Here is a 72,089-nt window from a genome sequence, read left to right as displayed (position 1 = left end):
GCTTTTCCTTGTGAATTGAAGACATATAAGCGAAACTGCCACCGTTCTGGCCAATCTGCTAATAATCTTGTATTCGTCATTACCGTGCTATTTGATAAATATGACGTAACAGTCATGACCGTGTACAGTAATTTACAGTAAAACCTGCTTCTGCATAAAAGTGTGTATAATCATTTCCATTTTTCTTAAATTTCACGATGCCTAAACATTCCTTTCCCACCATAAGCCCTTTATGTCAGAGTGTAAGAAGTAGTGCATGCACATACAAGCACTAGACGGTCTCAATGTCGTGTCATGTACGGGTTCCCATGGCATTCCGAGTAAAGGACCCGGGACAAGCGCCATTACTGCCAAAGAACAAAAACTGCAGAGTGGTTATTTTATTTCTGTATATAATTTAAAAGTCGGAGAAAAAATAATCTGAACTTGATGTGAAATTTTTCTTTATCTATCTGTCGCAAAAGTTGTCACAAATGGGAAACTTATTATTTGAGAGTAATTATTATAGTTATCTATCTCTAGATATTCTACCTACTAAAATTCTACTTTCAGTTCTTGAAATTTGACACTTTTTCCTTAGCAATTGGTTTGTGGTCAAAATCTGCCATTCATTAGACTAAACATTATTTTCCCATCGATAGCCTGTTACGTCAGTGTGTAAGAAGTCGAGCATGTACATACAAGCACTAGACGGTATATAATATCGTATCATAAACGTACGGATTCCCATGGCATTCCGTGTAAAGGACCTGGGACAAGCGCCATTATTGTCAGAGAGTAACGACTGCAGACTGATAATTCTGGTAGCTTAAAACTATAAAAATGTAAGTATTTACATACTTCGAGCATCACCGGAAAAGGAGTCAGCATTCGCATTACTTCCCCTCTGCCAAAGCCCGAAGCACATGCCCAACTAGCCATAGCACGGTGCGTGTTAATAGTGACTCGTCCGTACACAAAAAGAGATCGAGGTGTGCAAGATTTGTTTTTGACGTGTGTCATTTTTTAGGTATTTGTGTCGTCTTTACAGATAGGATTTTGTATACAGTGAGTGAGAAGTGCGGCTGTTTCACCCCGCAATAAATGGCAGAATGATTTGTATGGTAAGATATCCGGAAGCAGGTGTCACTCGAAGCCTACATACAATTACATAAACTGAAAAACTATTTTCTGATAGCTAAAAAAAATAACTATGCATTAGTGTAAATATTTTAAACCGGCGATTTTTTTACTTTTTCACTATTTAATTATTTATCATGAAAGCCAAGCTTATTATTTCACTTCAAATTGCGAAATTATTGTGCCTGGTTATATAGAACATAATCATAAACATGCTTAAGTACATACATTTCCATTATATACTCCTTGTAAGTCACGCGACTGTCATAAAGGCGAAGAGAAACTAAAGTAAAATTGAAAAGTGTTTTTCATCGCAAAACAATTTCATCTTTAAGCACATTTACATACTTATTGAAATACCAACACAACACGATAATGCTACCAATGTGTCCGTTTTCAAATTTTACTTTTTTTCATAGCTTTGCATCAAAGAGTTCCCTACATTTTCTACCTATTCACCCCTCTGTCACTACCATCTCCCCGATGCGCGGCGCACGTAAATACACACAAAGAGAGCAATCGCGAAAGACAAAAGAAAGAAAGGCAAGATAAGAGGTAGCTGTCAGGGCAGTCACGAGCGGTGCACTATGAAGCCACGGTAGGTACTTATGCCGCGGTAATTATGGACGTGGGAATGACGGTATGATGGTAATGATGTTTTTCGGAATTTCACGCGTGTGATTTTTTTCTGTTCCTCAAATCCATTGCGTATATGGATCGAGCAATCAAATGATATGTTTAATTTCAATAAGTTTCAGGTTTCAGTTAGCCGTGGAAGATTACTGATTATATGTCACGGTAAATATGAAATGATGTTTTTTTTTTATACTACGTCGGTGGCAAACAAGCATACGGCCCGCCTGATGGTAAGCAGTCTCCGTAGCCTATGTACGCCTGCAACTCCATAGGAGTTACATGCGCGTTGACGACCCTAAACCCGTCCCCCCTCGTTGAGCTCTGGCAACCTTACTCACCGGCAGGTACACAACACTATGAGTAGGTACTTCTCCAGTTGGGCTCTGCTCTAGATCTGGAATGACATCCACTGGCTGTGCCCTACCACACAAAGCGAGATGACATTCACAATGCCCATACCTCTCTTATTGGTATAATGGTAATTAAGTAATGATGTTTTCTCAAACTTGCTATGAAATGATGACATGACTTACGTCAAATTAGGTCCGGAAATACTACATATCAGGTGCGATGAGTGAAGATGATATGTAAAGGAATTTCATACTGCCTGACACACCTAGGACTGTAAAGCAACCGTCTTTTGTCTTTTAACGTCAAAATGTCACACGTCTTGGCATTCAACCATCAACAAATATTGGGACCAGGGGTCGGACAAAAAGTGCGGATGACGTAAAAATGACGTAATCTTGCACACAGGATGATGTTTGAGTTTGTATTTAAACTTCCGTGTGACATGTAGTAACAAAGTAGTATTAATGAAGTAACAAAATAATCGTAAATAAATCCATGGAATTAATAATATAGGTGGTAGGCTGATGTAGTGAATAAAATAAATTTCACGAAACTTGTTACCATAAGGTATAATTATTTGAAATTAGTTAGAACAAGTCTGTGGGATCCTCAGATAAATAGTTTTAATAGTCAAAAGTGGGAACAGTAGGTAATATTAGTAAAAATAAAAAAAAGATAATTTGAAGTTATTATACTTATTATTTAATGAAATTATGCATAGATGACTATTTTTCTAACAGGTCTATTATTGTTGTCACAGACTTAAAATATGCTACAATGCTACAATAACGAAGTCAATTTATTGTTCATCTGATTGACAATGTGTCAGTCAAAAACGTACTTACTCATTTCAAGTGGCGATATCGTTTAATAAAGAGGTTGATAAATGACAAGTGATAATTGTTTATGAAAATCAAAAATACTGTTTGAAATCATCCTATAAGTGGTTTGACGTCATCCGCACTTTTTGTACGACCCCTGATTGGGACCGTGCGAAGTGCATGGTGGGGGTAAGCAAAGCGATCCCAGCGCATAAGGTGGTAAAAATTTGAACTAACTGCGGATAGCGTCTTTAACATTTCGTACAATTATATGGCTCGAAATGAAACTTTGATTTACGATTACTCCTGAAATATTCATTTAAATTGAATGGTGTAAGGGACCATTGTAATCTGTATGAAATGCTTAATATAACTAACTTATTTATTTTGATAATTGTTAATAATGTATCCATGTAAATAGCTTTGCAAATGCCACATATTACGTGATCTTTTTCTAGAAGTTAAGAATGGATATAGTAAGTTATCCTTAAAAGATAGACATTTAACATCGCGGACTTTTTTGTAGACCTATGAATGAGAAACAACCCCACCATACATTGTGTTGTTATAGCTCAAACGGATTAGGCAGCGTTTTCGATTAAAGCTCCTAGCCAGCGTGATTTTTTCCGACAACATCGTTATATTTCAAACAATTTACACAAAACCTTAACAAGTTATATACTTAAGCCTTCCTCAAGAATCACTCTATTGATAGATGAAAGTCGTATGAAAATCCGTTCAGTAGTTTTTAGTTTTGGAATAGTTTTATAAGATGTAGTGAATTGACGTTTTCCCCTAGACTTGCGGACACTAGGTTGCGTGACAGTCGTGCACGCTCCCAATATGTACGCTACAAACAAATCACCGTTGTTGTACATATTCGTTGCAAACTGCAAAGCAACGGCGGTGGCGCATCGCGCAGGCGCGCGGACTTAAGCGCGCAGTGCACCGCTGGTAGAGTGGCAAGCCGAGTAGGTCGCCACAAAACAAATTGACTAAATTTTTTGTCTATATCTACTTGGCCTGCAACCCTACGTTTCCCGGCCTCTATAGTAATGTACTATTCTTTAGAAATTAAATTATATAAATATTAAATCTCTTGCATTCGTGATTATTTACATTACAGATTGGCTAATCTTATGATTACATGTAGGTATATTGAACTAGTATTTTCATGTTTCATGTCACTATGAAACACAGCAAAGGAGAATAAATTCATATAGCCACGTAAGGTACAGTCAAGTGCAAAAATATGTATCGAAAGAATTATCTCATAAATATGGTACTACGCTCTTATTTATTACACTGGAATAAGATGCTATGGGACATATTTTCGAGTAAGATGCGTACACCCATATTTTTACACTTGACTGTACACGTAAGCTACAACGCTGTTAATAATTACTTTCATGGAGGTAATTAAAATATCATAGGTGCTTTTAACCTTTTGACCGCCAAAGACGTCATATGACGCGCGCGGCTACAGCCCAATATCAACCTTCATGCGTACCGACAAGGTTCACGATTACGCGCCGCGTACGATACGCGTGGCGTTCAAAGGGTTAAATTTCTAGTTTAATTTCATCTCATTTGACATACGCAGTTACCATTTATTTTTATAATAACCTTCCTTGCACAAAATTCCTATGTGCATCCATGTAGAATAAACTATAGCCATACAATACACTTACATGTGTATAACCGACGAAACGACAAAAAATCACATCCTCCGCGGTGTCCTTTGCTTTACATAGGTACCTAAAAGGGACAAAGGGACAAAGGGTACATAATCACATGTATAACAAACATGGTAGCTCTGTAGAAACATAATCCACATCCTAACTTTGACAAAGAACATGAAATTGGATTACAGAGCACTTAATATCTTCTTTCTAACGCATTCACAAATAATAATGACGTATATTACAAGTCATTTCAATTTGAAAATGAACCTAAAATTGAATGGATATGGTTAAATTTGGATTGTTTTTGTCTTAGAGGTCGAGGGAAATGGAGCGAGTGAGGCCGTTTAGTACAGACGGGCGACAAAAAAATATCACCGCTCCAAAAGATGTCATATTAACAAACGTGTCAATCATAATTTTATGAAGTATTGAATAGGCCCGTTGTTCATTTTGCGTATTATTTTTTGCTCCGTTTAACTTTTTTGAGGGTTGTTTGGAAATTGGGGGTTTTCGAGTACTTTCCATTATTCTTTTACAATATAGATACTTGAGTGTTTGCGCAAAATTTGAGTGTTCTCTTCCTGTTACCAAATTGGGGTTGGTAATGTAAGGATTTCAATTTGAGTTATTAGTTAGGTTTAGTACTCTTTGATCGTAATAATATTTTTAATCGATTTGAGTCAAATTGACCGCAATTTTCTTTGTAATATCAAGTGCCAATTTCCCCAATGCTACGAGTATATATACACATTTAGTTTGTGATAAAGAAAAGACTTGTAAGAACGGAAATCGATTTCATACCAGCAAATTGCAATTTAAATGAACAACGTATACGAGTAGAGACGATCGTAATAAAAGGGAAAATATGCATTAGCGAATGCTATATGAATATTCACAAGTATTCTCTTGGTCATTAAAATACCTATATACTATTATATTACTCACGTCTTAGATAGCGCAATATCCTCTTCCGTAGGAAATGACTTGCTTGGCTCCTGACGCGGCTCTCTACTGATTAACCTTGACAAATTAGAGTAATTTACGTAAAATATCAAATTTTATCATGAATCACTTTCACTTAACGCAAATTCTAAAACACCTTTGGATCACTGCAATTGAGTTCTGTAAAAAACCACCTAACAATAGCCACGTAAGGCCCATGGTTCTACCTATGGTATTATTAAGATCGATGAAATTTAAATCATTTTCAATCGGCATTTGCTTTGTTTCATTCAATTTTCATTCAAACCAAGATTATAGGTTCAAATTGCACTGCCAAATTTTCAATCTGTTTCTTGTGTGGCTGGGCCTTAGGTGGATAGTTCAAAAGCTTCCAACTTTAAGTAGTTCAAAACAAAACTAACTAGAATATCATTGTTCAGGCGTGACTATTATTTGATTGTCGCATTTTGCATCTTAATATTAAGTTTGTATATATTTAATTGTTTCTCATATTTTTCTTTGTACATGACGATCCTAATTGGGAGACATAATTCATTTTATTAATTTTAATTTATAATGTAATGTTTAACTTAACGATCATGATGAGAAGATAAATATACTTTTGACGAATGTAGCAATTTTATAACGTAATTTTCATCGTAAAATAAAGAAATTTAATCTAATGTAATCTTGAAGGAAAGATTTTTTCACAAATAGAAATGAATCAGACAACAGCAAAAAAAAAAGATTGTTATTGATACTTAAGTACGTAATATCTGAACCAGTGGAAACTTTTTAAGTGTTTCTACTAAGTTGCCTTCATTATTAGTCTTAATTGTTTTTAGGAACCTGTTTATCCGAAAGGTCATATCGAAAAATTTTGGTAGCATCACCATAAATCGGCTTAGCGCCTACAAACCAAGACAGGAGAAAAATAAACCCCCTCACCCCTCGGATCATTACAATTCGAGTTTCATTTAACTAAGTTGCTTTCATTATCTTCATTGCTCTTAAGAACCTTTTCACACTCAGCCACAAACTGTGGTTCTTTATGTCTGAGCAACACGCGTGACCTCATTGTCCAACCCTTAACACAGCAGCGTCAAAAACCAACACCATGCCATTGTCTTGCAATTACCAAGGGTTTCACAAAATTTTGACAGCTTACTTACCCAACGTATCAACTAATCTAGCATTCTCTTGGAAAATAAACTTTACTTCATTAGCATTAAGGTCTTCTTTCTGGTATATCAAGTCGTCAAGATCAGAGCTTGAGGAAGTAACCCGTCGATTTGGCGTTAAGAATGCTCGAATTATAAAAGACCTTTCAAAGCTTTAATATTGGTTTAGAGGAGAGGTCTTCTTAAACTGGATATATCGGGGAACAATTAGCAACTTATTGAAATTGCATTGCCAAGTGCCGCTAATATCACTGTCCAACGCTAACACAAAGTATCGTTCTCTTTTTTTTCAACATTTCCCAATTAGGAACTTGGACTATGAACCTCTGTTCTGCCAATGTTTCAGGTTTGGATTCTAATATCATTGGATTTCGATAATTAACATTTAACACTCATCGGCCAAATTAACAGATATGTCAAGAATAATAATATCCTTCTTCAGTATCGTAAGATCTTTTTCATTTCATTCTCATCTAACATATCCCGATTGGCTCTTCCAAAGCTGCTGCTTTAGAGCAAGAGGCGTATTCTGACTGCAAAACAGGTGACAAATTTGATCTGGATTTGTTATGGACATAATCTCCGTAACAAATCCAGTCAGTGTCAAAAGTGACATTATACGCCTCCAGGTTTTTTTTTCGAGTATGTTGCCAATGAAAATTACAAAGATGTTTTGGTCATTATTAAAAAAGTTGCATAATAGAGTCGGACCGGCGGGCCAAGCCAAGTGACAATCGTTGACAGAAAATCCTTTTTTTTTTTATACTACGTCGGTGGCAAACAAGCATACGGCCTGCCTGATGGTAAGCAGTCTCCGTAGCCTATGTACACCTGCAACTCCAGAGGAGTTACATGCGCGTTGCCGACCCTAACCCCTCCCCCCTCGTTGAGCTCTGGCAACCTTACTCACCGGCAGGAACACAACAATCCTCAATCCTCAATGTATACCATGGAAATGATCACGTGACTTTTTGGTTGCATCTATCCTTCCCCATACATTTTGGATAAAAGGAAAATTTTATCTTCTTTCTAAAATTAATTTTAATGCAAAAGCATTCACTCTATATGGTTTATTCTTATATAATGATCTCAATATATGTGTAAACATTCTACTTTTTATTCTACGTCTTTAACGTCATTATTGTCATTAATGTGAATCATATAAGTAGTTCCTCTCTATCTGGAATATTCATCTGGAATATGTTTGCATAAAAGTAACAAAATATTTTGTTACTGCTTAAACAAAAATGGAGACTTGTGAACTACATATGTGATACACCGATCAACAGGTCGGGCTGTAATGTAACAACGAAATCGGTTTCAGTATGTTCATTAATATTAATATCTTTATACCTACCTTAAGTTTAATATTTTTTTAAATTAGGTAGGTACTCAATGAGTTCGGCTAATTATTTTATCCATGAAGTTTGCAGTTATATCGTTTATGGTGTAAGTCCACATGCAATCAGATAGGTCGGAAGTGCACTGGAACAGTGGAAGGACAGTGCGGGACAGCGGCACGTGAAAGTGATTAGTGCACAACGCGCCCTTGTGCTACTCGTGGGGACGTTGGGGGAAAACGGGACATTTAACGGAATAATTAATAAATATAACATTTAATACTTTTGCAATTAGAATACATTCAAGTCTAAAATTATAATTTAATAAGTAAAAAAAATGGTCACGAATTTGCTATCTAATCTAAATATATACCTATAAAAGGTTCTTTTATTTACCGAGCACAACAGGTAAGCGTCTCCGTATCAGATTAAGCATGTCTCTTGTCTAACTAGCAGTCCGGCTGTTTTACTACCTTTTACTCTACAGGTCGCATTTCTTAACCGACTGTCTTGAAAATTTTTGAGCCGATTTGATAATCCGTTTTGGATATATTTCAAAATGATGGAGCCATGGGAGTTCGCCCGTGTCTTGAGACAATCTTATCCAAAAGTGTGCACTTAACGACTTAACATCAGGCCCTTCTAATCTTTCACCCGAAAGGACTAAATCTAAGTATCCAGGTTAATAAGCATTTCTAATTTATGCTTCAGCTATCTGGTGAAGAACATAGATGCATAAAACAAGAAAAAAGGTAGTAAGCAATATATTATACACGATATATAAAATATGTAACAAAAAATATTATACATTCTTTAACTAAATATTCAATACTTGAATATCTATTGAAAATATAATAAAAATACGAGTTACATTAATTGTATATTATTATTTATTATTATTTATTATTTATTGTTCGGAGAACCAACAGCTATAGATTGTACAATAGTTATATATATAGATAACAAAGAGCCAATTATAGGTTCCCACCGGTAGCAACAGGTTAACAGATAATTGGTGGTTAGCACTAGATTTTTTTTTTTTTTTACAACGTGTTACCACTAATATTTTTAAATATTAATACTTATTATATTATATACTGAACAAAGAAACCAAAACTTATTAGTAATCTTAATACGTTAATCGATACAATAATATGCCAACACATACGACTCGCTCACTCAAGTAATTTGTCTGTTAGAATCCGTCTTATAGTTGTGATGTTGCTATTAAAAACGTCTATATCCCGCTCCTTCGTTAGTTCATTTAGACTTTTACCAGCTCGTAGTAGAAAGCTATTCTTTCTGTAATTACGTGATGAAAAAGGAATTGAGAGGGGAGGGAAGTATCTTTTAGACCTAGATGGAGTATTGAAGGAGAGCTTAGCGAGCAATTCAGGACAATCAATGTTACCATTTAAAATATTAAGTATATAAGTAATATCTGCAATCTGTCGACGTTTATGTAGTGGGATAAGGTGATGTTTTTTACAAATATTCTCATAATTGGATGAATTATAAGGAGTTTTCATTTTAAAGCAGAGGTATTTTACAAACTTTTTCTGTATACGTTCTATTCTGTTAATATAAATATTATAACTGGGGTTCCAAATTTGAGACGCATATTCAAGTTTACTTCTGACATATGTACAATAAAGAACTTTTATAGTTTTAATTTGGGTAAAATGTAAAGAACTACGCATTATGAATCCCAAAGTCTTGGTAGCACCAGTTACTATATTATCTATATGAGTATCAAATAAAAGCTTTGAATCATGGGTGACTCCCAGGTCCTTCATACATGACACAGATTTAAGCACATGATCATTTAGCTTGTACGAAGTTGGAATTGAACTTTGTTGTCTAGTGAAGGTTAAAGTAAAGCATTTAGATACATTTAGATCTAATTTATTGGTCTGGCAATATGCAACAAGACGTGTAAGGTCATCTTGTAAAAGAGCAGAGTCATCCAATGAATTAATTTTGGTAAAAAATTTCATGTCGTCAGCGAAACATAACAATTTGGAAGTGTGGAAACAATCACTGATGTCATTGACAAATATATTGAAAAGCAAAGGCCCCAGCAACGATCCTTGAGGAACGCCACTGGGAACAGTTACCCAGCCAGACACATAGTTGTTAATGACAACAGCTTGCGACCTATTGTCAATATAAGACGTGAACCAGCGCAACAGATCACCGTGAATACCCATATTACTTAACTTGAGGATTAGCAATTTATGGTCAATTTTATCGAACACTTTACTATAGTCTGTGTAAACTACATCTACTTGACTACCTTCAGACATGACTTTAGTTACATAATCATTAAGGAGTATCAAATTTGAAACGGTAGACTTACATCGCAGGAAACCATGTTGGAAAGGACTAAAATAATTCTTAATTGCCGCATATACTTGAGTATAAACTAGTTTTTCAAGTACTTTAGCAAGTATACAGAGTTTTGAGATTGGCCTATAATTAGTTACTTCCGTTTTTGGGCCTTTCTTATGAACGGGTGTAATGTAGGCTGATTTCCATATGGAACAAAATATAACTACTTATAAATAAAACGACTTAAAGTAATGAGGTTTTATATCCATGAGAAATATTAAATGATGACTATTATACCCTATTCCACTCTCGGCGGCGATGTCGCGTGCTATCGGGTTTCCCGCGCCACCGCCACACTGGCTGCTTGTACTGCGGAGTCTGCAGCGCCCGAACGTACCCACAGCTAACACTGAAAATAAAAAAACTATTAAAGCGGCTGCTCAATCTCAAAGCTCAGTTAATAAAGTGAAAAAGACACATAATTTGAGACGATATACGGCCCGATTCGAAGAATGAGATACGATAACGATAAGTTCTGGTTTAGATACGTTTTCATTTAGATATCGTTTGAATGTCGTATAATTGATAGAAGCAGCTCGATTCGGGCAACCAATGTCACTGTGGAGTTAGAAATATCGTAGATAGTGGATAGCTTTTTGGGATCACAGCGGAATCGAAATACGTCAATTTTGACATGTCGTTTAGTTATCGATCTTTTAAAGCTCTTTCCAAGATCTTAAACGTGTCTTACTCATTCTTCGAATCGGGCCGATAGGTACCTAACATTATCTTGATTTGATAAATTTCTATTAAAATATTTCAGTACCCTTTAAACAGCTTTTTAACGATCCGGAAGATCAGTCTTATTTTCTTGTTATACTTAGGTACGCGTCATAACGTACAACAACATTAACAAATGAGACATACGAAACTGTTTACATTGTTTATCGTATATTCGCCAAACAAATTTCAAGTCCAAACAGAACAGTTGTATGCATGGTGAAACAGCACAGGGTCTCATATTGAAAAATATAATGGGCGATTCGGTAATAAAATAAAAAGCTAGGAAAAATAGGTAATGGTTGCGGTTATTGACATGAGTTACCAAAAAGTGGCATCTTAGACTAAACAGAAAAACTAATTTTACACTACTCGATATCACTTCACGTTATTATGGGTTGTTTCCATCTACAAATAAATAAATGTAGGGCAGAATTGTATCCCAATAAATTCTTTTGGATTATAAGAACTCGTTAAACTACTTTTAGGGGACCTGTAATGACCATATTTTTGTAAATATTGAATTTAAAATATCTTTTGGCACACGTCACGTGACCAAACTCGAAACGTCTTTGAAGATTCTGATGACGTCACAACTCTCGGATTAACACTGTTGACAGTTAGGTGATAAACAACAAATGACAAATGTCAGTTGACAGTTCGTATCTTCTACGTGTGTATGAAGTTATGTGTCAAACCGTAAACTGTGACGTCACACAATTTTCAAAGAGCGTTTTGGGCGCGAAAGTATCTGTCAAAATATATTTTGTTAAATTTAACATATTTAAAGCCGTTTTTAGTATAAAAGTTGAATTTTAGGGCAACTTTTAGTTAATATAGAACGTAACACAAGCGTTTCAAAAAATTGGAAACAACCCTATTGCTTCTATCGCACCCAAGTGTCACTGTCAAGTTGTGTTAATCTTTACCGCGTCGCTTTATTGCATATTCACTTAGGACAATGGATTAGAATTTAGAATACGCCTAAGCCTTAGTAGGCAAGAAAGCACAACGCCTAACAAAGGATTTCAGAGCCCAACTACAAAGCTCATTGTTATTGGTCCGAAATGAAATAAGTCATAATAGCAGCGCCCGCGTCGATCGGGCCTTATTTATGTTCTGTTGAGCTGCCACATTTCGCCGCCAGGGGCGCTAGCGCCGCCTACCGCGATTTATGTTAATGCAAACAAGACTCACTACATTAAAATAAACTCGAAATGGTGTGATTGTGGAGTCCGGGAGATATGACCAGGTGGGAGAGTTGAACCACGACAAATATTTCAATTCAAATTTCGCGCCACCGACGCTGTTGACAGCTCATGTCGTACTTTAACAGAAGGCGCAACTTTTGGCGACGCCATATTGGCCGCTATTAGTCTGGTTTGGAAATGACTGGAGTAAACGTGGTTTCGCTGTCGCGAAGTGAAAAAAATTACAATTTTATATTTTTACACTATTTTGAAAATTAAACAGGTGAGTAGTATTATTTTATCTTATTGTACTTGTTGGTTAATGTAGTTTTACTAACAGTCATCATTTGGAATATTTATTGTAAGAGTATAAAGAAAACATAATCTATATAAAGTAAAGGGGGGTGCGGGAGAGTTGAGCCGCATGGTGGTAGGGAGACATGATCAGTGGTTCAATTCTCCCACACTGTGCTTAAATAAGGGTTTACTTTATTTGTATGCAGGCCAAACGTCAAAGGAGGTAAGAGGAAGGTGTTGCAAGATAGCGACAAGAGAAAAAAATCCAAAATAAAATAAAAAACAAGTGTTGTGTTCCTACCGGTGAGTAAGGTTGCCAGAGCTCAACGAGGGTACGGAGTGCGGAGTGTTAGGGTCGGCAACGCGCATAAAACACCTCTAGAGTTGCAGGCGTCCATAGGCTACGGTCACTGCTTACTATCAGACGGGCCGTATGCTTGTTTGCCACCGACGTAAGTTGCATAAAAAATGTCCGACTGTGTGGTTCCTGCAAAGGATAGGTATATTCACGAAGTTTGCAATGGGTTAACTGACAAAGATGTGGACAACTTTATTTGACATGAAGAATTATGTTATGTAAAATTAAAAGGACCTTGCATGTGCCTTTGATAATTTGTTGACTGAATTGATCTCATAGAAATAATTCAAAATAATAATAATTTAAAGATAATTGATCTCATGAATTTCATTTAATGTTGCCGATTTTAAATTTTATAAAGTTTATTAAATTTTAACATTTTGTTTTATGGGTAAAAATACTTTGTTACAACTACTTTACTTTTTTTATTAAATATATTGGATTAAACAGCAGTTTTTTCACTGTTTTTTCCTACCTAACATATGTATGGTCATATCTCCCACACCCCCTGGTCAACTCTCCCATAGGTTGGGGAGACTTGAGCCAATACCCCGTTTAAGAAAAATATTTTTGCAGAACTTAAATTTTGTACTTTATCAGCACTTTGCTATGCTCTAAAGATACCTATTTAGATATGTCATCTATACACGAAATATCGAGTTGCTAACACTTACGGATAAACCTCTAGCGGCTTCTGAGTAAAAAGAGGTTCAAGTCTCCCGGACTCCCCCTACTAGAGTAGTGGCCCGTGATTCGTAGAGGTGAATTATGTGTCAAAATCTTGAGGCAAATATTTGTTGGTAGGTATAGAATTTTATATGAGCATTTGTTTCCTAATGTAGCAAGGAACAGGTAAGGTAAAAGCTCCAGTGCTTAGCCATGCCATCAGTTATCAGCTTTCCTTGCCTATATTGGCTGTAATTACCTACAGTGAGATATAAAAGAGTAGAAATTAAATAAAATGGAACTAAAAGATTCCATACAAAATAGTTGCCATGTTTAAGTATTTTACGTCAAAAATGTGACAGACATGACGAAAGTGGCGCCCTCATTTAATTTCTACTCTTTCATGTCGCACTGTAGCAAAGTTTTTATAATTTTTATGTCAAAAGTAGGTATGTATTAATATCATACATAGTTGGATTGAAAAATACCTTGATTTTTAAAATAATTATCCAACATGAACCACAACACTTACTTTGAAGAAGTGGTGTTTTTTTTTTGAGTGTCACATGGTATTCACGTCACGTTTTATTTTTTACAAATATTAAACTTTACTAAATTCTTGTATAGTAAAAATTAATTATTCTAATCGGTCAATTTGTGGGCAAATCAGATGATTTTGAAAATAGACATTTCGTTAAAAGTCTGAGTACTGGTGCTTTTACCCTACCTGTAGTCAAAAGCTCACGTAATCATACAATAAAAGTAGTTTTTAGTATTAGGCAGGTTGTAATTTTTCTCTTGATAGGTATATATGCATGGCGTAAATTTAAAAAATATATTCATAAATATAAAAAAAAAAGGTTCAGAAATGTAGCCCGTATTACACCTTTTTAATAAATCTGAATTTAATGCGCTGATTTCAATTAAACAGGTTGGTCTTGAAACGGTCATTTTATTTCACTCTGTGTAATTACTACTCTCTTCTCTGTGTAATTATATACTTTATGTCCGCTTGCATTGCCCAGTGACAATTCTGACAACCGTCTCCGTGGCTAGACAGTTATTACGGAAGCTTAATTAAAACGGACGCTAAAACAATTTATAATGTTTATCAAAGAGAAACTATTGGGTTTCATAATAAATACTTCATGTTAGCTTTCAAACAAAAGAGTGGGCAAAACAACGGAGGTAAATAAACTAAAGGTAAGCAGCTATAGTTCGTGTCAGCCACGCGCAAATTTGTCAAATCTAACATGATAAACGAAACAAGGCCCGCGTCTTCGTAAATGACACGATCTGTAACTATTATTCAGCTAATTCACGTTATTATTGAAGTTATCAAATTTATAAGACAACTTAGTTAAAATTATTTGTAGTATTTAAATATTATTTACAGTAGGTACAGGTACTTAAGTTTACATAAGTTTTAAACAATATCAATATGAGGTAAATTGTTATCATATTATTATCAATTAATAAAATGACTGACAGGCACAAGTGGAGAACGGAACTAAGTACCTAAGTATACTTATCATTGTAGAGTATGTTTAGTTTGTCTTTGACTTTTATGTTTTTGTGTCTATGATGGAACAGATGAATAAATCATTCTTAGACCAAACTAGATATGGTTGTTGTTTATTTTAAATACTAATATTACAATCATTATGACTGTAACATTCTATTTTTCTTGTTTTAGCTTCAAAACGTCTTATTTTACGCATATCTTGTAAATTCTCAATGCTCGCAAATTTTATACGTACTTCCGTCGCACGTAACTAAGTGTAGTAGGTATTGTATAGGAAAAAATGACAGAAATTTAAATTAACAAACAATGAAACAATTTCAAGACCTGAATAAATACTAGCTTTAGGTATTAGGTTTTCCTTCTACCCGTGTAATTTATATGTGTATATAATATTATTAATAATACTTTTTTTTATAAATCCCACAAGAATTTTTCTGATTGGAACCTTGCTCTAAATTACAGCTAAGTAACTGCTTACAGAAACTTCCGAGAATGTTCCTGCATTTTTGAGAATATTCCTTTTCCTACTCCTCTACTGTTATCTGTCATTTATGCATTCATTAACACGAATATAAGAACATACATAAAAGATTTCAAGAAAAGTCTATATTGTCTATTCCTCATCAAAGCTCTTGTGCTTTTATAAGCTATAATGTTACTGCGATTAATGGCTACCAACCTAACAAAACCAAAACGAATACAGTTTTAAACTAAGTGCATTGCTGCCAACTTACAAAATATTCATTTGGTTGCATAGTAAAAATAATTACTTCATAAGTCAGAAACACGCATGTGACACCCGTAATATAGCAACACCCATAAACTACGAAGACCGCTTAGCGTTGCTTGTTAGTCTCCGTAGGCTACGGTGGCCAAAATTGAGAAAAAACTGTCCAAAAAATTAATTTAGCAAGTAGCAAGTACCAGGGCCTCATGAGTTACGAGGAGGTGTCGCCGACCGGCCGGCCGCGGCCCGGCGCGGGCCGGGCGCGTAACAAGGTATGCTCGCGCGTCTTGGCTTGGCTATATACTTTTGCTGTAATTTGTTTACCTAAATTAAGATTTTTTTTGTTGACTCGTAGGAAAAATATTATAAACTACGTCCAAAAGAGAGGTATGGGCATTGTGAATGTAATCTCGCTTTGTGTGGTAGGACACAGCACAGCGGATGTCATTCCAGATCTAGAGCAGAGCCCAACTAGGCAAGTACCTCCACCTTACAGAAAACCGCAGCCAAATAACACTAGACCCTACTCATAGTGTTGTGTACCTGCCGGTGAGTAAGGTTGCCAGGGCTCAACGAGGGTGCGGAGTGTTAGGGTCGGCAACGCGCATGTCACTCCTCTGAAGTTGCAGGCGCTCATAGGCTACGGAGGCTACCATCAGGCGGGCCGTATGCTTGTTTGCCACCGACGTAGTAAATAATAACAAAATAATAATTTAGCCTATATACGTCCCACTGCTGGGCACAGGCCTCCTCTCATGCGCGAGAGGGATCGGGCTATAGTCCCCACGCTAGCCCAATGCGGATTGGGAACTTCACATACACCTTTGAACCTTTTTTACCGACGTAGTATACCTAAAAAAAAAGTGTACATTGCTAGTTGTATTTTAGATCCAAATGCATATCAACTGGATGAAAAGAATCCAAACAAAAGCCTGAAAAGGACAGAGGAAGTTTTAATGAACAGTCCCGGCAGGTGTGACTAACAATACGATTGAATCTATTGCCCTCCGTGTATGGCACCGTGTGCTTATCGCGGCATCATCTTTAACACCATAGATTACCGTGTAATAATAATAGATCGATATATTTTTACTTACCAGGTGAGGAAGCAAGCGTATTCTTTCTGTTGTGCATACATTGATTCTTAGGTATTTTAACGTGTGTGTGGCAGTATCAGTTTTTTTTTTAATATTTAGTTCTAGCAATTGCAAGAAATTTATTGCATTTGTATTATTATTATTATTTTGTATTGTTCTATTTATACCCATGTTAGTTTCAATTAAATTTTTTATATATTGTATTGTGAATAATGACAATTTTAATTATGAGCAATTTTAAATGATTATGTATGTTTATATATTTTTGTACAATATTTTATTATAGAAATTTATACGAGCTTGAAATAAATGTTTTTTTTATTTTTTATTGACCCAATACCAACCTAGAGGAGAAACGGAAAAACTATTATAGATAACTCGTATCGTCCTGTTATTAAAGGTTAGATTTGACAAATCTGCGCGTCATCGTGGATGGCACGAACTATAAACCTTATTTAGATTGGTACGATTTTGAATGCTACATATTTTGAATGATATAAATGTATAAGCAACCGGATGAAAGTACCTGTGACAAATGACTTCAATGACATAACTTGACATTCAAAGCAAAGAAGTGACTTTTCTAGATATGCTTTGGATATGAATTACAACTTTTTGTTTTACACCAATAAACAAAAAAAAAGGCAATGATCTACAAGTTATAAAAATAATTATGACCCGTAGAAACTACCTAACAAAATAAAACCTATATTGACAATGTACACTATAAAACCCGAACTCAATTTACCGAAGGTGCGATATGCAGAGATAATTATATCCCATTCTGTTCCCAGCGTACTCTGTCCGGCAAAACATCAACCATTTTAATTATCTTCGGGACACCATTAACAATAAATCTGTGGCTACACTCACGCCCCCTGTGAGTCGTAATCAGGGTTACCAGACACTTTCTGTCCTGACTGGGTCTATTTTCGGCCTTTTGTTCTAAAGTCAGCTTTAGAACAAAAGTTCTAAGTCAAGTTTTTTTCTATGCAGGGTTGTTTTTTATAGATAGGTACTTTGCGAGATAATTTAAATTGATCTTCAACTTGAATAAGTTTTACAAAACTTTTTATTGAGGTCGATCCCGAAGTAAATTATAAGTTTTAAAGATAATTGTTTTCAATTAATTACCTAGTTCTAGTAGTTTTCCAAAGGGCAGTAGGTATTTTTTCATTTTGGAATCACTTCTATAGGTACTAGTACCTACAAGTCGTTCAATATTTCACCTCCCGGATTACGGCTAGGGATTAAAATAAATAATGTTTGTATTGTACGTTAAGTGCAATAGAAAACTAGTTTTATCTATACTTTTACATAGTCAATTTGTGTAAGAATGTCCCTATAATATTTATTTATTTATTATTACATGTGATTTTGTTATGTCTGGCCATACCTTAAGGGGTGAATACCTATATAGGTCACACTGATGATTTGTACCACAGGGCCAACCCCGAAATCAAAAAAAAATCGGATGTTCCGAAATGTATGGGATTATTTTTTGCGTGTTTGGGGTTGGCCTCATGAGTAAACGTTGTTGAGAACACCCTCAGAGCATAGTCAGACGTAACAAAATCACTGTATCAGTAAAAATCCTTGAACCTGACATCTGGTGACCCTAGTGGCAATCGGCTGATCGTGCGCGGATCGGTCTCCGAGTTATGGCTAATTATTGTTTTGTTTCACCGATCATAAACAAGCCTGTGACCAATTAGGTAATTATGGAGCTTGGAATGACATTTTCGTAGCTGATGCTTCGAGATTTCGTGAACGATATTTTCGGCTTTGTGTTTTAATTCATAGTAGGTAGATCATTATCAAACATATATATTTTTTACGAATATAATATTTTTTTAATAATTTAATCGTTTTGGGGAGTAAACTAGTACCTCCCATAACCTCCCGTACCCTGCTTTATAAGATAATTATAAAAACCAACACCAGTAATTTTCCTTCTAGGTAATGAAGGCGTGGGCTGTTAGATAAAAACAAGCCGGTTTTTTATTGTTTTCATTTTATTTTATTTTTAGTTACACTGTTCGGGTTAAAGAAGTTAAAATCTACTGCAGTGGCTAAAAAGGCGGACTCTTTCCTGACGTTCAGTAAAATAGAATCCCGCCTATAAGTAATCAAGTATCAGAAGTCAAATTAATATTAACCCTTCTCATTCAATAGGGGTGAGACTGTAAATCTGTACACTCTATTAGACTATATTATAATAGTCTGGTTTACCAAAAAATCAAGATTAGGCTTAAGGGGCTGTCCGCGGTTTTCATCGATTTTTGACTAGTTTTGAGTCGTTACTCCTACATTTGCAGTATAGATATAATTATAAGACAAACGGCTATCGGTTCTTCAATCTTTTATCTTCATTCTGGTCTCCCGGATTTTAAAAGAAATGAACACTTTTTTTTTAAACAATGTCTTAAACATTTTTTTCTTTACTAGATTGCTGTCAAGGATTTTACATGTACGAAATCTACACTTTTGGGTTCGTCTTAAACGTCTCTAAAAACTTGTCAGAGGTTTTAATTTTAAACTAATTAACACAAAAATTATGGCCCGTAAACCAGTTTTTTTTGCCTAAAATTGTTCAACTTTGATGCCAAATATTGCATACAACCTTTGCTGTTAATAAGATAAACTACGAAAAACATTAGAAAACTAAGGGATTCAGATCGAAGGTAGTTGGCGTTAAAGAAAACAAAACAAAATCGGGGATCTTTGAGACTGACTTAAGAGGATAGTGGATGACCCCTTTTCCATACAAAAGTAGCGTCCTCTCTGAATATCTATTGACATTATGAAAAATATTTTTACGCAATTATATTAATCATATTAGCTATACCCCTTCGTTGGATTTTTTCGAAATTTTGATTGTTATAAAAGTTAGGAGCGAAAAACAAATTCCGTACATATTATTATTGTGTAATGTGCATGTCACATAATCAGATAGGTCAGATGGCAGCCGCTTTCGTAAAAACTAGTGCCTACGCCAATTTTTCGGATTAGTTGCCAAGCGGACCCCAGGCTCACGAGCCGTGGCAAAAATGCCGGGACAACGCGAGGAAGGTGATGAAAAGCATGCCACATAATTTAGCGACTTTGTACCTACATTTCTGCTATAACTATTTATTGTAATATGGTGGTGTATAGGTGATAATCTTAACTACATTTTTTTACTAAATTAAACTTGTCTCAAACAATAAAAATTAAAAAATTATATATAAACTTGAACATATAAAAAAAAACAAAAGTTAGTCACCGGGCGAGATTCGAACCCGTAACACTCGTTTAGCAGTCCGCGTCTTAACCCGCTGGACCAGATGGACAGTGGCCGGAAACACGAAATTAGCGACCATATTCTGCGTCGAAAGAAAAACGCATGAAAACTCGAAAACACGCGTTTTCCCAAACATAAGACTAATCTAGATCGATTTTTTACCCCCAAAAACCCCCATATACCAAATTTCAGCAAAATCGTTAGAGCCGTTTCCGAGATCCCGGAAAAATATATATACAAGAATTGCTCGTTTAAAGGTATAAGATATTTCGTAACATCAGGTTCCGAGTTCCTCCTCAATAAGCCAATGTTCTGAAACAAAACACCTAAAACGGCGTAACTAAACTTTTTTTATCCAACCCCGCTAAATTTGTATTCAATTTATTTGTAAATCAAATTGTGTTGCTATAGGATATACTTACCAATCACTTGGCAGTGGCCAAGTCAGTTTATACTTACCGTGATCGGAGACCAAATCACAGACACGGATATACAAGATCTCGCACGTCACACGCTATCTATTCAAGGAACGCGGCATCTGTGAACATTATCACGTCGCTGTCTTGACAGGGTTATCTGTCGACCCAGAGACAATGGACCGATGTCCTGTCAGCTGGCTTTTTAGGGCACTACGTCGTTGCTAATTAGTTCGACGTATTTGGAATACTTGGGATATCTTAGGTGATCTGCGAACTACTTAGAAATCAACCGTTTGAAGCTCTTTATTGGTCCAGCGGTGGCAGCATGGTAGAATTTTTATCGTCTGTCACTTTCGCACTTAAATACTTGTTAGAACGTGACAGGCATGGTGACAAGCGATAAAAATGCAACCACGTACTACCGCCACAGATTTAAAAAAATTAAATGAATCTAAGCCTCATCGTCTCTTCAAAGTCCTAAAAATACTGAATAAAGAAAAAACGTCGCAAACGATTACCATCTCATTTCTTAGTCTAAAATTTAATAAAAATTACCTTACCTTAACCCTTGTATAAACTTATACAAATTGAATTAAAACGTTTTGCAAACCTCTTTCGGTCCGTCTCACCATAAAATGATTATGTCACAACAAGGTGGACTGGTGGTAGAAAACCAGAAGATCATGAAAACCGATGGGATGATTGTAATGGATTAAAAGATTGATAGATTCTTAGAGGCTTTAATCGAGCAGTGAAAGCTTATGGCTGAAATGATGATGAATATTATTTTATAAACATGACAAAATAAGTTCAATATATAAAACTTATTATTTACTTCGCTTAATGTCATTATTCATAAGTACTAATTTCTGGCATCTAGTTTTCTTCGAAAAAGACTAGGCATCATAACAATTATTAAAGCATGACCAGTAGTATATGATCACGCGCCATATTGCGGAATTTCATTGAAACTACATTTTTCATACTCAACTGAACTGTCACCCTATACATGAAAATAACAGCGCCCTCTTGACAATGATCATATATTTCTGGTCGGGCTTTAGATAGACGTCTATTCACTGAACTGCTCTTCACCGCTAGGTTATTTATTTGCGGTCAGAATAAAAAATGGCAAATATTTAGATCCCAACCATTAAGCCTTAACAATATCTTATTAATAACCTTTCATAATCAGAACTGGCTTATCGCCATCATCAGCCTCAAATACCTAACGACATCGTCTCACGATTAATCAAAATTCCACCCGAACTTAATTATTAGACATGAGGTTATTTAATTTATTTCACCGATGGGACGTCCTAAAATACATGGGGCCCCCGCCCAGCCATTACAGGCGGGGACGGGTCGCGGCGCTAGTCGTATATCATCCTGAGGAAATTACCCACAGCACTTATGACACTACCAACTTAATGTAGTTCGTGGAAAAATCTGGAACTAAAATATATTCAAGAAATGGTAGTGGTACACATGTACGGTGGCGCCGCTGTCTAATGTTTGCAGAAGGTTGTAGGTTCTAAACGAGGTGAACACAACGTTCACGCTTTAATTTGGGATGGGGTGGCTAAGTAATGCCATCTGAGATTGAGATCCGGTGCTTAGGTTGATTCTTTACAGATTCTCGCCAGGATGTTTGTGGTAAACCATGTACAGTACAGGACGTGCTCTGTGTACTTCTTCGTCGCAATTTTATTGATTGAAGTATTTTGTAAGTAAAGACAAAAAAAAAAAAACAAAATCAAAGACGGATAAATCATTAAAAGCTTGTACTAAATTTTACGTTTCGTAAAATAAAGATTTTTAAAATATTTATTCTTAGTGCTGTAACTGATTTTCGTAATGTCCCTATTAGGTACTATCTTTTGCGCTCGACTTCGTCTGCGTGGGATAGTGATGAAGACGATTATTGATACAACTATCCTAACAGGCCAATTCGAGTGTTAGTTATTCGACCTTTTTCCGATTATGATACTAATTAGTGTCAACAGTGACGTTGTTGGTTGAAAAAATATCACTTTTGACACTGACAGATCACTATCATAGCGGAAACAGATCGAATAGATAAAACTCGAATTGGCCTGTATGTCTTTTCTCGGGCCTCAAATTAACTAAGCGTCAGGAGGTAACAGACAGACAGATAGAGTTACTTTCGCATTTATTTTATAATATTAGTAGGGATGCTATGTATTATTCAAAGCATTGTCAATCGATATTAATTAAATCCATTTTTCAATTAAAACTATATTGTCTATTAAGTCTACCGCCTACGTCGATCTTTCGTCGTTAATAGTCCCTAAATCATTACTCAATGACAGTGCGCACCTTTGTCGACGCATTAAACGATCCAAATATCGATCAATCCCATATGGCCGAGCCACCCTTACTAAACGTATCGAACAAATCGTGTAACGATCACCATTTCTCAATCGCTTTTTATCTTGGTACACAATTAATATTGTAGAAATCATTAACGAGAGAGACAAGGGAACAAAAGTCGCCGTCCTTTGTGGACATGATGAAAAAAGAAAGGGATAAAACAGGGCGCCGCGGGGAGCTGTGGGCCGCTAAACCAACACGGGATGTGTCGACACGGCATCTGTCTGATGTTCACAGAGTAAGCATTCAAGTTTGTAGAAGCGACGCACAAAATTTAATAAAAATATCTGACGATTATCAAAGATTATTTATTTTTGTTATGGATCCATTTGGCCGTGCGTACGGTACGAGAGAGCACTGTTGAGACTAGCTTAAAATTCAATCCGATTGCGCCAAATTCGTTGTTACATAATTTACATAGACTCACGCACTCTGTTCTTAAAACCAATAAGCCAATAGAATCAGACCAAGCTAAGTTGGCAGCGATGTTGATAGCCCGGCCTGTGCAAGTCTTAATATCATAATTTCATAGAAGTCTGACGTTTAAACTAACACCTGCATTGTCTAGGATGTCAACATTGCTGCCAACTTATCTTGATCTACGATACGATCTACGTGACTCGGCCATTCGTCATAGCATAGACCAAAAATAACTTCTTAGCCGGTTTCTAACTGCAAGCAGCAACTGCAAGTTCCGTTGTAGGTATTCTGAATGGCCACAATAAGAAGCATACTCAGTTAAATTGAAGACTGCATCAAAATAATCACCACTTCATTGCTTCGCTACTTAGACCAATACCGTTACAAGAACTCGGCAAAACGCGCGGCATGCTGCCTGCCATCAGAAATACCTATCAATACCTACCAGAAATACCTATTATGACATAGCTATCAAGACTGGCTGGCGCATTTTAATAGGGAAGAATAAAGGTACTTTTTCTATGAAATTCCATTTTGGGAGAAAACGGTTTCCACTAACCTGCAATAATTTACGGGGTGAATATATGTATATCATATCATATTGAGCAACTTTTACTATGGGACCAACTCCTAAATCGCGAAAAAAAAAAATTACCTTCCCATAGGAAATGTCAAGGTCAGACAGCCAAAATGTATGAAACAGCCAATTTTTTTTTTCGTGATTTCGGCGTTGGTCCGATAGTAAAAGTTGCTTAATATGACCTTTATATTTACCCCGTAAATCTGGGACCGGACAACCCTTTTCGCGATAAAAGCCTTTCAATGGGCGTCCCATAAACATGGCTAACACATTGAAAGACTGTCCAGTTTGAACTGCAAACCCATTTATTTGGTAAGGGGTTACCAGAAAACTTAGCATAAAATAAAGCTAGCTCTTTGCAATTGCTTTCTGCTATCCTATATGCCTTGCAATCCCTCAATAAAGGTTACCCTTATCATTAAGAGCTTTTTATAAGTAATGTATAAAGTAACTTTCCCTTTAGTAATGTCGTAGTTGAGCCTTGCGTGTAAGAGACATATATATTTCATATGCTAGTGTATGAAAAGGAAAGAAAATCAGTGCCTAGGGAAGGGTTTTTTAAATAATTTTGTTCGCTTACCATGGCGTAAATTATTGCAGGTGACTAAATAAAAACCCTGTATATTCTAGGTTTTGCTTTTTTTGTATTGCAAATTTTGGAAAAAAAGGAAAACCTCTAAACCTAGTTTTTCATTGTGTCAAGAACATTCTAAAAAATCATGGAGAATGGAAAATATTTAGAATTGGAAAAACACTTTCTCTCTTTGTTAAACTTCAGGAAAGCATTCAACTCAATGACGATGGCATGTCTGGTAGCATTAATTCATCTTTGTCCCGGCGCGGGCGCCGCTGCAGTTGATGTAGGTTTCAAGTATTTTGGTTGTCAGTGTTCTTGCGGGCTAAACGGATCGTGGTCAAAAAAGAACACGCGTGTAACGTGTCTCGTGCTTGTATGGAATTTTTGGAAGTAATTTGTAATACGGGTTGTATAAAGTTCAAGGGTAATAAACTAGGCTTGTGTAAGTATATAATTAGCTATCAATTTTCCTTGTTGAAGGATGTAACCATAATAACCCTTTGATACACAGGTGTCCAAAATTTTGCTTTGAACCAAATTTAATTATTTGATAGTCGAGATGATTAGTTGAAGTTTTCATACTTAATAGAACGTGTTCCATTTTTATTGCTCTTTGCCTATGGTTTATCAATAACGACACAACCGACCCTCAATACTAATGGTGGAACGTCATATAATGATCTCTATAAGCCGCATAACTTTAAAGGGTTTTTATTGGATGGACACAGAAGATATTTAACGTAACACACACACATAATTTGGCAATACGGATACCAAAAAAGTACCTACAAATATACCACTTAGCATACTATCATGTCTTTTATTAATTGATTATAGTTATTCGTACTAACATTGATAAGACCATTCAGCGCCAATAACATCTCTTGAAAATTCGTATCTCAAGTTTTTTAAAGGCCCTAACTGATATATATTATATGTAGTACCTTTGATAAGACCTTAACCCCCTATAGCATCTTTTGAGATTACTATGAACATAAGAGACCGCATTATACAAAACATTTTTTTTTCACTAATCGCTTGACCATACCGCCCACTGCAAATCGGACTATCTGTCACCCGTCACGACTCCAACATACTACAACCAACATATCGTTATTATATATAGACTTTATGTCATAGGGCTAAGGTTTATTTAGGCTTGACAGGGATGTCGAGCTGTGGTCGGTGCGTGACATTCCGTGCGGCGCCTCAAAGCGGCCTCCTGCGGTTTTGTGACAACCCTATCATGCAAGGACCACTAGGGTTGAAATTAAAATTTTATAACGTGTGCTACTAGTATGTTTCAAATACAATAAGCACGAAAAAGAAACCCAATAATTACCACCTTTTCATATGATATTTTTATATACGATTCGATACAATAAAAAGTTATTTATATAAATAAATAAATAATTTCTTTTTCAGACACTCAGTGGCCCACATTTGTTACTGTGTGTATCTTATAAGCTAGGTTATTTGAATTTGTACAAGAAAATATAATAAACATAAAAACTATTACCAAACTGTAAACCATTTTCTAATGTAAATAATAATCATCCCCATAATGGCGTGGAAGTCCTCTACGTGGGCGTCGGCAAACATGCCAAACGCGCTGCAAAATTTAGAAAGTCCCATCAGGGCCCTAAACATGTTATTATAGCGGACTCGTAGGGTAAATGGTAATTTGATAAAAATTTGATAAACTGGCGTAAACAAGGTTAAACGTAAGGTTGGCGTAAACATTACAGGTAATTTGAAAAAAGACTGCCATCTTGTACGTGGAAAATGAAATGCACATCTGTTTCATATTTTCGTGAATTATTTTTAGAGTCAGGTCAATTCGAACGTACACCGATATCAGAATGGCATCTAACTCATGTCATTCAGGTATCTATCGTGCATTTCGCTCGTACTTGTCCGTACATGTATTGGCGCGGAGAAGACGCATGATAACTAAATTCTGATGTTAGCGTACATTCAAATTCAATTCTTTTCAAATAATGTAGTTCAGAAAATAATTCCATATATAAAGACAGTCAAAATAAATTAATTAAAATAAAATTAGAATTAGCCATTTGAAGAAAATTACAAACAGGATTACTTTTTCAAATGGTGCTATAAAATTAGATAAGCTTTTGACAGTTATATCAAATCGACTAACAACAACACTTCACTTTTCATGGCTCTTATATCACTGCAATAAGATTTACAAATAGTCACTTTGTGTCGACGATACCGCCCGCCGTTCGCCGACTGTCGCACGTCACGCGCACAACGAACTAATGACATTCCGCACGGCGCCTCAAAGCCCTCCTGCGGCAAGTGACATCCCTGGCATAGGGTTGCCAAAATATAACATATCCGTGTTTTTCAAGTACGTATGGGTGTTTCTTTTATTAAAAATTTGCAATAAGTACATTATTTTTTAAGGAGCAAAACATATAAACCTAGAATGCTAATAATGATTTGTTAAGATTTAGTTAGTGAAATCCGTATTCCCCCGAAATGGAATTTCATAGAAAAAGTACCATTATTTCGATAGTATCGCAAAGCTATTCTTCCCTCTTAACTTTGCTAATACTTAACATAATTATGGTCATCCCGGTTGAGTTAACATAAGACATTTTTTTCTACAGTTATACATATGTTGTTTTAAAATTTTAAAAAATAATATTACCATTTAATCGATGGTTAAAAGTGGATTTGTGATAATAATGTATTACTTCACAATTTCTTCCTGTTATTTGAGTAAATATTTTGAATATAGGTATCAATATATTACCTACCTCTGCTAACCCCTATTAAATTTGTTTGCTGAATAGAGAGAGAGAGGTAGAATATATGTAAAAATATATGTAAATAAGATGTATAATTTACCTATTAGTAGTTAAGGTGATCTTCATGAGCAAACTCATTCAAATAACGAAATAGCAAAGGCATTTACATACATCGAAGCGGGAGAGTTACAATTCGCAAGTAGAATTCAGTTGACAACCCTAAAGTTGTCCGTAGGCTTTAGGGTTAGAGATCGAGTAGAGGCCGCGTAGACTGTGTTTTCTATACAGACCTGATTGACCGGCAGAATTAATTTAAATGCTTGCAAGAAGTATATTTGTTTTCATACCATGCAATGTGCCTGTTAGTTATTATTGTATACGGTCACGCATTTTAATTGTTGATCTATTTAGGATTCTAAGCGCCACTTGCACCGTCCCACTAACCCGGGGTTAACCGGTTAAACCGTTAACCTAGTGTCAAATTGTACTGGTAACCACGGTAACTTTAGGTTTAACCGGTTAACCTCGGGATAAAGCAAGTACGGCCTCAAAATTAGTCTCAAAAAGACAGAGGTGATGTCTTTGGACTCATATGGTCACGAGACTCTAGCTACACAGCTTGGTGAGGACGTGCTGAAGCAGGTCAACAAATTCCGGTATCTGGGGAGCACTATAACATCGAACTGTGACCTTGACGCTGAGATCAGCAGCAGGATCGGTGCGGCAGCTGCAGCGTTTGGGAAACTAGTTTCGAAGGTCTTCTGCTCGCACGATTTAAAACTGGCCACCAAAATTTCAGTGTACATGGCGATCGTGCTGCCAAACCTTTTATACTCTTCCGAGACGTGGTGCGTGTACCGTCATCACATTCGTACCTTAGACAGGTTCCACCTCATATGCTTGCGTAAGATCATGAACATCAGATGGTCTGATCGAGTACGGAATACCGAAGTTCTGCGACGAGCCAAGGTCGGTGGAATAGAGGCTTACATAATGCGTCGACAGCTTCGGTGGTGCGGTCACGTATCGCGTATGCCGGAGGAGAGAGTGGCGAAGCGCATCTTTTATTCTGAACTAGAGGAGGGTAAGCGGAAAGTTGGCGGACAACTCCTCCGATACAAAGATGTTCAGAAAAGACACATGAAAAGATGCAACATTGACGCCTCTCGGTGGGAAGGTTTGGCAGCACATCGTCCTGAGTGGCGCAGGCTGGTGCAGGGCAATGTGCGCGATTTCGAGGAGCAACGTAAAGCTGACCTCGACGCTAAACGCGACGAGCTGAAAACGCGCCAGCCTGCGTCCATTCACTACCACTACCTAGCTGGTGTCCTCACGTGCCCTCAATGTGCGCGGGGGTTCACCTCAAAGATCGGCTATGTCAGCCATCTTCGGGCGCATGAGCGCCGAGCTAACTAGGAGTCGAAGTGGTCGCCATGGTCGAAATCGGCCGGAAAGATCATTGGGATGGTGCAGGTGGCGGTAAGTGTTTTAACTAATTTGGTTGTAGGTAAGGTAGGTACACTACAAAATTTCCAGTGGACAAAGTTCTTAATGACTCATCAAATCAAATAAAGTCCGTGATTGTCGAGATTGCATTAATGTGAACCAGTATACCTAGTTGAAATGTGACTGATAGATCAGCGGTGTCCAAACTGCGGCACGCCAGGTTTGGAGTCGGGCCGAGAAAACGGCCTCATACTCGTATATTTCGGCCCCAAAAAGGAACCGGAGACCTGGCAGTTCCCAGGTCAAAAAGTTTGAAGACACCCGCTTTAGATTAATTACTGTCAAACTACTAAAACAGAAGCAATCACTGTGTAGTAATAGAATTATATAAATTGGGCTAGCCTTTATTCAAGCAATTTAAGTGACAATCAAGGCATTTTAATCAAGTTAAGGCTATGTGTTGTTTTTATAGGGGCTTACCGTAAGTCAATCACTTTAACCTCTACCTACGCCATGTCATCAAAAGTTTACAAGACAAACACAATTTTGGAAATGTTAAAATAAAGATTAAAATTACAATGCAATGGGATACCTTTTTATAGGTATGTGGGCGCCTAGAGGATAATTTTCTAAAAAAGATAATTTTCGTACATTGAAAGAACTAGTCGCTTTTAAAAACAATTGTGATATCATCTCATTCATAAATAGTTATTCCCTTTATATCCCCCTTAAGGATATTAAGAATAAACTTTCATCTCCTAACGTGTATCTAATTTCGCTTCAACCAATAACAGTGGACCGTTTGTCATACATGATAGATGCCGCGGCGCATCAAAGCGGCGACACGCGGCGACCGCCCGCTGGCGACAACCCTGCGTCCTGCAGCCAGCTAGGGTTAGCAACTTTACGTTTTTTAATAGGGATGCTGCGAGGTAAATGAAGGTCAGAATTATCCTAGCGATAGATACCTTATTGGCTATGGAGTTGAAGTCACGCATACAACAACGTTCGAGTAAATATCAACTAAATTAATTTTTAACAAGCAGAAACGTCTGCGAATAATTATTAAGAAATATTAAGCTTAGAATAAATTTGAAAGTGGAAAAAATACTGTCTTGGGTTAGACTTGAACTCACGGCCTCTGGATCTATACTCCAGCGCTCTGCCATCTGAGCCACCAAGACCTCATCCATAGGCAGCAAATTTTCCACCATATGGGTCTAGGGGACCCTAGCGACATCTACCGTAAGAACGTTACACTTCTTAGACGGCTACCGGAGTTCCAAGTCATATTGGAAATTCACCAGTAACGATGTGCTACCCATACTAAATTAATTTATAACGAGACAGTAATTTTTCCACTTTTAAATTTATTCTAAGCTTAAATATCAACTATGTGAAAATAATAGTTATTTGTCTTACAAGCAGGCAAAGTTGTTGTTTAACTTCCCGTACTAATATTGATACGAGTAGTGGTTAGAAAAATGGAATCTTGAGTGAAACAAAAAAAAATTTACCAACATTAGGAAAATACTAACTGTAAAATATCAAATAAAGAAATCAATTCAAAATTAATGTTATTTATTAATCATTCAATATCATCATTTAATAGTCGACTCCACCAGCCAAAATAAGGAAACAACTCAAAATTTTGATTTGATTACTTTGCCCCACATGTGGATAAAATGTAACTTTCTCGTCAGTTTTTGGACCACCAAGAGGGCCTTTACTAGGTGGTGTGGTGAAAAAGTAGTTTTTAGTATTAGGCAGGGTGTAATTTTTCTTTTAATGGGTATAGTATAATAAATATTATATATGTATGGCGTAAATTTATATTAAAGATCAATACAAATAGGTATAAGTAGTACACTTTGTAAAGAAAAAAATGCAACTTTCTCGTCAGTAGGTATATGAACAAACAAGTTTTAACAATTGGTGTGGTGAAAAGTATCTATATTCCTTCACGGTCCATGCTAGAAACTATGTAAAGGTGTCACGAAAAATACACATTAAGAAAAGGTGCATCACTTATTCAATGTTGAATATCATTACATAAACATGTCAGCAGCTTTTGAATAATATAATCATAATGTAGCATGTAATGAAGCTATTTCCGACTATCGGCAAGTTGCACGTTAGGTACAACAGTAATGAATAAGTTAATGTTTCCTCTTTCTTTATATCTCATGAATAAAATGTTAAGACTATTTTAATTACGTATAAAACAAATTGCTATGCTTAACTAATTCGTGTCTTTCCTGTTGACATCGCAAAGTTAAGGGCATTGATATATATCTAAGGACGGGCCTTACGGGCAATGAGAAAGGGGCCAGTGCAGAGAATGGGGGCAGTGACACCACTGAACTAGCACCATTCTTAGTGCCCGTAAGGCCCGTCCTTAGATATATGTCAATGGTTAAGGGACCTAAAGGATAGAAGGCTAGACTGGGCCGGGCCCGGGGCGATGCGTCCGACACGTCATTTTCTATAACGGCTGATCGGTAATCATGTGGCGCTTTCCATAGAAAACGAATTCCATAGAAAGCTCCAGCCCGGCTCCGGCCTGGTCTAGCATGAGTCATGCATCAAGTTATTTTTTACGCTGCACCCTTACAAGCGGGATATATTTTTTCAATAATTGAGACTCAATAAGGAAAACGGGATGTACAGTCAAGGTATATTAAATATCGATCGGATAGAGTGCAAAAAAATATATACACACTACTTTAATGTATAGGCAATAAGGTCGTGTATACATATTTTGGCACTTTGTCCTAGTCAATATTTAATACCTGGAGTGTTATTTTTATTATCCGAGTCGTTATTTTTTACTATTTTGCCCACAGATGTGACCTTTTCCTAAAATGTTTGACCCAAAATCACTCTTTCACTTATTTTGTCAATGCCAACTTCCGCATTTTTCATTCGATGGGCAGATAGCAGTAACCCCAGTGACCCACGTAGATAATGACCATTCATTGCTAAGTAAAACTTTAATATTTGACAGTCTACTCATAGTTAACAGCGCATAATGTATAGAGATGTGTAGTTATCTAGTTCACCTGTCAAAACCAGGCCAGCAATATTTCGCAATACTTTTATTGTGTGTTACTATTAAGTATTCCACTTACTATATTCTACAGCACATTATGCTTGATCAACAAACGTAAAGGACAGGTAATTTACGCCGTCCGGTGTAAGTGTTCCAGGACTTACGATGCTGCCCTGCGTGTCTTTTTGCCCATAACGCCGCTTCCTTATTTATGCCGCGTTGTCACGCTACGACTGTCCCCGCAATTTATCGTAACGTCACCGATATGGTAGGTAGGGCGTAAGGGACTAATATAAAATTATAGACAATCTTTATTCCAAATCCCCTGTTTCACCACGGTGACAATTTGTCACCTGACTGTAAAAATTTGCCGTAGGTACATTGCTGATCCAACGAGTAAATATTGACGCGCATCATTACTTATCGACCCAGAAATTGTCAGTGTCAGGTGTCAATTGTCAGCGTGGTGAAAAAGGCCCCTGACGGCTATGGGACACATTCGTTAACTGACAGTTGACAGCTGTCATACGAGACGTCCCATGAAAATTCATATTTTTTCATACGGCTTGCCTTGGCGTCACGTCGCTTGTCCCCCCACCATGCACTTCGCACCAATAGCCAACACAAGCTTTTTCCAAACTGGCATCGTATAAGCGCCACTTATATAATTATGTACCATCCCACTAACCCGGGGGTACCCGGTTAAACCTGGAGTTACCATGGTTACATGGTTAGTACCTACACCAAATCATCAATAAGTAAAAGATACGAGTAAGTTACGCTTCGACATGAAGTAAGAGAAAACTTTCGTTGTATACGATTAATAATAAAATTTAACTATTTATATAACCATAGGTAAACTAGGTATGCTAGTTGTAAGGTTAATTTCTAAAGCGCAGCTTCGACTAGTTTCAGTGAGAGATCGTAACATTGCGATTACGACAATGTCACCAGTAAATAATAAATAAATATTTATAGGACATTATTACACAAATTGACTAAAGTCACACAGTAAGCTCAATAAGGCTTGTGATGTGGGTACTTAGACAACGATATATATAATATACAGATACATAAATACAAAGAAAACACCCATTACTCAGGAACAAATATCCATGCTCATCGCACGAATGAATGCCCTTACCAGGATTTGAACCCTCGACCATCGGCTTCATAGGCAGGGTCGCTATCCACTAGGCCAGACCGGTCGTCAAATAATAAAAATACCTATCGTATAAAGTTTAAATCTATAAACCTATATGGCATTCATAATGATGGTCATATCACAAAATGCGTTATGGAGCTGAGCCTCGAGCCTGAGTTTGACAAAGGGACCTGTTTAATATTCTAACTCAAAAACTAAAGGTCATAAGTAATAACAATTCTAAATTCAAATACGCCTTTTAGTTACAAGAGCTATGACAATGTTGGTACCTTGTTTATGTGGCTTCGTTAATTACGTTTTTATTTATACGGCCGTAAATATATTAAGTTTCAATGGGTACCTAATGAAGATTTATCGAGATTGTGATGACAATACGCTGTAATAATAATATTTATTTTATAGAGCAACGTATAGCCCTGGCCGATAATGTGATTTTGACTGGATTTTCTATCGATAGCTACCTATAGTGTGTGTTGCTCTGAGCATCAACGTGCTCACTAGCGCCACTGGAAAATAATTGTGATTCTTTCAATTTGACGATATATATTTAAAAAAAGGGGGCCGCTACGCTACATTTTTTTTAATACATCAAACTAGTTTTTATGTTGCTGGATTCGTCGATCTATGACCTCAAAACAAAAACGGCCGTTTTAACTTTGAACGCCTAGATTGACGAATCCAGCAACGTAAAAACTATTATTAGCTTTCTTTTAGCTTAGCTTAGCGGGTTCCTCCTTGGAGAAAGTTAATGAAATTCGAGACCTGGGTTTAATATTAGATAGTAAATTTGACTTTCATTCGCATATTGTTAGTATTAGCAAGCAAGCCAGTAAAACCTTAGGATTTGTGATTTGTGATGAGAATATCCAAGCAAATTCACATTGGAGTGGCTAAGGTGCTCTATAACTCATACGTGCGCAGTAAGTTGGAGTATGGTGCGGTTGTCTGGGATCCATATCAGGCCAAGTATTCCCTAATGCTTGAAAAAATACAACGGAAATTTGCACTCTGGTTGTATAAAAAAGCCTATGGATATTACCCGTACCTCTACCCTTCCATTTTTGTCTCGGGGATGGTTGGGCTTGACACGCTCGCATAGAGGCGGAAGTTGTTGCTCCTGGTGCACTATCTCTCAATCATTCACCACCAAGCTGATAGCCCAGAGGTGTTAGAGAAGATAGGGTTGTTGGTTCCTAGGAGGGTACCGCGGGATGTGGACGGGGCGGTTGCTCCGCGCCGCCGGCCGTATGTGTTGCTGCGGCCGTCCGCTCGAACGTGTTTCGCGAGGCACGCACCTACCACGCGTGCTTTATCATTTTTTCATTTGATGCTCACTCCTCACTCGGCACGATGACGCTGACATGTTCGCCGATCGTTTAGCACACTTGTGCAAAATTGCTAGAATATTTTTAAATTTTCATATATTTGATTGACTGACATTGTACGAGTATAAGGTAATTATGTAATCTGTTTTGACATTTAATTTATTTTATTTATATTGTTTTACCATATTCCTGATTTTATTTTCTTGTTTTCTTAGAGTGTAAGTAAAATGACAATTTGAATTAGTTTTGACTTTTTATGCGCATGATTTTTATATTTTTGTATGTCTTTGATTCAGCATTATTAATTTATTATTCTTGTTAATTCATGTTTTCCTAGCATGTAAGTGAACAAATGCTATCTTCATGTCCATACAGGTCAAAATTGCAGAAAATCGTTGCACGATCGGTCGACGAAGAGGCCTATGTTTATATTCTGTATCTAAATAAAAACAAACAAACAATTTGTACATTTTCAGGTAGTTATAACATTTATTGGTTAACCGAGCAAATACCAAACCCGCCTGGATATGTCCGCTGTCCGCTCCGATATATCTAATAGCAGTATTGACGTAAATATCGAAAAAAAAATTACGTACCTAGTGGCAAAGAGAATTTGAAATAGAGGTGGTTTGTTAAATAAATACTTTTAGAACGCCATTTGACTTTGACCTTTATTCTTTCACTGATATGTGTCAAATTTGTGAAATATCAAAAGTGGCGCCATCTAATAGATCAAAGGCCAAAGGTATGGCGGCATCGTTTGGTGCCACAACCTTTAACAGATGCTCGGCAAGATAGCGCCACTTTTTGGTATTTAATAAATTTAACAAACATCAGTGAAAGAATAAGGATCAAAGTGAAATGGCGTTCTAAAAGTTTTAATCATGTCAAAAGATGGCAGTAAATTTACTGTGGCTACCAGTGGCGTAGCGTGCCTTGGCGGGGCCGCGTATAAAAATTTGTTTGGGGGCCCTTAGGAAGGGTAAAGGTTTCTCACAAAAACGCACGTTGGGGGCCCCCGAGGCCCGAGGGCCCCGTATAATTGATACGGCATATACGGCGGTAGCTACGCCCCTGGTGGCTACATAAATTTTATTGGACAATCCACCTCTATTTCAAATTTTCTTCGCTAATGGTAAATATAGTATGTCCTCGTAATAATTATCCAGCATTTGCCTAGGTCCTAATAATATATCTTCACGTCTAGACACTCGCACCAGCTGCGACTAGAGCTAATCACGATTGATTTCCAATCACACCGCTCTTAGCAAGCCACAGACAAAGAGTGTGATTTCTGATTGCTGGTGTGATTACAATCAGGCCGCTACCGCAGAGATGCAGTAATGAGTCGATGTGTGATTGTTTTTAACCGAGTGATAAAAAGTTGAATCATGTTTGTCGAGTATAGCTCGTGCCATTAACGAAGACGCATGCCTTGACTCGTATTGTCATGTGGTTAAAGGATAGATTTGACAAATCTGCGCGTCATCGCGGATGACACGATCTGTTTTCAGTGATTTCTACTGCACGCCAACAGCTTGACGGCTTGATAATGCATCTTGATAGATTTGTATTGTATTCCTCGTTTCAATTAATATGTAGAGAACCAATAAAATTATAGGGTCAGAAAATTGAAATGTTGTCAATTGAATATCTTAAATCTCGACCCTACCTTCTTGCAATGAAAACCCCTATGCTCTGGTTGCCTTTTGCCACATTTTACTTGACCATCGTTATCAATCTATACATCCATCACCCCATCACCTCACTTAAAAAAGCTGTTACAATAATTGACCGTTATTAAAGTAAGCGCTATTAAATTGGTTCAATTCAATTGTGTTATCTACATTCAATTGCGGATAGTTGACGTTATCGGCGTAAAAGCATTGCGTCAGTTTTGGGTTACCTTAAGAGCCCATCAACGTGCTCACTAGCGCCACTGCTAAATAATTGTGATTATTTAAATTTAACGATAGATATTTAAAAAAGGGGGCCGCTACGTACTGCATGTAGTATTTAAGTACCTTTTGAATACATTAGAATAGTTTATACGTTGCTGGATTCGTCAATCTAGGCGTCCAAAGTTAAAACGGCCGTTTTTGTTTTGGGTTCATAGATCGACGAATCCAGCAACATAGAAACTAGTTTGATGTATTCAGAAGGTACTTAAAATACGAAATACAGTACGTAGCGGCCCCCTTTTTTTAAATATCTATCGTAAAATTAAAATAATAACAATTTTATTTTCCAGTGGCGCTAGTGAGCACGTTGATGGGCTCTTAAGAGCAATTCCTAGCTGAGCAACTTTTCAAATCTCGAATTTTTGAAGCTATGTTTCTGTCGCGCTGCGGTGGGCGGGAGCGGGAGCTATCTAAGTGTGAGTGCGCGCACACAGACGCGAGACTCGAACGCTCGCTCATTGCGCGCCGTTCCGTCGACATCGCCCGCGAGCCGGACGGAATTTATCCTGCGCTGCCCAACCGACGCAAGTTGTTTTTGTTGTTATCACATAATATTGTTTTTCATTTTTATATTATACTGTATCTATTAATTACTATATAGGTAAGAGAAAAAAAGAATGATGTCCCTGCTTCGGTCGTCGTCGTACAGTCAAGTGCAAAAATATGTATCGAAAGAATCGTCTCATAAATATGGTACTACGCTCTTATTACACTGGAATAAGATGCAACGGGACATATTTTTGAGTAAGATGTGTACACCCATATTTTTACACTTGACTGTACCTATCCGTATCAGTAAGTTGGGAGTGATCATGGTGTGTTGTGAAATTTTGTAAGTAGGTATAAATATATGTTTAAACTACAATCTATTTAACTTATAGTACGATGGGGCTAAACTTGATGACAATGACAATCTGGGTAATGCCGGACAATTTTGGGACCAATTGAGAGAACTCGTGAAAAAAATTTTTTTCGAGATCTCAGCACGTGACAGATTCTTGAAGTAAGGAGCGAATCGTTAAATAATAACCGTAGATTCGGCCTGAATTTTGGTAATCTTCAATATAGAACGGGTAGGGTAACGAGTGTTTTGCCATCAAGGGAGAACATCGAATGGTGAAAAAAAGTTGCTTCTAATGGAAAGAGAATAAGGTATCACAAAGAAATAGGTCCGTTGTCTACCCTTATCCATTGTATATAAATTACATTACAGCCACCAATAATTACAAACTTAAAAGTTGTCAACGAAAGTGTTTTTTTTCGTATTTTTCTATCCGATCTTAACCCTGATACAAAAATTGGTAAAATTGTGGCTCTCAAACTTTGATACCTATGTCATAACTCATAAGGTAATTTGATAAGTAGGTAAACAATGTGCTAAGAAACCTCTTATTGTAAGGTTTACACGAAGTAATAAAATAAGAAAAATCACTAAAATAATTGATAGGTTTCGAAGTTTTGACAATTTAAGATCTCGTGAACTGTACAGGTTTAGTGAAAGTGTAAATGTATTGTTTATTGAAAGGAATGTACTGGAATATATTAAGTACTTAAGTAGGAGGGACAAAAATCAAAATAAAAAATAATCGTGCCCAATCATTTTTAATGAAGGTCGCCAAAAAATAAGAATCAAATTTAAAAATCAAAAAGACTAAGTAGTTCTTTAAAAAGGTCAAGGTCACTGCGAGCCCATCTTGAAGTATGGAAAATAAGTAAAATTGCGATTTTATTGGTTTAATTTTGCAATTATGTATATAATATATAGTTGATATATAATCTTTTTTTTTATAAAATGTAAGGATCGTATGTAAAGAGTAAAGTAAATATATAGGAAAAGAGAGCCCTCTTGAAACATTTTAAGGAAACTAATTTCGAAGCCCTATCTCTATTTTGTATCCAAAACTAGCTATGTATGTATGCGTGCACATCTACATATGCATCCGTATGTGTAGGTACTTTATTGCGAAAAATTGCTCATTTGCTATCTATTTTACTCGATTTTGTTATAAAATTCAACATGTATCATCATCCCTATACAATATAAATACTCTTTATTACACACCTCAATAAAAGAAAACAATACAAAAGAAAACAGAAACATAAGCACAGGTAAACAACATGCGGTCTTATCGCTAAAAAGCGATCTCTTCCAGGCAACCTTTGGGTTGCGGAAATTAAAAAAAATACATTGTGAGTAAGTAAGTGTACATGCACATACAACTGGATGGTACTGGATAAAAATAATGGTACGAAAGTGTGATCAAGAAAACAATAAATGTGATAATTAAGTAGGTCAGTAGGTAAATTGAAGAAAATTTAAAGTTTGACAATCACTGCTGTTTTAAATAGGTAAAGATCGGATTGTTTCTTTCCGATCTTTACCTGGATGGGTCACGATCGGATATCGGTCTACAGCAGTGCTAGGTCTGTTAACACAATTACAAAAACAAACACAGTTTCATCACAATACGCAAAATAAATTACAGGGCGAATTCAAATTCGCGAAATTTACCTTGCTCTCTGTGATTGCGCATAGCACAAACTCCCTGAGCAAAGCGGGGACACTGGCAGTCGAGGCGCAATGAAATAATGTCTTACCCAATGTTGCCACCATTAAAAAATAAAGCCAAATTAGGGAGAAATGAATGTCCTACGTTCTTCACCCGCATCCGGTATTTACCCAACATACCTTAATCGTTGAACCGCCGCATTTCAAAATGGCCCTTATTTTGATATCGGCTAGCCGTAATGTAATACGGCGGATTATACAATACGACTGCGATACTTATAAGCAGGGATCGGAACCGGTTTTTTGCAAAAACATCGAAATAACCATATATTTCGGTTTATTTTATACTCAAAATGTAGGACTCAGTTGTGTTTTTAGATAACGACTTCGTATTATTAGATTGCCCGATTAGGAATGAAATAATTAACAAAGAACGAAAAAATACCGTTTTCGTTCCCATACAAAAAATACCGGTTTCCGATCCCTGCTTATAAGTATATAAATCCCCTCGTCAATGTAATTGCATTAAATTTGCCATCTAGTGGCAAACATCAAAGTAGTTATCTTTTACTTGTGACGCACAAGTGTGCGCAATGTAAAATACAAAGTAAATTTCTTAAAAAAATTACCTTGTTTATTGTGATTATACGTAGTAAAAGAACATGTGATTATTAAATTATAATACGAAAAGTGGTCAAATCGCAAAATGCTGTCGTTTTATTTAAAATAATGAAATAATTAGACCGGTTACGAAAGTACCGGGAAATCCTGGTTCTTTAAAACAGTACCGGTTCTGCAATCCCTAATAAGGATGTTATGCCCATCACTATTTCTTCTCTGTACGTATATTTAGAAACTGTCTCCGCCTCCAATTCGTGCGATAAGGACAACTGCAGCCCGGACTGAAATTCACATGCAAAAAACTCAAAAATCGAGGTTTCGCTCTCGACTGTTTCCTCCTCCAAAACGCAATCAATCTTTATGAAATTTTGGAAACTGCAAGAGGAAGAAATAATCTATGCCGCTATGTTTTGATTTTTTGGATATTTTTTGTCATATTTGTATACTGTGCCTTTTTTTACAGCCAATTCAATTGAGCCGTTTTTGCGATTTTCGAGGCGCTGTATCTTTCTTCAAAATAAAATAATCCAAAAAAGCAAAACATAGCGGCACAGATATTGATGATATTGATCTTATTTTAAAAAATCACTGCTCTAGGTTAAAAATCCAGGGAGGAATCAGTCGAGAGCGTTTGTATGGAAAAATCGGAACTAGGAATTCCTCTTAATGTTGACCTCTCACACGGTAATGGCAAATAAAATATTTTAATAACAAAACTTCCGTGAGACTGATAAACTGAAATAGATGTCATACACCAAAGAAAAAGTGACCAAGTCAGGACGTTAGCCGCGTAAACTGAAGACGCGGGTTCAATTCCCGCCTCGGCCAATGGTAGACTTGGTCACTTTTTCTTTGGTGTATGATATCTATTTCAGTTTATAATTTATATATAGTAGTGTGTCTACTTACTTAAATACAAATAATAAAAAATATTTAATCAAATAATCTGATTTGTTTCCTAGTTGGACACTGTGACATATAATAAACCGGGTCACTCATCACCGGGTGACCCGGTTACATATATTTAATTAATAAAATATTACCAAATGAAATATAAGGTGCTTTGGGGTAACTTGGAAAGCGCGGGATAATTTTGGAAAACGTTAATACTACTTACTTTTTGGTTTAGTAGATATTAAGAGGGAATACCATCACTTACTCGTCCATACGAAAAGAGAAAATGTTTTCCACTTCTAAATTTTTTCCAATCTCCATGTTTTTTTTTTGATATGACACAATGAAATACTAGGTTTATAGGTTTTCCTTGTTTTTCAAAATTTGCAACCAAAAAAATTTTTTTTCAATTAGATATATAAACCTAGAATATTGTATGCTGAAGCGATCGACATCAAAATCAAAGTGATTAGGTAAGATTTAGTTAAGTAGTCAAAACCGTTTTCTCTCGAAATGAAATTTCATAGAAAAAGTAGCGTTATTTCGTTAGTATCGCAAAGCTATATTCTTCCCTTTTAACGATTTACTTCATACCGGCAATAATTACGCAACTGCAACGCTTCCCAAGGCTGATCATTGCTACAATAGCTAGTGCATCTAGTTAAGTACTATTTGTAATTTTCAAAATTATCCCGCTTTCAAAGTAATCCCAATGCACCTAACATTTTGGACGACACAACATTTTATGCCTTGGCAAAAAAAATTACGAGACTTAAAGCCATACGATCCAGACTTTTAAAAATGTCCTAACAATATCAGCGCATCTTGCCCGCGTTAATACTGTCTCAAATAGGGTTCCCAGAGCCTAGACGTATATAATATGTATATAGTATTGTATTATATTTGGCCTCTGTGTACTTTATGAAATACGAAACACAAAGTACGCTAAAATACTTTATTTTTTTCTTTGTGTACTTTATTTTTTAACCCTGTAAATCGCCAAATATATTACTACAAAAACTGGCAACCCAAAACAAATGAGAGTGATATATTTTTAATTTTTCAAACTCTTGATTAGGTACTAGGTATGCTTCCTTAAAAAAAGGAAGGGGGCGGGAGCTTAATAAATAAATATGTTGCTAGGTACAAAGTTCAATATGAAGCGGGTTGAGCTAACGCTGGAGACAATTCGTCTAGAACTCGGCGTAAAAAAAATCTATTAAAACTAACCTGTTACCAGTCTTCATAAACAAAGTTTTTGTGGGACATTTGTTTCCCACAAAAACTTGCCATTTATTCGGCACTCACAAACGTCAGCGAAGTCGTAAAATATCGGAAGGCATCATCAAAGCCAAAAGGGACATCTAAAAATACTATTATTAGATCACAAAGCAACCATTGTCACAAAAACACAACTAATGAAGTCAGACCAGAATTTTATTTTGCCCAGTAAAGTTTCACATCGTAAATTCTCGTCAGTCAAAACGGGTATAGAAAAAAAAAAAACTTTAAAAAAATAAAAGAGCAATTGGAATTGAACTTTAAAGTCTTAGCGGCAAGGACTCACTGTGACGCTGTCACGCTCTAAGGTAAACTGTCATAAGACAACTTCGGTCAGTTTACGTAGATTCGATTTTTTTTTCTAATTTCGTGCTTTCTTTGGCGGCAGTTTATTGGGGCCAAATGACACGACAGGTGACGTTGTTTTTTCTGTCGGGGGTGTATTATGCGTTTTATTGGGCCGTTGTCAATGTCGTGCGATCACGGAATAGGTCGGCTAATTTGATGCGTTTATAACGCAGATGTTGCGATACGAATAAAGGTATATTTTATTTATTTATAATTAAGTACAAACCCATTATTCTGTTTTAGTTATTAAAGTTTTAATCAAATATAGAGAAGACTTCTGCGGTGTAAAAATTAATTATTGTTATTTTAAAATTGAAATAAAAAATTGTACATGCTTTCGCAGTTCATTAACATACCTATATTTTATGTTATTTCAGTTATGTGCGCGTTTAATGCACATTTGGGTATGATGAATTGTGCAAGATTGAGTAACAGATATACGATTTAGATACCTACTTTGGTTAAAATAAAATTAAGAAAATCACATCTACATTCGTTCTGAAACGCTGATGACTATAAGTAATTATATTATTGATTGTACTAGGTAGGTTTTAAATAATTACCTTATAAAAAATAGTTACAAAATATGTGTACATTAATTAAGTTTTATGATTGATCAATTTGTTTCTCGGTACTTGAAATCATCACTCAAACTGTAAACACTCCTAACCACAAAAATCAAATAAAGGAACAAAAAACAAATGACACACGATGAACTGCGTACGTTAGAGCACATCAGTCAAAATCAGAAAAACAATAGCAACTGTGTAATAAATAACATGTCCCTAAGCGGGCACTTGTTCGCTATTAAAACTACATTATTGTACGGACAGCAAAAACCACACAAAATTAAAAAAAAATGCAAGATTGATGACCAAAACATACGAGCTGGTGATTTATTAGAGCGATTTTAGATGTTTTAGGCATTATGGTTCTAAGAAAGACGATTTTAATTTTCCTATATACCTAAGTTATCCAATTTTCTTTCACATAGATACAACTGTAACTTACTTTAGGTATTTATATTGTTTAAGTAATTAACTTACAATCACAGTAAAAATATTCAAAATTATTTTACACTTATTTTTAATACATATATCACATAGGTCGTTACTTCGTTAGTTCATTAGCATAATATATAAAAAATAGACACTTTGTTTTTATAGTTTATTTTTAAATCATAACTAAATGAAAAAAAAATCTAAGTGTGAATCGTAAGTAATAAAGAAATAAAGTCATGATTCATATTGAAACCTTACCACGTTTTCCCTATGAAGCAGGTATATTAAAACATTGTTGTGCCGACAGTACAACTTAATAACCGCCGGAAACAACAGATGTCATCGTTTTAAATTTTAAAACAACAAAATTCACCTTCTGTTAAAAGTACTTGAATAAAACCTTCATGGCCATTATGAATGATTGTAATTTCGCAAGTAAGTAGATCAAATCAAATTGACCAAGTTAGGAAAAATAAACAAAAGTTTTAATAAATATGTCGGTCCAATTAAGTAAATTATTATCTGTAAATATATTTTACACGAAAATAAATACAGAAGTTGTATGTTTTATTTAAGTAAATTTAATTTATAATACCTTAAAACAAAATTTAATAAATTGAACAGATGGTTTGATTGTAGGTAGGTCATATTTAATTTTTAATTACTTTAGGGCCACTTACTTAAATCAAAAGTACTTAAAATACATAAATACCATTACTCAATTTATTCTCAGACAAGCATTCCCAGTCAATCATAATTCGAAATTCAAAAATCCATTTCAAAGGTAGCGCAAAATTCATAAATCGAATGCCGGCAGCTAATCCTTTAGCTCGTTTCACGCTCTGCCTCTATGTGGGTGGCCAAGTGACATTGAAAAAAAAAACAACAGGATTTTCAGATCTGACAATACCACCCCTGTAGCCAAAAGTACGACAACCCAAAAATGTCACTTTTCTATTGTGCTTTAATTGTTCGGTGGCGCTACCGCATTGTGAACGTAATATTCGGGAAAAAGTCATTTTTTGTCAAATTTTGTACTTCAATGTTGATGTGACGACAAGTGACAGAGGGACAGTGATATTATAAATAGGTTAAGTAGACGGTATAATAAGCTTAGGCTTTGTGAATTGTATTCATTTTTTTACAAACATACTTTTGTATAGTGCGTGTTTCGTTAATTGTAGATGGTTAACGATATAACGATGTACGCATTGGTTTACGTTAGTTAATGCTAACGTTTCGTTGACTAACCTTCGATGAATGAATATCTTTCAAGTTTTAAACACAATTCATATAATGCTTGTTGACGAGATTAATGAACGACCTGAACCTTCAGATAAACAAATCCATTTGCCAAATCTTGCCAGCGTCTAATTACTCCACACTGTATACTCGACAGACAGCCATTAAACATCTACATCGCTAGCGCAAATTTCACATTTGCGCAACGTAACAAAATTCGCAGCGCTGCCTCTGTTTGTTCTCATCCGGCTAAGTCCCTAAAAAGCGATCGTGGTGACACCCCCACCCTCTGTCTCACTCGCACTCGCTTCAGAAGCGACACAACGTGACATACACGCTTTTGCCACCAGACGGCCGAAGCGCCGGCCGTTAGCGCGCGATACTCGGCCCTACTCTATTTAGTTTTAAAGTTAGCGCCGAATCGCGCGACACATTAGAGGACATTTGAATGTTACACGCGAAATGTCCTATCTCCCTACTGCCACAATTAAAAATAAACTTTAGTCATATAACACAGAGATCAAATTGGGTTGTATACAGAAAATTTGATGTAAAGACACAGTTTTCAAATGTCACGTACTAGTCGTCTCTTTTCTCCGGAGTCCTGTCGCATCTGCTCCTTTGGCATCCTTCAGCACGCGTGTCCCCCCGCGATCTTGCGTCCCGCTCTGCGGCCGCTGAAGCCCAGTGTCCGGTCGCTCTGGCTGACAGGCGGTCGTGTGTCGAGATATACATGTGTAAGGATTAGTTGTGATGAACGGTGAAGTGACGCTGTGTGCAATTTATGTTTGTTTGTGATTGTAAGAAGCATTCATGATTCAGGTTAGTTGACTTATAATTTTTTTTTCAGGAATTTCAGTAACAATGATATTGTTTTCAGTATCATCTTATTAGACAATCAAACTGTTTCATAGTGTTTAGTGTCCTTTTTAAACAACAAATATAAAGCATGAAGAGTTAAAACAATAGAAATTAACGATAATTCATAATCCAAATCATTAAGTTGTGCAACTAATCAATAGTTATTATTTCATCAGTGGGACGCGTAGGTGTCACATGCAATTGAAATGTAATTTCATTAATGATCATTGAGTTAATGGTTTCAGTATTTAATTGAGAAGGTGCAATTAATTTTAATAATCTATTGTTGGTTTGGTTTATATTAACATTAATTATCGTGAACTTTAATAACTTATATTTTTTTCATTATATTTACTAGAATAGAATGTATGATCGAATTTACAAAATAAAACCTATCTAATAGCAAAAAGTTATGAAAATGTGTAACTTACGCAACTTATGCATTGTGTGTGCGTGTCTCTATTATTGTGTCACATTTTATGTAATTGTTTTTTATTTATAACCTAAACATTTAAATACCTATCAATCTATTTACAGTAATGTAGATTTCATGTTGCTAATTAAAGATAAATAAAATCACCTACCTAATACCAGAAGTGTTGTAGGATCGTTTGACCGACGGGAGTCGTTTTAAGTCCAAATGGTAGCCGGACGAACTCTAATACCAACACTTACACTTTTAGTTCAATATTTATTTTTGTTGTGAATTACGCGTTATTTCATATTAGGGGTCATCTATAATTTACATCACACGTTTAGGCGGAGGAAGGCGGGTCAAGAAAATGTGACATGTTGTGACAATGGGGAGGGAAGACAAACTTTGAGACGTCACTTTAACACCAACGTAAAGTTAAATAACGAGTTTTTGGAACGATAATTGTTTAATTTTCTTTCCTTATAAGTTTTTTGTTTTAAAATTTCTTTTATCAAAAATATTTAGATTGAATAATAATACCTAATTCGAAAAATGTGACGTCACACCAGAGGAGGAGGGATTTGCCAAACCTAATTAGGATTTAGATATTGAGTCATTGTATCTAAGCACAAAGTACTGCGATATGCAAAGCTAGCAGCAGATCCACCAATGTCATAAAAATGTTCCGTTTTGACATTCTAAGATACGAGCAAAAAGTGCATTCTAAATGAGAATCTGTTCGGAAAGAGAAGAGTCGTGGAATTGGGAACCATACACTCCACGACTCTCTTATCTTTCCGCACAGAATCTAATAAAAGTTGAGAGGGACGACGTGTCACCGGCAAGTTATTTATTTAAATAAGCCGACTGTTTTCTTTTTTAATATTAGTATAGGGATCAAGAATACGATATCTACTTACACGCGTATTACGTACATGTATCAATACCTAGCGCATGAAACAAGTTCGTGTTCAAAAATATCTTTTACAGTCTAATAGCTCTACATATTGATATACACCAACATTTTCGTAACAATCCACATTTCACCGTAAGTCCATTGGCAGGTTGATCCATCTATCAGCGTGAGGAGAACCAGGCCCGGAAAGTAAACATCCCAGAATAACAGGTGCCTTATAATAAATTGATGGACTTTGATTTGAGGCCGCTAAAATACTTAAGAATACATTGACTGACTTTGATATGTGGCTCACTAAATAAGAATGGACGCGTAGTAACAAGAGATCAAAGGCATTTGTGGATCGTGAACATATTTCTGTACATGCACATATTTGTACATACCTAAGTAACTTAAAAGCGGGATTCTTCTTCTTCCTCGCGTTGTTCCGGCTTGGGGTCCGTTTGGCAAATAATCCCAAGAATTGGCGTAGGCACTAGTTCTTACGAAAGGGACTGTCATCTGACCTGCCAACCCAGAGGGTTATCTAGGCCTTATTGGGATTAGTCCGGTTTGGAAAAGCACTGAAAAGCACGAAAAAAACTTACAAACGGGATTACGGGAAACAATATGACAAAAAAATCGCTTTTAGGATATTGATCAAAATTTATTTTACAGACCAACCCCTAAATAGCTCAATATTTTTTTTTTTCAGTGTTAGACGCGTAAAACAGCCGTACCAGCCATTAAAAAACTCATTCAATTGTTTACAGTATTCTCGCACAATAAATTTCACATTCCAAGTGTCAGTTACCGCTGTTATACCGGGTAGGTCAAGAGTTCCCTGTTAAGTTCGTTTAAGATCGATTGTCTTTATGACGCAATAATGCGCGAAGTTCTCCGAACCTAACGTATAGGTACCTAATCTACATTTTTTTTAAAGTTTGTAAGCATGTAAGCGACCCGACAGTGACATGACAGCAGCATTTTTGTCGTTGTCGCGGTCGTTTTGTCACTTACGTCAAGTTAGACTTATACGTCTCTTTTATTGACTTCATTTCAAAGTAAGTAGCTCCGTGAAGCTATTTTACTTAAAAATCAATATTGTTGTTTCCCGCAGCGCCTGCATTTTGAAATACGACATTCAAAAGTGGCAAAATGAGGTGAAATTACATAACATTAAGAATTTACTTACGCGTTTCATTCTGATGCCCTCTGGCGACCATTTTCCTTGTTATTTGGGTAAACAGTCTTGCCAATTACACAGTTTTGTGCAGTCCGTATACTTATATAAAGAATTATACGAAACCTTGATGCATTTAGACGCTGCCATATATATTAACCGCACCAGTCATGGGATATTTAACCAACACCTGTAAAATTTCTACCACTTTATGCGTTAAGAGTTGAATGTCCTATTCGTCCTTTATGTTTTCTATTTATTTAATGAAAGCTACTGCAATTAGGTTCAATATTATTAATAAATGAAAACTATGTTTTTCTTGCTCCAGTCATGGGCTCTTGTTTATGGTAAAATGTTGCCAGCGCTTAAAAACTGATGGTAAATACTTGTTTTACAAGATTTTTCTATACCATCCCATTACTGGTGCCAGTCCCATCATGTAATAAGATCACTTAATACATTTGTAGATAGTGTTTGTTTCATACAACTTCTATTGTTAGTTTCTACGAGATTTTGACAGACCTAAGTACCTAGTAAAAAAAAATTACGCGGGACGGTTTGACGTACAAATGTATACCTTCAGAATAAGAGATACCTAATCCGGGACAACTGAGTATATTTAAATTTTAGTTGATACTATTACTAGGTATACCTTCTAGAAATGAGATAACTAGATACCTACTGCCAAATTCATATACCTACTTCAATATCTATTCATACAAATTCTGAGACGATAAAACCTAATATTTGAATTTACAAAGCGTATTAAAGAATTTACCTTCTGTCTTCATCACCAGTCCAGCTCGCATCCATATCTGTGCTAAACTTCAGCTCGAATCATAACCTAAAAGAGAACGAAACATTTGTAACAGCCATAGACATAGATAGCCATCACTTCCATTTTTCCTACAACGTCTACCTTCGGCAGTCTCCCTGCCTTCTGTTAAGTAAACGTAAATCACGAACTCATGGGCGCACGCGAATACCAGGTAGGGAACCTACTGACTGCCCCGCCTCGGGTGATGTCGATGTCGTGGCGTATACCAGACTTAGGCACACCGTAAACTTTATAGGTTATTTAACAAAACCTGGTTCATCTAATTGTCGATGAGTTCACGCATTCAATAAAAGGCAAATAAATAGCCTAATCTAAACATCAATATAGTATTTATTGGCGTGTAAAGTAGTTGCCTAATGCAAAGTATCTGAGTAGGCGCGGCGCAATTTAGACACCTAAAGTAGATTGCGTTGCTCCGGTTGCTCGGCTCCACGCGTATCTATTGTGGTAATTAAATTGTCAAACGCTACCGCTTGACAACTTAACGCATTCACTGCCACCGACGCATATATGCGTTCACCGTCATACAAGTTTGTTCCTAGGCCACGTCCCCTGGCAGTGAATGCGTTAAGCTATCAATGCTGTGTTTTGAATATTTTATACTGACATTCTTGTCGCGCAAGTCGCGCAACACTTTACACGGGTAAATAATTGTTGTGGAGTGACAGATTCGTGTTTTGCTTACGCTCCTAGAAGTAAGCTTAGCTAGTTTAATACCGTAAAACGCTCCAACTTTGCCTGGATTTTGACGTTTTTTTCTTATATCTGTGAACCTATTTTTCATTATGAGTTTCATGTGTATTAGTCGAAAAACATACCCTATACTTTACCAGATAAGACTCAAATATACCTAATCATACTGTATTTCCGATTTACAAGCAATCAAAGTGGCAGGCAAAGTTGTAGGCCTAAGACGTAACTTTGCCTAGACGGATATCTCCATAAATAATGTGTTGCTATTTGCAATAATTATTTACTCTTGTGCATGAGACATTATGCTTGCCCCTGACAGTCAAATTATTGCCATAAGCTTAATACTTTTTTTTTCACATGCAATAGGTAAAGTTGTAGCAGGTTCCACAAACTTTCTATACAAAAATATCGTTAACTGTAGGGTTGTGCCAAAAATTTTTTTTATTACAAGTACATTGCAGATACACTATTTTGCTAATTTTTAATGCATTATTGTGTAAAGTTCTATTTCATTGTAAAGTTCTAATCACCCATCACCTTTGAACTCCAATTGTAATCGACCTGACACCTGACAACCCAGATTTCGATAAAAATATAACTGCAAGACAAATCAAATGAGCCTAAACACAGTGGATTTATTATGTGTAGTTTAGAAGTTGCTATTTTCGGTCTCCATCAGCAGACCATCTCGATGGTACCATACACATTGCATTGTCACCCAAGTTACATAAGTATGTCAAACACCTCAATTGGTCGCTAATAAGTGGTTGAAAATTAGATTGCAAATTTTGAACAAAAAGACAATTACAAGTAAACATACAACATAATTATAATACAATAAATATACAATTGCAAGTAACTACAATAAAAATATAATAACAGATTGCAATAAGTTGTTTTTTATAATTTTCATTTTAATACACATAAGTTTTTTTTTTGTTAACGTTAGTCTATTATTGCATTGTCAGCAGATCTACATAGGTACCCACACTGAAAGTCGGTGAAAATCGACTTGCAAGATTTGAGTTAAACAAACAAACATTGCAAGTTAATAAAAAGCTTGTAATAAATAAACTCATTTAAGCAGTTCGGGCAAGCTTACTTTTACTCTTTTCTGTACATTTATAAAATCCAGCTAGTGACAGCCCTAGACCCAGGCAAAATTGTGTCATTCAAGTTTCCAAAACACTGCCCAATATTGCCTAGTACGTTATTATGCTGAAATCATGTCCTTTTCTTGAAAATATTAAACTTACGGGAAATAGACAGTCTTTACTTACCCTGGGACGTTACCACTTCTCAAAAAAAACCTTTTTCGTAGATAAAAATTCAAAAATTGCGAGACCCTAAAAAAATGCTGCCATTCACGCTGACTTATGATACGTAACTGGCGGAGCAACAATGGAGTTACCATTGTAAAAAAATGAAATATGTGTTGCCAGAATAATGAAGATTACTACCAAATGGTAAAAAACAAGAAAAAACTAAGCAAATTCGAGAGGTCGTAATTGAAATGAAATAGGCAAAATTGAGCTTAAATGGCAAAGTTGCAGCATTTTACTACATATACCTAATTATATAAAAGCCACAAGCATAGAAGATAGAACTTTGAAATTTGGAATATGTACGAGTATTATTCAAATATTATTCAGCTCCACTAAAAATATATATTTTTTAATTCAAGTTTTAAGGGGGTGAAAATTGTTTATAACAACTTGTACATGGACGAAGTCGCGAGCGGAGGCTAATGGTCCTTAATACCGGTAGTAATTGACTCAATTTTCGTCAAGCTCACGGTGACTGCTCATAGTAGTCATTACCTAACACACGAGTCTAAAAAGAGAGAACGAGCACGAGATTCATGCGTTAAAGAGGTACCTACAACGTTAACGTATAACTGTAACGATGTCAAATATCAATTTATACTACCACTACTTATTTATACTTCTGATAGTACCTAGATGAAAGCCAGCGTTTGCGACGTGAGTGTGACATTAGTTCCGGAATCCGGAACCCACCGCGCCGCGGGCACAAGCACGGTACAGTTTGTTTCTGACCCTGCGCTAGGTGACCTATTGTCCTACCTGTAGGCTTACCAGTAAGCATCTCACGCGCGAGATAAAGTACCTACCTGTCCCTTTCTAATTAATACAATTGGAAGAATACGCGAGATGTTGTCGCGGTTCATTCCTGCTATGCGTATTGGCGAGTGAACCGTTTAAGCATATTTGGACAAACAGATCTACTCGTACCTCCTACATATCTGTTCTTCCTAAACCGTTAACAACGAAAACTGGGTTTAATATCGTCACGTCATCGTCTGTTGTATTTATTTGGTCAGTAGTGTCAGTACCTGAACGCTGAATGCAAAAGGAGACCTCTATTTATTCTGCAAATCGATCTGAACCTTTTCGCGAAGTAAACTATATTCCTTGCCGTTGAAGCAACCTCGCGACAAGTTTTATTTTAAATAGTAATAAATTAACAAAAGTAACAAAATACAACAATTCACAAACACACCAAAAATTGCCGATCACACTTCAAACAGCGCGACTGTTAAGTACGCCTACATGTCTTGGTAATTGTCACTGTCGCTGATTCGCGTTGCGTTGTCGTTGTCACGTTTGTCGCTACAGTTGCAAGGCATTCGTTCCGAACTTGCTACGCCGGAGGCGCGACGCATACAATTTGTTTCTGAATCGGGCTGTAATTTATTCCCGACTGATCTTTTTGATAACGTTACTGAAAGGTTTTTTAGCGTTATTAATGTTTTTGTAAGTGTTACGAATGCGTTACTGTTTGTTTTCCGCTTTTAGTGGCGTACAATCGGTTTCGATAAAATAAAATAAATTATCAGTTTTTGATTTAAAAGTTTAAAAAGGAAAAACTCTGACTATACCTAAATAGGTACATACCTATGGCAAACTAACATACTTCAGGGTATTAATTATCATTGACGGAGTGACCAGAAAGATAACGCGCATGTTTATCAATTTGACCTTTTCAGTCATTTGATAATTAGCTAGCCTATCGATAAAAGAAAATATACTAGGCATTAGTGAGCCTACGTGACTAGAATAACTATGAATAAAGTAATGGATACTTTATCTTTTACCAAAATGCCGTGAAGTATTTATTGATCGCATGTTAATATTTTTTTGCAGATGGCTCTACTTTGTCTTGAAATACCTAAAATAATGTGTAATAAATATAAGACTATTAGAATACAGTAAATAAGGAGAGTGACTGAATAGGCACTAACTCGGTACCTATGTAGGTTCATGAGTATACATAATTATTATATGTATACTTACGCTACAATGTTTAATGTAAAAAGAGCTAAACCTTTAAAACTGTAATAAATACTTTAGTACCTATCTACTTAATAAGCAACTTTGATAAATGGTATAAAATAAGTTTTGCAAAATTATTTGAACCACATGCTACGAGTAGGTAAACCCTCGCCCTAAGCTTTGTCACCTCATCGATTGAGATTCAAGTTTAAAGTTCTACTTTAACAAATATTAAATTAAAGTCAACATCAAGATAGAGGTATCCTTATATTGTTCTAGAACTTGATATTAAAATTATCCGTTGATTATTCAAATACAAATTCTATCCTCACTCCAGGGCTGTCCCCAGGAAGGGTCGTGCTAATGCTATAATATTGCGGGCATGGCTGGATTATTGAAATAAATCGCAAGTCATCAGGCAAATGCATAGTTTCTGCACAGCACATTAGGGAGATTGCTGGCGTCCCGGGCTAGAGCGTGCAATTTGTACAAAACGGGAGTTTGTGGATTATAATAATAATATCTTAGGTAAGGTCCGAGTTAAGTTATAATTTTTTTCGTATTTCTACAACTGAATAAGCGAAAAATAAAGATCTGAAATTTAAGGATAGGTACAACTAGAGCGAATATCAGGTGCCCTTTCCTTCTTAAAATAAGGAAGTGGAAAAGGTTCACTTTTAAAACTTACCGAAGCCTTTTTATTTTTAACTTATATCAACTACCTAGAAATGGTCCCAGTATATAGTTTCTGCCCTTGACTTCAATTCTGGATAAGGTAAGGACTCATTTAAACGTTGCGACAACTTGCATGCCAGTTTGATAACATTACTGTATTTGATTGGTCGGCTGATTTGGATGTAACCTCAATAGTCCACAATGATACTTTACTCGCAGTGCTTTACTGCGAGTTCGCGCGCCACCGTCTATATGAGCCCTAATGCTACAAATTCTCCACCAGATTCCAAGAGGATCCGTGACGAATATCTAACATGATTTGAAATTTAGAACTCCGATTAGAGTGGTTGTCAAATTTAAAAAGCCGATAACGCACGTGTGATTTATTCGCCACCAAAGAGCCTAATATAACACTCCTAGTGGGAATTGTGTTAGGATGTAGGGCAAACCTTGGCTATTTGGTAATACATACTTATTCGGTGATAGTCAGTTTTATTGTCTTTAGCCAAGTTACCTGGTAATTTTATGACTTGGAACCATATTACACCACATTAGCCACATTCGTGCTATTTCTTAGACATCGTTTTAAGCAATAAAATTACAGGGCAACTCGGCTAAAAGACAATAAAACTGACTATCACTGAATAACCAAGTATCACCGAATAGCCCAAGTTTGCCCTATAGGCTAAATTTATCATTTATAATATTATCCGTGTATATTACTGACCTGTATCTGTTTTTTCCCCAATAAAGAAAATAAAATAAAAATAAAATAAAAAGTCAGTTAAATACCAGTGTTGCGTCGCCCGCCAAATTTGGCGTAGCAACAGCCTCGAGGCAATATGTCCGCGAATTAATTGTTTCTACGAATAGTTTTACGATGAGTTTTACTGACATTATGATCCAATCAAAACAGTTTCAGAATTAAATCAATTCAATAGCTTCAATAAACAGATTATGCAAAAAGTAAAAAGTTAGATTTATGTTGTAGAACTTTTGATTAGTTTCCGCGAATGGACAGTTCAGAGCAGTTCGGTTATAATTAGTTTGTTTATTTTACAGAAGGCTTCGGGCTTTGTTATTGTTTTCAAACTCATTAAGCAATTAAAATTGTAAGAATGGTTAAAATGGGTAACTATACGAAAAACACGACCATCAACGACAAACACATTGCTTATTCTCAAATTCAAAGTTAAAGTAAGTGGGTTAAGTAGATAACATAGATATGTATGCCAATTTCAGTCCTCCTAAATTTACTTACTACAAAATATCTTTTATATAAAAATCTGCCAAAGAGCGAAGGTCAATCACACCATGACTAAAACTTGGTCACTTTAACGTGTTAGGCACAATGTGTCAAAAGAAAGTGTCATTGACAGCCATTTGACACATTATTTTCAATAAACAGTGAAGTTTGAAATGTTCTAATTGAAAAACTCTGTATCTTACAGTTAGAGTAGATGTACCTTAACAAGCGGAAACTAATAATTATTACAATGTTGTTAAATTTCACTTTACACATAGTTTAATGCATTATAAAATTATAAACATATAAATAAAGTTGGAACCCAGACTCACAAATGCGGAGTCCGCGTTCTTATTTGTACCAACTAGCGCCATCTATGAAGTGCATACGGAACAAATATGTATTGAAGTTCCTTTGTTATTCTTCGTATTCAAGATTTTTGGATTAAATAGTAATTAGACAAAATGAAAAAGGCTTGCTCTGGAAGGGGAAATATTTTTATTGTTCATTTAATTATATAGTTTTTTTTAGTACTCGTTTAAAATATGTTTATGATACGAAATGCTTTATTATTAGGCAAATTTCTTAATTTATTAACCTATTCCCCAGTTATGTATTCTGGTAATATTCAATGTTAGTATCTTAAACTCTTTAAAAAAAAAAGACTTTTTGAATGTCATTTGAATTTTCTCGCATACAAGACACGTTAGCAAACGTTGCTACAATTTAAAATTTAAATCCAACGAAAAAACAAACTAATCAATCATCAAAACAATCAATCACCTTGCAGTGACACGCCTCCGCCCATAAATTATAAACGAGGAAAATTATAAAATTATAATCGCGAGGCAAAATTATAATTGGCCGGCAAAATTATTAGGTGCAAAGTTATATTATTGCCGAGTTGCCCGCGGCGCGCGTATCAGATGCGCCGACTGACAGGCTAAGTGATGCGTGGACTGATAGAAACTTGGGTTGCTGGCTGTATACACTAAAACGTAGGTTTTGGTGCCCTTTTGGCGTTTCGTTTGTATAAGTATATGTAGGTATTGCACGGTAAGAAGAAACCATAGACACATTACGATTGCGTCGCGTATAGACATGAAACTGTCAACACCATTTTGAATACTGTCCTCCATACATACATTTAGATAGGTACCTGTGTGCTTAATTTTATTTATTAATCATAATCACTCATCAGACACATTTGCTTTGATACTTTAAATTATGAGCGCAACACAACCAAATTCCAAATCTTGAAGTATATAACGTACATCTGATGCTCTCTTGAAATAATTGTGACTAGGTTTTAGGTCGATCATTTAATCAGACAAAATCAGAAAAAAAATTAACTTACACAGATAATCCGACTGAAACTTCGGAATGAAAAGGATTTGATATTAAAGATAACTCTCTTTCTTTTCTAAAGTAAATAAATGTATAAGGTAGAAGTACTAGTGCTCGACGCTGCACTATTCGCCGATATTGCTTCGTTATGTTATGAACAAGTTTACTAGACGTTCAGGCCAATAGAAACGTATTTAGTTATCACGTATGTCGCTCGGACTTGTCCATACATGTATTGGCGCGGGCAAGACGCATATGACTAAATAAGTTAGTAAATATTCTTTATTGCACCAACAATTATACATTTTACATATATGTAAAACTACAAATAAATTTTAAAGGAAAATAGAACCAGGTAACAACAGGCGGTCTTATCGCTAAAAAGCGATCTCTGCCAGACAATCTTTAGGTAGCAGGAAATGTAGAACTTATACAAAAGTCAACAGGTAGTGCTAGTGCTAGTCAACAGGAGCTAAATATGGAGACTATTAAACACAAACACACATACTACTCATTAAAACAATATCTTATACACTAATAAATATACAATATAATTGATATCATTCTGATGCCAGTGAACGTTCGAATTGGCCTGAGTGACAGTTTTTGTCACAATATTATATATGACCCTTTTCATGGCAATGTTTCTTAGGTAGTTTTTTTCGTTTTTTACACATTATTTTGTTTGCTATATTAAGCCAAGATTTTGCTTCAACTGCCGACTTTTTTTTTAACGGCAAGAGAACTAGTTCCTATTTTAAAATATCAATGTAATAAATAGTGTCTATACTCGCAGATGTTCAACAAACATTTTTATAAGTAGGTATGGCTAACATAATAGATGCCCTTACTGATGAGATTAATTATTAATGTGTATTATTTACATCTAGTCCCCAGTACTAGCCTTAAACTCCGACCACGATAACTTTGCACGGACTTGGCAGTAACAATGCATACATATTCTATAAAAGTGCCATACTTGGGGGGCGTCCATTAATCGCGTCATATTGTATAGGGGGGGAGGGGGTCAGCAAAAAATCACCAATGATCACCACAGGGGACGGGGGGGTATGGACACGTATCACGTGTATTTTTTTTTTCATATGTGCTATACTGTATTATAGTCAATAAAATAAAAATAATAGTTTTCCGCCCTTATTATCCTTCACATGTACTTAGGTTCATTTGTTAGAAAACTGTTCTTTAGTTATCGAAAAAAATACACGTCATATTGGATGGGGGGGGGGGGTCCTGAAAATATCACCAAAGATCACCATGGGGGAGGGGGGGGTCTAAAACAAGCCAAAAACGTATGACGCGATTAATGGACGCCCCCTTGACAGGAAAACTTACCATGGTCAAACTCTACCTATACTTAATATACATATGTGCAAGTTCAAACACGTTTCTCAAAACAAGACTATTCCATATTTAACACCACGCTACAACGTGGTTAGTACACAATAAAATTGCAAATTTCCTTAAAAAACAAAAATGACCCAGACGGTTCCGCGAGCCGCACAATAGCTTATCAGTAGGGTAAGACCGCCTATTGTTGACCTGACCGAGGACGCTCTATTTACGTGTCGCACATACGGTTACTTCAAAAGATCTTCGAAGTATTGTTATCGGGGCGACCTGAGATAATTGTTTTAGACAGCTTCTTGAAATTCTGGTGTTTTTTGGTTTTGCCGAAACGCAGGTGTGGCGATATCTTTATGTTAATTTCGTGTATGTTTTGGTTTTGTCATTCAAGTAAGTAGGTACTATGTAGTAGAGTAACTATTATATTAGCGAGTTGTTTGTGTAAATTTAAAAAGGACATACATATATTATGTAAATGACCACAACACATAATTTATATGTTTCATACTTTAACTCAAGAAATGATAACATAAATCAATCAATAAAGGTTATCAATTAAAAATCAACATGCGAGCAAAGTAGCTCTCAGTTCCATACATTGGTTTGGAAAATAAAATCGTGAGTATTTTAATGGAACTGATTCAAAATTATTATCTGTAATTTAAATAGTGAGTACTTACACATACTTTAAGTTGTTTTCAGTAAAAAAAAATGTTTATTTATAGTGCATCCGGTGAAATTCTAAGTATGCAAAACTCAAATGTCAGAATAAGGTATTTGTAACCTGGTATTTAATCATAATGACGCATGATTTTAATTTGTCGAAAGGTGATTCCTATGATAGTTCGTACAAGTCCTTTTCGGTTAGTATTCTAAAAGTTACCGGTCAAGTAAATTAATGTGCCAAACTTAAAAAATGTGTAGTTACATTAACGTGACATCTATTACTCCACAACAGGACTATTATTCGACGCGACAAATTAAAATCATGCATCATTTTCATGAAATACGCGACGCGGCTACAAAATCATAAGTCCATATCTGACAACTCGAAAATTTATTTATTTATTTGCAAACGTTACTAACTGATGTATGGCTATAATAGATAAATTATTCACGTAATATAAGTATGTAATATAACTAATATAAGTATGTAGTTTAATCTGTTTTTCTTTAACTATGCGCATATAATTATATGGAGCGCTTCTTTATTTCTTGCATAGAAAATGTAAGTCGTAGTACTTTACAGTAAAAAAACCTATTACATTGAAATGATCCTATTTATGAATTGGATGTGTAATGTGTATCGACCCATACATAAAATAATAGGTGTATACACACAAACACATCCACAAATAAACGCATCCACGCTAGACAGATGTTTTGCTCTTACATTACATATTTTTATTACCACAAAGATTTCGCCCATATGTACCTAAAAGTAACACAGTTTACAACTTCACAGATTCTCGGAACATCTACATGTCGGCATTCACAAATAGTATTCCTAACAATAACAAACAATGTCTACTAATCCCCTACAGTTGACAACCTCGGCGCTTATTATACTTAGCATTATCCTTTTAGCCAAACAAAAGCATTAGCCTTCTGCAATGGGATTTAACACCACATTACGACAAAGGGATCTCTTATCAGTAAACTCAGGTTTGGGTCATTGTTATCAATAGACACTTTCAGGTAGGTCATGCCCCCACTCCTGTGACCGCGGGACTTTGAGGTGTCATGGTTTAGCCTTCGTGTCAAAGGATTAGTTGTGATCCAGATCGCAAAGGTTAAACTCGACTTAAGAACAATTTACGCGAAAGCTTGCTAATTCATAAGTGTGTGTGTCTTAGTCACTTAGACTTAGTGGATTAGCGTTAAGTGCTTGTGAAATTAGTGATTATTGACAATATGTGTGAGGATTATAATAGTCTGAAAAACCTATCATCGTTTGTGAAACGGTGGTGGGAAGATGACCATGTTAAGGTTTGTAGATAAAACATTACTTATTTACTTTATTAAAACGAAAGTGGACGACCGCCACGTAACCGCCTTTCCATACAAACATAGTCCCCATTTTCCTCTCTTATATTTATGCAATTTGATGTATATTAAGCATAGCTATGCCCCTTTGTTTTGGATTTTAAATTATTATAAGAGAACGAAGGGGCCATGGTTAAGATACATCGAATCGCATTAAAATATTTTCAATAATGTTCATAATTCAGGGAGGAAAATGGTGACTACATTTGTATGGAAAAGCGGTCATCCCCTTTCCATGTAATTCGGTCCTGAATGTAACTTTTAGTTTTGATTATATTGATCTCCTTTCGCCTAACTTTGAACAAGTTTAAGTACGTCCGTACACCAAAAAAACTCAATTTTCCCGTCTCAAATCTCCGATCGATTGACCTTATCCAATTATTATTTAATACCCATAACGCGCCGTAAGCCGAGATTATCCCGATACTGTGTCCAACGTATCATTACCTTACGTTAAGCGGCCCGTAATTTCACGTGGCATCTAAATTGTATCACAGGTTATTGTGTGACGGTTTTAAATTGAAGTGAAGACGTAGTTAATCTGCTTTAATAAGCTGAAAATGTTTCATTACTTTGTGCAATTTATCTTATAAGATGTGCCGCAGTGTGTTTATATGGTTTTTTAGCTGTTTTAAATTAATCGAAAAACTTTACCGACCGATGTTAGTACAATTGATCCTCATACAAATGTAATAGAGTAACTTTTTCTAATATAGAATATTGTTAAAAAGTTTATTTTCGGCTTTGACGATTTGATAAAAAAATATATACCTATGCCGTGAGAAATAAGGTGTAGAAACATTTAGGAAATGCATTCACATACTTTTGACATAACATTGTGTACAAAAAATGTTAAATGTAATCACGAAAACACCGCTCAGTGTAAGCTAATATTGTTCCTAAAGCAAAATTCGTCCGCTTTCTACATACAGTGAATCATTCGTGTATGATGTTAATTAAATTACTAGACGCACACAAAACGACCACCCACGAGGCCATGATGCGCCATTGTTGAAAGAATGACAAATATTGATACAATCCGTCAGTGCGCTGTCGATATTTAGGATATTAATGCATGAAACAATGATACGATACAGAATGTACCGTATTTGCGTTTCCTTTTTTTAAATTTTAAAATGAATCGTAGAAATTGCCACAGGTTATTTAATTTTTATTTGTTGGTCGGTTATTGGGTGTGTTACCCTAGCTATTTTGTTGTACGTACCTAATAATTGAATTAGGACGCCGGTCTTAAACTTGCATTAAATTATCTATAATTATATTCGATAATTAGGTATAGCAATTGACTTTTAAAATAGTTCTTCAGTGTTCATTTTAACCTAATAAATACACGTCTAACCTACTTATTTCAAAAGTTTAATTTTTTACAACCAATGTTATTTTTGCCTGTTTCCAAAAAGTAATTAGATAAAGAAATTAAATCAATAGAAAACAACGTATTAATAAAACATATAATAATAATTCATAGGTTAATAATATATTTTATAAAATCCGCCTTGAACACACCCGCGGCGTCGTTGTTGCATTTAAGTATGCATCGGTATAAGCTTTAGCTATATACTTTAGTATTGCGTGCCTTACGTCGCAATGTTTTCACAGCTAATTGCTGTGTAATATATGTACACTAATACTAATAATATATTTAGTGCTAATACCTAACCATCAGTTATGATCTTAAACTGGTCATAAACATTTACCAATTATGTCGCAATATTGCTAAGTGGTTATTGAACCGCGTGTTTATGTGGCAAACCAGTTTTGTCAGTAATAAGATTAAAAACAATTTTGTTAGTAGAAAAAGGCGGCAAGTTTAAAAAAAAATGTGGTAGATAAGGGTACAGTTTCGGACACGTCACGATCCTCTGCATTGAGGGCACGACTGAAGAAGAAAACTTCCCAGCAAGGGTCCAACTTCCGTATATAAATTTCGAAATTTGCTACTCTTTCTACTTACAAAGCGGTTTTCCAGACTGATATACCTTAACAGGTACTTAGGGCCTGTTTCACAATGTCCAAGTAAAGTTCTGAATAAACTACTTGCCACTTCTCTGACGAGTCATCGTTAACGTTTCACAATCTTCAAAGGTTTGCAGGAAGTTTTATCTGGCAGTTAACTTATTTGTTAATTAGCTATCCAATACTTTACTTGGACATTGTGAAACAGGTCCTTAAGGTCATAATTATTACCTCTCGCACATAGGCAGATAGGTAGATATGACAAAATACCACACCAATAATTGTCAGATATCTCATAAAATGATCTCTTCTACTTACGGCGGTATCATTGGCATTGACAGATGTCCGTACCTACTAATAATACAAATAAAACGCCATAAAACACTTGATCTGTCATTAACTAGGCATGACCAACTACTTAAGTAGAAAACGCTCTCAAGTCGCGAGGATTCCTAACTAAGATAACACTTTTTGGAAGTAAACATGTTTAAAGTTCAGTTCATTCCGCCATTTTGTGATAAACTGCGAGAAAAAATAGATACGTTTATCTAGTTAGATGTATGGGAGTGTAATTATTAGGTAGGTAGGCTTGCGAGAGGGAAACTGGAAAGTACAGTCGAAGCGAGTAGTTTCATGGCTGAAAAAGTAGGTTTTTATAATTATAACCAAGGGATAAAGGCACTCATTTCTGTCGAGGTAGTTTGGCGCTCGACCGCAGTGAGAGCGACAATAATACGAGACTGAAATGGTACCTTTCACCCGAGTTACACACATCATCTATGCATTTAAACAAACACGGCTAAGTATAAACTTCAGTAGTATTTCTTGACGGTACTTTCAATTAACAATTTAGGAAAAAATATCGTTATTTATGGAATGGGGAGTTAATTTTCAGAATGTAAATTGTACAACCAATCCATTTAAAATCAAAATTTGAATTATTTATCGTAAAAAAAGAAAAAAACGTACTTTGCAAATACAGTGCACTAGAGCAGAAACGTATCAATTTCGGCACATTTTTTAGAACAGCAACCATGAGAAATGAAAAATATTTAGTTCTTGCTAACTTTTAGATAAGAATAGGTATCTAGAGTCGGAGAGTGCAGAAGGAAACCTATTTGGACATAAATAGATACCTATAGCCGGTCAGACAACTTTGTCAATAGAAAAAGGCGCAGAATTCAATTTTTCTATAGGGTTATAAATTCTCACTAAATCTATCTTGGATCAACTGGTTGGATGTAATATAGAGAATGAAGGGGTGATAATGATAACCCTTCGCGGCTACATTTTTTAAATTTGCCGTTTTTTCTACTGACGGTCACTTTTCGGTCTTGAATGTCAGCAATATAGATCACAATATGTAGGTAGTTAAAAACTAGAGGCGTTCTCAGGCTTAATGAGCATGTTTCAAAATTGCGTGTAAATCAATCAGACGCGAAATGGTTGCGCCGCGACTGTACGCGAACCTGTTTACCTACACCATGTATCATGGCTGGAACAATATGGCATGTCACGACAGCGGGTAAAAACGTACGTCTCAAAAAAAACTACGCCCCAGGTGATTCCCAACCTTAATCCTACGAAATTAGGTTTCATTTTGAATGCGGCGGCGATGAAAAAATGTCGTGATATATGTCCGCTTGTCCATTGCCGGTAGGCGTGGGTCAGATGCACTGAGATACTCTGCGAATTTATCCTTTGTTATTGAAAATTGAACTGTATGTCAGAGTAATAAGATTTAATGTAGGATAATTAGTGTAAGTGGGGTTATTGAACTTTGGGTTAAGTTTGGAAGTTAAGTCCAGTTTTCAGTGCAGGTTTAAGAATCGGTGTGACTTTGTAGAGGGATCGGCTTCTTTGTTAGGTTCGGGACAAGATCCATCGTTATTATGAACCACATTTTACTCAGGCGAGGCTATGATACAAAGCTACGTAAATGTGTACCTACCCATACATGTATCAAAGATAAAAGAGAAGTCTAACAGATACTATTTCGTTCTATAATTGAATTCTAACCTCATTCAATCTGCACCATTATGTAAATGCAGTCGAATATTTATTTATTTAACCTTTATTGCACAAAAGAAAACCTTATAGTACAAAAGGCGGACTTAATGCCATGAGGCATTCTCTACCAGTCAACCTTTGGCAAATTAGAGATATATATCACTATTTTAACTCAAAAAGTCCTAAGTTAAAACAATTAAAAATTACATAAAATACAAATAACAACAATATTATAATAAAGAATAACATCGCGTATAAACAAGTTATTTAATTAAAGCATCAACATAATGTGATTGGTTAATGACATGCCGCGATAAAATGACCACATCATTTTAATAAGGACACGGCACCGCTAAAATATAGCCCACTAACTTAATATAAGCTTTAGGCTTTAGCTAATTTAAGAACATTAATGTTATGGTTTGCGTTTAGTGCATGTGATGAAAAACATGGCCATCGTGTGCTTTATCTTTATGGTAAGGATACGTTTACATTAGGTGAGCAACCTAATGCAACGTATTTTTTCTTGTAAAAAAAAGTGTGTTCAAAACTCGTTTGATCCTAAACAATGTGTATTTTTTTACATAGAAAAAAAAAGGATATTTACTTTCCTCAGTTCTGAGTCTTTATTTGCTTTTATAAGATACAAGTATCATGCAAAACTGGTAGCCTTACCATGACTTCCTCACTATGTCAGCACGAACGAGATGCATAGAAAATAAGTTACGCTCACGCTAGCGATTATTTCAGTGTCAAATTCGTGGTAAGACTACTTACTGAACGTGTATTATGAAGATTAAAAAACGTATAAATAATCATTTTTATTCTAAGAAACAGCTGCATTTCAACTTATCAGTAATTTATTAAAAATGAAGGTCTTTTAAAGTCACTCAGGCAGTGATTATCCTTTTTAAAAACCTCGGTTTTATTCCAAATTATAAATTGTAAGAGATTCTAATATCACCAGACTAATGACAAAAATACTGGCCACATGCATTCGAAAAAACAAACACGACATCTCTCCTTACAAAAACGAAATGGCTTTCAAAACGCTCTATAATTTGTCTCGGCTTATCTAATTCTTAGAACTATGTTTTTCCTAAACGACACTTTATTATCCTATGTTTATCCGTTTTGTTGGCATTTGAATCGGAATATTTTTTTTATAATTGCCCCGTTTTGGTGAAATTGCCCCTTAGGGTAAACGGCAGTTTAATTTCCAACTTATGAATCTAAGCTCGTATCCAACACAATACTGTCATTGCGAAAGAAGTCCTCCTCCGTACAAAATAAGGTTGTAAATTTAATGGCATGGCGACGAATGAAGCGAGGTTGAAGTGGAGCGGGTGTTTTTCCCCAGAACGGGGTAATGACATGGCAACCCCGTCGCTTACACGGTATAATCGAGTGACAAACGATTTTGGAAGGCGACAATCGAGTAGTCACGGAAACGAGGGCCGGTGGCACGAGGTTTGTTCGTTGGTTAATCGGAAGGGTTGCTTTTGCGAAATTTGAAATTTGCGGATGGAAACTGCCTTGTTTGTTATTTTGACGTACGGATCCGAAATGGTATCTACCTACATGGTTGGTAAGATTAGACTTTTATAAATACAAAGTATACTTAATCCTCTATTGTTGTATTCCAAACTTTATATGTCCCAACACAAGAAACCAACATGTTTTTTCTGTTTATCATGCGTTTTCTTGTCGCGCGTTTAAGTTTTTCATTGTACTTAGTATGTGGTATAATATATATTTTATTATCTACTGAATAGGTACTCATAGAGATAATAAAACAATACTAAACGAGAAATCCTCTGCTGAACATAATTGACCATAAGTACACATAACGCTTCCTGCGTACCGTCTTATATTCTATATTGAAAGCTCCAAGGCATTAATGTTACAGTTAGAATAATATAAAGTAGTCGCAAGCTCATTTCCTTAGATAGCATGTGTTATTTAGTTGTCTGTCCTACGGCGCTCTTCGTTATTACTATCATATTATAATATTACGTGCTTGTGATAGTGATGCTTTGAGTTGATCGAATAAAATGCAAACGCAAATAAAATGTTCTTCCATTTCTTTTAAATAGATTGAGTCTAAATAGCCTAATTTATAGTGAAACGCTTTCCAATACGTCTTGTAATATTTGATCAACTTATTCTTGACCCTACATTTATTTTGTAATTTGTCACATCGGTAAAAAATACGACCAAGTTATTAAAATATAACGTAAATATGTAATAATAAACAGTAATAAATTGTCTTAGTTATGATATTATTCGGAACAATTCCCAATCCATTAAACTAAAGTTAGAGCATCAAATTAAGTCGAAGTTAACTTTGACATCGCCGGCCCGAATGCTTACCAAATGAATAGTAATTTAGTTTGGGATTAAATCGTTCCCAACACGCGACACCGCCACTTTTCTATTCTCGAGACTCCAAGCCATTTTACACAATTTTACTCAATTGCTCTCCGTTCTTGGAATTAATTTGATATTAGCCTTTGAAAACGCAAGGTGTGGTTTCCTTACTGATTGTTATTTTGAAGAGTTTCAACAACCCGTGGTTAGGATACGACACGATAATCTGTTGCATTCGTAAAGTACAAATTAAACGTTTGTTATCTTATTATATGTAATATGGTATTATGCTAAGAGCTTTGAGTCTGATTAGAGGTTTTTAAGTAGGATGTCTTTTAAGTTGAATGGTAGTTACAAATCTCTCTTTATTTAACGTTTTTCATTGTTTTAGCAATTGCAGACCTTTATATTAAAAAGTCAAGTTGTTACAGGATATTAACATGTATTTTATTTGTTACAGGAATCTCAGTCGAGCAGTGCGGAACGATGGAGTGGCCGTCCCGAGCACAACATCGCCCTGCAACAGATCCTCAAGCTGCAAGAGGCTCGAGCGCTCCACAAGACTTCCCTCCTCCCCATCTACAAGAAGAACGGCCTCCCATCGCCACCAGCTAGTCACGACTACGAACAAATGAAAGACAAGGACTACTCAGACTCCAGAGCCATGGAACAAGTTAAAATAGAAGCCGAATTCAGAAAACTTATGGAGCAATCGACTAAAAGTGTTCACGATGATGACTCATTAAAGTACTTCCAGCAAATGATGGAAGCTAAACAACGGTTCGAATATTTGAAAAATATTCACGAAAAAGAAAGAAGGAAGTATGAAGAGAAGCATTTAGAAGTCAAGAGAGAGACACTGTCACCTAGCGAGAGTAGGTCTACCCCGCAAAACCATTCACCGCTGCCAAGAGCGTCGTCAGCTGAAATGTCGTCTAATCACAGTGTCCATCTTTCTACCTCATCCAGTCCTCTCTCTAACGCTAGTCCTAGAAATTCTTCCCCCTTAAGTCATTTACAAAACATGCAGCCTTTCGACTTTAGAAAGCAAAAGGCTAATGACAAAGAAGATACGAGAAAAGTTGGATTCGATGTGGGATCAGCCGAGAAGGCTTCTGTAGATATGATGACAAATCAATTCTTTAACTTCCAACTGCCTGGTAATCTGCCTATGCCACCTATGACAATGCCGTCAAGTTTTAGTCATCCTGCCGCTGTGGTTGCTGCTCTTAGTCAAAACCCTATGGGCTTGGCTTCCTTACAAGCTCTCCTTCCACACATGTCGGCTAAACCGGTTGAACCTTCAGAAAAAGAGTCAAACCATGCTGCAGGCAAAAGCAGCCCAGATGGTGCGAGATCAGAAGATGAAAACGTACTGAATCTAAGTAAAGATACTTACGCAGAAGCAGCACAGAACTCAAGAAATATGATGATAGGCAAATGTATAAGTCCACCAAAAAGACAATGGGGTGCATCACAGATTCCTTTGAATTTGGGTACGCATTTCATCAACCCCACAACTGGCAAGAAACGTGTTCAGTGCAACGTTTGCTTGAAAACATTTTGTGATAAAGGTGCTTTAAAGATCCACTTCTCTGCGGTCCATCTACGAGAAATGCACAAGTGCACTGTTGAAGGATGCAGTATGATGTTTAGTTCACGAAGATCAAGGAACCGGCATAGTGCGAATCCCAACCCGAAGTTACACTCTCCACATTTAAGAAGAAAAATTTCCCCACATGATGGTAGAAGTTCACAAGTCCACCCGGTTTTATTATCACCGCATAGTGCAGGGCTAGGTTTGCCATCGGTTATGAACCCGATGCATCCATTTGGCTCCTACCCGTTACTCAACCATCCCGCAAATATGAGACAGTTTTCTAATCTCCCTATGGAATATAAAAACAATTCCAATATGAATTTTGGTCACCTAGATCAAAGAAATCTAATGCGTCGAGATTATGACTCAGCGGAAAACAAGGATCAAGATGGTCAAGGTGAATCTGACGAGGACGATGGCATAGTTGTAGTGGCAGGCGATGATGACGACGAAGATGCTGATCATATGGATACTAGTGACTACTATTCTAATCTCAACAAATCAATTGGTTCCGTAGAGGATTCAGAGACTGATTTTGATCAAAGAAGCGTTGGAGAAAATAATGATGGCCATGAAAGGACAAAAGAAACCGCTAGTCCAGAAATATCTAAGAGAAAAAGGAAAAACTTAAACCCGACTCGACTACATAATGACGTCTCAGAACATAAAAACAGTCAGCCGTCTGGTGATCATCCACAAGAAGATGTACTTGATCTAAAGAGAGTTAAAACGGAAGACAGCCCAAATAATGATCTAAATCACCAAAAGCAAAGATCAGAAGAAGTTGGAATCAAATCAGAGCCCTCTCTATGCAAAGAAGAACCGTCTGAAATCGACTGTAATGCTCAAGATCTACGTGTCAAAGAGGAGTCTAGTGATAAAGTAACGAACGAAAAAAGGACTGACAAGGTTCCTGAAAGCGACCAATTTTCATCTGAAAATGCTCTGAAAAGGTTGGAAAGTCTTTCAAAAGGTGACTTCCATACCTTGGCGAAACGAAATGATAATCATAGCTCAAATGGCCCATACAATTTGTCAATGAATGATTCTATCGATTACTCCGATCGATCACCTTCGTCGTCAGTCTCCAGCTACGATTGCACACCCGAAGACATTCAAGGACAAATATTCGGGCACTTCGAGAAAGGTTTCTTTATAAGCTCAACTGACATACCCCTAGAACCAGAAAATCCCAGAAAATGCATCGTCTGCGGTAAATTGTTTCCGAATGTCTATGTTGTTAAGTCTCACTACCAGAACTCTCATTTAAAAGTCATGCATAAATGTAGCGTTGAAGGTTGCAGAGCCTGTTTCCCAGCTAAAAGAAGTAGGGATCGTCACAGCGCCAATGTCCACCTCCACCGAAAACTACTAAGTACAGACGCGCTAAGAATCAGAGATGAATCACCATTAAGAACTTTAGAAAAAACCAGAGAGCAAATTGACTTAATAGCCAAATTTTCAGACGAAGAACCCGGCGTCCCATACATCGAATCCCACAAATATTACCACGCTAAAGAATCGGATAAGTTAAAGAACCACTTTAATCACCACATGCCTTTTGGCGCACCGTACCCACCTCTACAATTGCCTGAAGCGTATCTAAATAATCGAGACATGTTTTCTCAACACCCATTCCTATTCACACCATTTGGCATGTTGCCAAATTTCCCTCCAATTCCTTTGGGGTTTCTGCCTCCTAGCTTGAATGGCTTCGGTCCGCAGAATTTCTCCCCTCCACTAATGGCGAAATTAAACTATTGTGTCGAAGATGAGGCGCCACGACCGAACAAAGATGGATGCTATCCATGTCGGGGTTGCAGGGAGTCGTTCAAAGACTTATCCGGTTTAAAAGCGCATTGTGAGAGCGTCCACGCGCAATCGCTGCATCGGTGTTCCGTGAGCGGCTGCAACGCTGCGTTCTTCTCAAGGACTAAAAGGAACTGCCACAGTGAGTCCCACCTCCGAGTACAGAACGGTCGAGGTATCCACGTGAATCCATCGTGACGCGAATAGATATCAGTTATATCGACCGCTTTATAAAGTCGAATCTCCAGTGCATTTGTGATTTTTTATAGAATTACCAAATAGTAAATAACGGTCTAAGTTTAGTTGTGTAGTTAGGATGGTGAATGCCAGTACCTTATAATTCTCATTCAATCTTCGAATGTAAAGCTTTATCACTCTTACCTGCATTACCCACTCAAAAAGTCGTGAATAAAATGTATGATAATTATATAGCTATAAATTAGCTTAGAGGTAAATTAAAAGTAAACATTCCATAGTAATAATTGTGCAATAATTCATGTAAATAGCTGAAATGATTGTAATAAATGTATAAAATTGTGGCTGTTACTCGTAAGTTTAATATTAATTGTAAAATATAAGGTACAAATATAAGACTTCGTGATTTTATCAGATATTCTTCTTACATTATTGGGTTTGTACACCATATCAATCAAAATTATCTTAATATATATTTTAATGGTGCTAAATAATACTCACTTATATAACAATGACAATGTTCAGTCACTGGTTTATTAAACCACCGTTGAAATCCAAAAATACATAATTTTAAGATCCTTTCTGATATGTTGTGATGAATATACAAAACTAGATGTTATCGTCAAGCATACTTCTCATATATGTATCTACTACGCTTAGAGTTATGTACATTGGCAATCGTTTCTCTTTGTTTTTATAAAGAAAATTATTTGTATCTGAAGAATGCCCAGGCCTGTAACTTAACACTTATATTTACACTACTGAAATCTAAAAAAAGTCAAGAAAGTTATTAAAAATTGCACAAAAACATCAGGAATGTTTTATTTAAGTATACAGGGTGTATATTTAGTCACCTTTACGATGTGAATATATATGTCATACTTGCTGATTATTTTATTATGGGGCCATCCCCGAAATCGCGAAAAAAAATTGACTCTCCAATAGACAATGTCACGTCAGACCTTCCAAAATTTATGAAACAGCTAAAAAATTTTTCATGATTTCGATGGTTGATCCCATAGTTAAAGTTGCTCAGTATGACCTATATTAACATCGTAATTTATTGCAGGTGACTAAATTTATACACTGTAATGTTGGCCCTGTAGTGCCATAGCTACTAGCAGTTATTATATGTGTGATTCAATGTAAGATTGTTTAACTTTTGTATAGAACCAAAAAGTATTAAAGCCGATGGACGAGAACTGTAAATATTAGTACTAAGCATGTTATACTTCCTTTTGCCAAACGATACTATGCAATAAAATGTTTTGAAAGAACTTGAACGATTTTATTCCTTACCTATACTTAAGTACCTACTTACCCTATCTTTCTTCATCGGACGGACATCCCCTACAAAGAGCCACTAAAAAGGAATAAAAGATATGAACTTGAGAATAAAATAATCATTCCCTCCTAATACTAGCAATATAAGAGTTGCGTAAAGTTCCGAAAAAGTTAGATAATATTATAGGAAATTTCTGAAAAATTCACAAGACATTCCGGAAGGTTTTCATTTTAAAAATGGAACATTTCGTTCTTTAACACTTTCGCTGCGACAATTAGTTTACATCCCAATTAAGCATACTGCATCGGGCTATATCGACCCGATGCCGCAGCGAACGTGAATACAAAATTTACAAGTTTCCAAAATTCAGTTCAGTTCAGTTATTTATTCAGTAACACCATTAAGTGTGTATGAAACATAATTATACAATAAATCAATAATCAATATACACATTACTTAACATTACAAAAAAAAAAACTTAAACATAAACAAAAAAATATTTACAACAATCATTAATATTATACAATATGTCAAAAACGTTGAATAAAATATGTAAAATTGGTCAATACCAAAAATTTGGCAGCTCACTAGGAAAAAATTCCAACCTTAGGCCTAAGATACACTTGTAAGTTTTAAAGTAGGGACACAGCTATACAACATAATGAGAGATGAATATCATTATCTCACTCTAACAAATAGCTTTGTCCCTACTTACGTAAGTAAAACTTACAAGTGTATCCAAATGCACGTGGTATAAGGCACTTCTATTACTAAATGTGAGTAAGAACATAACTGGGCGCATTCAATTCACTAATGAAGGGCGTCCGTTATCTGGGCTACAACCGCGAAAATCGAAGTTTGTCAATTGCGGGCATTTTTCTGTGTCACTCTAATTACGTCTTAGAGTAAAAGAGAAAGATCACCGCAATTTCCGAATTTCGGTTTTTGCGGTAGGCCCCCAGGAGCGGGCGCACGCACGCGGGTGCCATTGTAGGTACCTAAAATTCGTCGCACGCCTCGGCGCCAGTTGCTCATACTATTTTTCGTGACACCCGCTCCGTGCAAGCGTAGCTGGCGCGAGCTAGGCCCTAAGTGCTGTACAGCGAATGAATCCCATTCATAAATTGGCGGCTGTATACACACATGTCTCCCAATGCTTAATTTTGATCCAGCGATACATCATCATCTTCCTAGCGTTTCTCCGGCTTTTTACCACGGCTTATGGGAACTTGGGTCGTAAGAACTTTTATATAATCTGTGGATTGGAGTCCGCTTGGGAACCAAGAATTGGAGTAGGCACTGATTCCAACCCAGAGGCCTTACTGAGATTAACCCGGCTTCCTCATGTCATGATATTTTCCTTCATCGAAATGCGCCTAGTAAATAGGTATCAAATACCAGTGATCTAATAGTTGCATTAATTATATTTTAGGTACTTACGTGTCGGACACAACGATTTGGTCTTCTTCTTCTTCCAGCCAGCCAGCTTTAAGTTAAATCGCGTTTCCCTTTAAAACTAGTTTTTCGTATCGTGTCAAGTTTTCCTCAGTGAAAATTAGTTTAGAATGGGATTTTTCCGTCAAAACTAGTTAGTTAGCTAATCGCAAAAAGGGCCTGCCTTGGTGGAAACTACTTAGTTATGACA

At 36.1% G+C, this 72,089-nt stretch overlaps 1 protein-coding gene and 1 non-coding gene across 2 annotated transcripts; one reads left to right on the top strand and one right to left on the bottom strand.

The window, feature by feature from the left end:
- Positions 1–30,053: 30,053 nt before the first annotated feature.
- Positions 30,054–30,126, bottom strand: Trnay-aua (transfer RNA tyrosine (anticodon AUA)). Its single transcript has one exon. It is a non-coding gene; the product is annotated as a tRNA-Tyr (tRNA).
- A 14,193-nt stretch (positions 30,127–44,319) lies between these two features.
- LOC133526876 (zinc finger protein basonuclin-2-like) lies at positions 44,320–70,436 on the top strand. Its single transcript, XM_061863706.1, has 2 exons — positions 44,320–45,163; positions 66,016–70,436. The coding sequence occupies exons 1-2, from the start codon at positions 45,155–45,157 to the stop codon at positions 69,160–69,162; spliced, it is 3,156 nt and encodes a 1,051-aa protein (XP_061719690.1). The 5' UTR covers positions 44,320–45,154; the 3' UTR covers positions 69,163–70,436.
- The last annotated feature ends 1,653 nt before the right edge of the window (positions 70,437–72,089 follow it).

This window comes from Cydia pomonella, chromosome 17 (genome assembly GCF_033807575.1).
Source record: "Cydia pomonella isolate Wapato2018A chromosome 17, ilCydPomo1, whole genome shotgun sequence".
NCBI classification, from domain to species: Eukaryota; Metazoa; Arthropoda; class Insecta; order Lepidoptera; family Tortricidae; genus Cydia; species Cydia pomonella.
Note: the sequence above shows the minus strand (reverse complement) of the source record. Positions and strands in the feature narration are given on the sequence as shown.